The sequence below is a fragment of the Balearica regulorum genome, chromosome 1 (genome assembly GCF_011004875.1).
Source record: "Balearica regulorum gibbericeps isolate bBalReg1 chromosome 1, bBalReg1.pri, whole genome shotgun sequence".
NCBI classification, from domain to species: domain Eukaryota; kingdom Metazoa; phylum Chordata; class Aves; order Gruiformes; family Gruidae; genus Balearica; species Balearica regulorum.
The window spans coordinates 189,177,665-189,238,612 of record NC_046184.1 but is presented as its reverse complement, the minus strand read 5'-3'; the positions used below and the strand labels follow the sequence as shown (position 1 = coordinate 189,238,612).

The 60,948-nt window shown below is 42.9% G+C and overlaps 1 protein-coding gene across 1 annotated transcript; it reads right to left on the bottom strand.

Annotated features, from left to right (window-relative positions):
* Positions 1–1,451: 1,451 nt before the first annotated feature.
* Positions 1,452–45,179, bottom strand: FAM124A (family with sequence similarity 124 member A). The gene is made up of 4 exons (XM_075741893.1): positions 44,717–45,179; positions 34,373–34,404; positions 15,940–16,679; positions 1,452–2,831 (listed from the first exon to the last, which is right to left on the bottom strand). Exons 1-4 carry the CDS (start codon positions 44,773–44,775, stop codon positions 2,028–2,030), a joined length of 1,635 nt encoding a protein of 544 aa, XP_075598008.1. The 5' UTR covers positions 44,776–45,179; the 3' UTR covers positions 1,452–2,027.
* Positions 45,180–60,948: the final 15,769 nt, after the last annotated feature.

Here is a 60,948-nt window from a genome sequence, read left to right as displayed (position 1 = left end):
AAAAGTCAGAGGAAAGACTGAGTGGACTCTGAAGGAGTATAGAGCAGGTAAACACATGCACACCATGACAAATCCTTCACTGGTGCTATTTCTGGTCCCAGACATTTCTTAAGAGAAGAGTTTACCCAAAAACTGCAGTAAGCCTAAACAGTTTGGAGGGCAGGAGGAGGCTGATAATCTCCTGTGCTCTTAGAGCTTGAATAGATTTTCCTATTTATACATTGTGTTTAGCACAAAAGACAAGGTCTACCTCCGGTACATGCTATGATAGCATCTCACAAAGAGGAGACTTGGACTCCAGCCTGATGCCTCTTTCCCTGTGTGGAGAAAATGACAGCAAAAGGAAAAAGCCTTGAGGAGTAGCATCCTGACTCTTGACTATCCCTCTGGCCTCTTCTGTATTGGGGGTTTAATGGAATCCCCCCTCCTCCCCTATAAACCGGTACGCAATTTCCCCCAGGCTTTCTTCCAGAATTGTTTGTACAAACTGCATTTACTTAAATGGCCCAGGGGAGCTGGTCCACTTTTGTAAATATTATTTAAAGTATGTGTATGCTTTTTGGGTTTTGTTGTTGTTGTTGTTGTTTTGGGTTTTCAAAGCAGCAATTCTTCTGAGTAAAACTACCTGGTAATATAGCAAACATTTTTCTGCACAAATGTGTTTTTATTCCATCCACCACAATACCATCACAGTAGGTCTTCAGCATCTCTACCTGTACATAGGTTACATACAGCATTATACATACACCTTTTAACATGGTCATTTTCTCACTGGCTAGACCAGAGCTGCAATCAGCACTGCTTCTCTGCCAGAAATGCAACTTTTCAGAACATGCATGATGCAATCTGTATATACAACTTAAATCCTGATGAAGGTACTTAGCTGTCATATTAACAGCTTTTTACTTGCTTTTTTAAAAAATACCAAATGAATTGGAGCAAGACAGGTTATCAAGAACGCGTATTTTAAAAACATCACTTGAAAAGCCAGTAAAATTTTACTTTTTCTCCCTTTGGAGAGGTATTTGAGAAGAAATGTGTTTTACTCAGAAAGAAGTATGCTTGCATTGGAAATATGAAGAATAAGTTTCTGCATTAATTATTTTTAACAGAAAAAAACCAACCCCTTAAAAAATAGGGAGCTGCCATATATTTGGGGCTAGTGGTGTAGCAATATATAAAAACATTGGGTTATCATCTTCCTTGTTTTGTATTCCAAAAAGGTAAGCTCTGTATTGCCTGAGTTAGAAGTAGCAAACATGGTTTACTTGAGTTTACTACTGTCTACACGAGCAGGTCAGGCAACAGCCCAGATGGCTCCCTTCCAACTGGAAAGGATGAGCTTTTTGAGGGGACGGGTTGAAAATGTTCTGTAAAGTTTCGCTTTTGGCACTTTCCACATCCTGGACTGTCAAAGTAACAGACACAGAGGAGCGTCCTCTTCCCTCCCCACCTCAGCACTGCCACCTCTCAGAAGTTAGAAGGAACTGTGTGTGTCCTCACAGGAAATGTCTTGGCTGACTCTACTGGAGATGCGATGTGTTCCTGGGATCTGCTGTGCTTAGAGCTGCCTTTCGAACTTGTGAAAGGGAAAGAAGACCCCTTTCTCCTCCCGTCTTTCCTGAGTTAAGGGAATTTCTCAGAAAAGTTAAAGCAGTTTGGTGTCACAAATTACTCTTCAGTTTCTGCCAAAGAAAACTGGATTATTATGTGCCTCTTCTGTCACTTCCTTCACCACCAGTCCAAGGATCACTCATAGAAAGAATCCACTTTGCACTGCTGTGGACAAGCCTCTGATCATCCCCCTCCAGCACAAATGTACAGGGTGCAAGCTCAGACTGCTTTACTGTACATAGTTTGGGGACACCCACCTCTGAGGGATCCGAATGCCTTCTTCAAATATTTAGCATGCTCTGCTGTATCACCTTCTCCTCAGCAAGGAACCTTCTGCAAACTCAAGGTGGGCCCACTGCTGTCATTCACAAGTAGAACACGTTTGCCCTGGAAGGGTGTGGGATAGAGAAACCTCAGATGTAAAATTCTTCTTCGTTGCCTGGTGAAGCTGGGCAAACACTACCTCGATCATCCAGAAAACAAGCAGCTGCTCTTGAGGACTGTTTGGGCTGCTTGGAGACAGATGCTGACATGAAAGAGCTGGAAGACCACTCAGAGAGAGAAGGCAGTGAGCTGTCAACTGACTCAAAGGTATTGTACATGGCTGATACAGGCCTTCCACTGGTGGCTGCCTGTTTAGCCTTACTGACAGTTCGCTTCTGTAGGGGAAGAGAGGCTTCCAAGTCATTGCAAAATCCATTAAGGACAGAGTATGCAGAGACCACAGACAGGTCTGAGAAGGACAACTTCATCCCTGTGTCTACATCAGTCTCCTGGGCACCCTCCAAGTCGTCAATGTTAAGCCTGGGGCTGCATCTCCATGTTTTTAACCTGGTTGCAGGTGACTCAGTATTTAAAAACTGAAATGGTTTACTGAAATGAAAAGTGTCTGAGGCTGAGGAGGAGTTCACCGTGGGCAAGCAGAACAGAGACTTGCTTCGTTGAAATGACCATGAAATGCTGGAGGCACTGCTGGATCTGCGTGTGAAGTCTCCTTGATCACTATGTCTCAAGTCCTGCTGGGAGAAACCAAGATGATGACCAAGGCCGTTTGCGTGATGTACCTTGTTTTGACCTGTTTCTTTTGGTGGTTCAGGGACAGATCGGTGGCTCTGAGGAAGAAAGGCTGGCAGAGTGGTGAAGTGGGAATCTGTTGACACAGATGGATATGGTTGCTTGTTCTGCTTTGCAGACTTCCTACACCAACTGCGTGCTTGCTGCAGCCGGGAGAGGGAGAAAAGAAGATCACGTTAATACAGAATTGGCAGTCACAACCGTAAGTCTCCATTGCTGAGTTGTTACCGCAAATAATTATGAAGCAGACTTCATTCAGTATGCTTGCAGCAAATGTTTCACTTCAATAACAAAGAGAAAGCACCCTGCCAAAATCCCAAATATTTACATAAGGAGCCTTGAAGACAACAAGAACAAATGGTAGAGGAGCCCTGCCTTGCGGGCTGAATTACACTAGCTTGAAATTCTCACTTACTATTGACTTGTTCAGATTCATTCATATTCTGACTTCCAACATCACTGCCTCAGTGGACAGCTAAAGAACAAAAATGAAGAAATGGGAGATGTATGTTACCATCATTACTATTTCTCATTTCTTCCTTACTGTGGTGCAAAGGTTTTTATTTTTTTTCCTCTGAAACATCAGAAGCCTTTAGCAAGCAACGTCATTCTCTGTTGTCTTAATGGGAATTTACTCCTTCTTTCAACTTTCACATTTTCTCTTTCATATCTGGTTACTTAAACAGTGCACCCTAGAAACCACTTGCTCGATTATCTAGCTCCTAATGACTTTAAGAACAGCTTTGGACACCTAATTTTCTTGTAGACACCTAGACTGAAGACCTAACATGACGGTTGTGATCTGAATCTGGACCTGAATCTCATCCCAAGGGCAGGATTCAGTTGTCTACCTGCCGGATACTTGAGCATTTGCACAGGGACAGCAGCTGTTTCAAATGGGGAGCCGATGTCCTTCTCAAGAAGCTGCTGGAGGCTAGGTGGCCTTCCTATGGGATTAGACGCTGACATGTGGGTAACTGAACTGAGTCTCTAGTGTCGGAGCAATCATAAGGTTTTTCACCATCCCACTTATTTCAGTAAGGCTTTTAGAATTTTGCATATTAAAAAGTTTAACTTAAATTCTTCTTACTGGAATTTCTTACATAATACAAAATGCTACACTTCTGTCCCAAAATGGACAGTGGGACAAAGTGCAAGATCGCACCCTTGAGTATCAACATTAATCTCAGCTATGGGACTTGTCAGTGGGAAACAACAGAGGAGAAAGTACTTGGTATCTTGGTCACTATGTACTATTAAAATGTCAAGCCTGTGACAAACGTGATTCTGGGCAGTCTCAAGTGAGTTAAAAAAGTACTAATGCACTGTGTACAACATTGCTATGGCCTCATCCAGGATGCTGCACATGACTCAAATCATGCCTATGTGAAAAAGAATAAATTCAAAAATTAAAACTGAGACAGATGCAGCCACAAGAGAACAAACAAATCAAAATATTAACTACCCATTAAAAAACCTGAATCACAAACTCATAAAAGGTTTCTAATCACAACAGAAGTAGAAGAGTCTTCTGGGAAGAGTAATGGATAAAGATGGAGCTTGATCACTTTACCAAAGAGATTATATGACCTGACAGAGAGGGATGAGACCTGGCAACCAAGGAGGTCCTTTGTGTCCACTGTCTCTAAAAGAACTCCATATATTGCTGCTCTAACATCTTGCTAGTGCACATCCCATTGTCTTAGTGACCCAGATCTGTCATAACCATCTTCTTTGATTTTATAGGCAAAAAAGGATTTTCACATCTGCAAAAAATGTTTTGCTCATTCGTGATCATCTAGCCAGAGGTGATTTATAGGACAGCCAAACCATAGGAGTTCACTTAAGCATTGTAGATGAATATCTATATATACACCAATGTATATATAATGAGCTATGTTAATTCAAAACCTATTTCTGTATAATATAATAAGCATTTTTCCTTAATGTCATAAAGAATTAAATGCATAAATGGGTAAATTAACCACAGTAGTGTAGCAGTTTCATTAACTGATAAGAAATTGAGTACAAAAGAGTAAAATAAAATAAGTCAAACTGTCAACAAAACACTAACCAGAAATCACTTTAGACCTCTACATGCAGCACTGTTTTATTTATGCAATAGGTGAGCTAATTTGTTTAAAAAATTACTCAGCAAGATAAAAGGCTTGTGTACATGAAGAAAATACCAGCTGTTTCTTAACTGACATTTCTGAATAACCCAGCAATAACAATACGACATGCTGAAAGTACACAACCAAATCACCGTACTCTTCTGATGAGTTTTTTTCAAGAAAACACTCCTCATTATATTGCTGTTTGCATTAACCAATGGCACTATTTTCTTCTGTTCAGTAGCTCTGATATCAGATACCCTACATGGACTCAACCACCATGCTTGCTGAATCGACAGAAGCACTTCCAGAACACTTCTCCTACCTCTCAGAGAGAAGATGGTGGATTGCCTGACCATGGCTAGTTTTTATGCTATATTCTTGTGTTTTTGTAGACTTAGTTGATAATTTGGCAGATCAAGCATCCAGAGAAACCAAGGATCCAAGCAAGCGCAGACTTCTTGTTTGTGAAAAGGTAAGGAGGCCCTTTGGGACCAAAAGCACCAGTAACAACTCGGACAAAACTGTACCTGAAAAGACAAGGCTGTTGGGGACAGATCTGACACGTGCACTGGGGGGAGTCCTGTGAGCAGCACGAAAGCTGTGCCTTTACCTTGCACAGACCATACCATCTGTCTATATCCATAAAGCAGAGCCCTCAGACATCACAGGTAGGATTCAGTTGCCTAGTTAATACAGCCAATGGAGTCTGGAGAGCAATTCAGCTTTCCCTAAAGGAAATTCCTGTATCTGATTAGCTGAATTGCTCTCTAGGGGCTGTACTGAGTACGTACCCATCGACTACAGTGAGAACACAGAGTGTGGCTCACACAAAAATACGTGCAGTTAGACACCAGATTTAGGTGTCTACGATCTGGAGCCGAACCAAATCCTGCAGAGATAACTCCCATATGTTCATTTTGCTTTGGTGTATACCGGAGGTATTTTGCACGCTAGTGAAAGTCTCATGTATTTAGATGACGGTAATAATTTGTTAATCTTATTTATTGACATAACTTTTGACACGTGTTCCAAAGAAAAAGTAATTTAATTTGGTCTTTCAGGTCACCACTGGTGAGAGATACTGGGTCCGATTCAGTTGTGTAATTGTAGGTACCTGCTGTATCCTGCCTGGCCTGCAAGCACACGCACGGGCCACTCCATATCAGGGATTTCAGTGCCTGGGAATGTTCCTGGGCACGTTTAATTTATTAATACAGGTAGTCTTAAGCATTTTGGGAATGAAGCACAGACACAAGAATAGCTGTTTTGAGGTCTTTCTAATATTTATAAACCCTCTAACTTAAATCAGCTTGTGTTACTTTTGGATTGTAAATATGCAATGCAATGATTACAGGTGCAACCAAATTACCAGTACTCAAAAGGATGCTTACCCGAGGCATCGCCTACGAGGGTAGCGTAGGGCAACGCCAGGATAAATTGATGAAGTGAGATGAAATACCCCTGCTAGAAACCCCGGGGCGCTCATGTAGGAACTTTCTAACCAAAATGCAGATAAAAAGTGAAGACCCGAAGGGAAAATGCACTTCTAAGTGGGAACACTTGGGAGGGGCAACCTGCCCCATGCAGCCGAACAGCTTTAAGTACCTGGCCTAACTGGAACATGTTTACACTAACAAAAAAAAACTACTGTAGGTAAGATATTAGTTTTAAGGTTTAGTTATTTTTAACTTTTTTCCTAGCTCTTTTAACATTCCAGTAAACAGATAAGAGCATTTCATTTTATATAAGGTATTTGCTGTTATTCGTGCTACTGGGTCACAGCTCCCAGTCAAGACCAGTTGGCCTGGAAGGAGGTAATGGTGGATGAATGAGGAGAAGGGGACAACTACAGCCTTAGAATAGCTGCCTGCAGGGCAGGCCAAGAGACATCACTAACGCAGTTTGTTTCTGAACAACTCTGCTTATTGGAAGAATTGTTTACGTTGATCCTTTTTTGTTTAGACGTGTTATGATTTAGAAGACCTATTTTCCAATGCTGCTCCTTGTGATTGTGTTGGTTTTGCGTGGCAAGGTTTTGGTAGCGGGGGGGGCTACAGGGGTGGCTTCTGTGAGAAGCTGCTAGAAGCTTCCCCTGTGTCTGATAGAGCCAATGCCAGCCAGCTCCAAGACGGACCCGCCGCTGGCCAAGGCCAAGCCAATCAGCGCCTCTGGGATAACATATTTAAGAAAGAGAAAAACAGTTAGAGAGTGCTTTTGCAGCCAGAGAGAGGAGTGAGAAGATGTAAGAACATCTGCAGACACCACGGTCAGTGCAGAAGGAGGGGCAGGAGGTGCTCCAGGCGCCGGAGCAAGATTCCCCTGCAGCCCGTGGTGAAGACCATGGTGAAGCAGGCTGTCCCCCTGCAGCCCATGGAGGGAGGATGAGGGGGTGTAGCAATTCCACCTGCAGCCCGTGGAGGACCCCACGCTGGAGCAGGTGGAGACACCTGAAGGAGGCTGTGGCCCCGTGGGAAGCCCATGCTGGAGCAAGCTCCTGGCAGGACCTGTGGATCTGTGGAGAGAGGAGCCCACGCCAGAGCAGGTTTGCTGACAGGACTTGTGACCCCGTGGGGGACCCACGCTGGAGCAGTTTGCTCCCGAAGGTCTGCACCCCGTGGAGGAGACTCACGTTGGAGAAGGCCGTGAAGGACTGTCTCCCGTGAGAGGGACCCCACGCTGGAGCGGGGGAACAATGAGTCCTCCCCCTGAGGATGAAGAAGCGGCAGAAACACCGCGTGATGAACTGACCGTAACCCCCACTCCCCGTCCCCCTGTGCCGCTGGGGGGGGCGGAGGTTGAAGCCGGGAGTGAAGTTGAGCCCGGGAAGATGGGAGGGGTGGGGGGAGGTGTTTTTAAGATTTGGTTTTATTTCTCATTCCTCTACTCTGTTTTGCTTAGTAATAAATAAGATGAATTCCCTCTCTAAGTTCCATCTGTTTTGCTCGTGATGATAATTAGAGAATGATCTCTCCCTGTCCTTATCTCGACCCGTAAGTTTTCTTTCATTGTACCTTTTCTCCCCTGTCTAATGAAAGAGGGGAGTGATAGAGCGGCTCTGGTGGGCACCTGGCCCTCAGCCAGGGTCAACCCACCACAGTGATATAGGCAGAAAGGGGAAATAATGAGGGAGGGGGATTTTTTTAATACATGAAGCAACATAACTGAAAACTTTCCTGACTGTGAGAATACCGGACTGCACAACTGTACTACAGGTAGAGTGTCAGAAGCTCCATCTCATGAAATACTAGTGAATAAAGATTACAGGCTAATCCTACATTGTAGAGAACTGGATTATGTGGACTAATAAGACTTTTCTATATCCACATTCTGTAGTTTGTCAGAGATCACAGAGAGGATTCAATGATTTAACCAGGATTAAAAATCAGGCAAAACTAGCTGCTAGTCCGGTGCCAAGGCCGTTGACCGTGCCCCCCGTACCATCCTGGCACAGCACAGGGAGAGCTGCATGCAGCCTGTGCGTTCATGTGATTGCTCCTCTTTGTTTTAACAGTTTTACAGTGCCTGACAGTCCCACGAAGTTCAAACTGGATTTCCACGTGTGACTGCTCTTGGGAGAAACCATGACAAGAAGGTGGGAGACATCCTCTGCCCTTTCAGTCGTGGGATGCTGAAAACAGTAAGATGTATTTTTGTGCCTTGAGGACAGCGTGATGCACACGAGATGATACTCTTTTCAGCAGAACAGCTTTCTCCCTCCTTTCCAGTTCTTTCCTTGGCTTTGGAAGCTGTTGCATCTGCTTTAATTTTTCTGATTTTTTTTTTTTTCCCTTTTTTAAGTCCTTGTCTTCAGCCTTCTCACAGCTTGGGTTCTGCATTGCCTGTTACCTGGCTGCAACCTGGCAGAGCCCTGCCTGCTACAGCCATGCTGCCTGCGTCAGGCACAAACACAGCAGAGACGCTGGAGAGGGGGTTGGCCATCTGAGAGGACAAAGACTTGATCCAAACCGACACGTTGATTTTGACTGAAATTCCAAATACAGGGAGAGAGATCTGTCAGACCTCGCCATAAAGACACACAGCAACCCCAGCCATTGACTAAACTGACCGAGATTAGCTCTCTAACAGAACAGATTTTTTCATGTGGCGCTAATCTGCTGCTCATTTATAATCTCTGCACAAATCTTTGTGAAGCCTGGAGGGATTTAGAGTCTTTGTGTATTACAATGGGCTGCAGAAGAATTTCATGACGAATATCCGGGAATGCCATAAACAACTTGGGGTGAACCTTGCAGAAATGCACTTTCGACTTCACTTGGGCTGCCTATACCTGACACAAAAAAATCCATGGGTGCTCCTGCAGTCTATTTTAAGTTATCTGCTTTTTAAGAAAGCAGATAGTGATCTCGTTACACATTATCTATATTAAGCACTGCCAGCAAGGCTGCACTGAGGTCAGAACCCAGCCAAACAGCCAACACGGCAATGACATCTCGAGCCCAGATTTTGCCTGCCTTGCTTAACAGGGGTGCAACAGTGTTTGTTTAATTGTATTACAGCCAGTGGGATTGATCCAGGGGAAAAAAAAAATATCAACACAAGAAAAAGTGGCAGAGGTTAGTCCTCAGTATCACCATAATGATTGTTACTTGAAAGGCAAAATGTATTCAGAAGGGCAGCATATCAAAAGGCAAAATATACAAATTTGATTTTAAATTGAATTGGACATATTTGAAAAGTGGCAGGTACTGTGTTTACAAAACTAGAACAGGTGGGTGTCTTGTAATGCTAAATACACTCACTCTCAAGAGTTTTTGCTGGGTGTATGGAGTGATCAGAGATCTTACTATGCCATGAAACATGTTTGCACTAATGGAAAAGACAGAGAGAAAGTATCTTAGGATGAAGAAAAACAACTAAAAAATCTCCTCCTGTTTGAGTTAGTGACTGATTCGCTGTGTGCCCCCCAGACCAATCATTAGCACTAAGAAGAACCAAACACCTACAGCACTGAAAGGAAAGGAAAAATAGAGCAGATTTTTAAAAACGGGAGGCTTGTATTAGACTTACAGTTTAATTAAATCAGTTTAAGGCACCTCCCTTGACTGAGTCAATTTTTACTCCAAAAGTCTGTCCTTTGCACCAGTTTCAATAGAAACTAAAAGTAATTTTTGTAAAGCCGGCTGTATACATCCTTGCTGGTCCTTGATGCTTTTCTTGCCTGTCTTCCTCTTTGTGTTCAGATCTGCTCTGACTGCACTATTAATTCAAGCAAGCTTGAAGCTCTTCTCTCACCTCCTTTTTCCTTCTGGCAGACCAAACTTCGCAAAAGTGCCCTCTCTTTGCCTGTTTTTGTCTTTCCTTTTTACCTTCTCTGCTTCCTGGTTTACCTGCTCATCTTTCTCTCTTCTACTTGAACTTCAACTGTAGTGACTGCAGCAGCAGGACGGTGCTTTCTTTCCTTTATTTCCCAGAGTTTATAGTTGGTAATGCTTTGAGTAACAGGGATGAGATGATTTAACTGCATTTAAGACTACATGGGTACATTATATCATCCGGTCTGACCTTGTGTTCATCATTTTACAAATCATTAAGCCATTTCTCTTCTGAGCCTGCTGACAATTTAGGCAGATAAAAGCATTTCAGTTTTCAGGAGACTAAATTGCTGTATGCTTCAGGCAGGGGCACAAGATAGAGGTGCCACAAAGCCCAAGGCCCTTATAATGGTAGCAGATTGCCTAATGCTCCTAGACTATTTACATGTTTTATCAAGATCATATGAATGCTGGATGACCGTCAAGGCACCCAAACTGGAAATTAAGGGCAGTAGAAGGAACACTACCTTGTGTTGGAGAAAGGAAATGCAGAGCCAGGTGAGGTCTGGCAGGGTATGGTGGGTCAGCTGAAGTAAATGCATCCGTGACCACACCAATCTGCATCCTAAACCTCTGAACAGAAACAGAAGTGGACCCTGAGGCTCCAAGATTTTCCTCTCTTTGGCCAAGATAAGCTCGAGAGGCAAACCATCCCTCGTGCTGCAGAGGAGAGTAAAATATTTCTTTTAGTCTCAGTTGGGGCTGGGAGAGGAAAAGGAAAAGCTTTGCCTTAACCTCAGATCTTGTAATTATTTTGACCTCAGCAGCTCAGTAATACCCATGCTTGCTGCCCGTACATCCAAGAGGGTATTTTGTGCATTGTCTGAGTCCTCTTGTCCCAGGTCTTTGCTTCGGTTATGGCCAGTCTCCAGCAATCTGTAAGGAGGCACCACCTCTGCTGCCTAAAACACATTGGGTCAGTTGTGCATCATGGAAAAAATCTCTGTCCCTGATTTCTGCATTCAGCTATCTTGAGTGTGAGGTTTGACTACAAACATACGTTTCATGCAGATATGTACATGCTTTAAATAAGCTGAGGGAAATAAAGGCACTTTTGTTCTCCTTGTGGCCCCAGATAAAAGGGAATGAAGAGATGAGTTCATGAGTCTCACAGACACCTGTATATAATACACTGAATAAACAAAGAGGTTTTCAGCTATAAGCTTTTGATTCTTTCTGTATAACATATTTGCCGATGTCTGTGTAGGCATGCTGCTTCCTATCTTCAGGCATTTTGCACTGCAAATGCCTAGCACAGAATTCCTTTGTGCAATCATCTGGCAGACATCTGCACCCCCAGACTGACTTCTGGCAACTCCAAGGACATATTCAACAGTAACATACTGATCTTAGAGTAAATAAATGACTGCAGTTGACCTCATGAAACCATTAGGGGATGACTACTGCCTGACCATAGATCTAGAGTACTCATTTTGTACACCAAGCGATGGAGAAATCTCCAAGGTAGCAGACACCTGCGCTTGCAGGTAGCACAACACCAGGTTAATCATTCTTAATGGTCGGGTCCACAAGCAATCTTTGCTCAGAACCAAAGCTTCAGGTAATGAACCATGTTTCCTAAATGTGATTATACCACTTCTGCATTTAAGATTATGGTTGCCCAGTATAGGTAAGAAGAACATTGGCCGATTAACTCAGCAAATCAGCTAAAAAAATCCCTCTAACTAAAAGCTGTGATCAGTTAACATTTGCACTGTTATTTCAAGGATGCGCTATAAAGCAACGCTAGGCAGAAAATAGCCATCCCATAAACAGCGTAGGTCCATTAGCACAATAACTGGCATAAAAGCCTTACAATGCCTGATCTGTCTACCTTGTTTCAGGAAGGATTAGCATAGAATGGTATCAAACCACACTTTTCTTGGGATTTTTATTAGTCTTGGCTTTCTGGCAACTTTGTTTGCTTCGTGGTCCTGAAGATGGTGGAGAGGGAGGGATTTTGGCAAGAAATTATTACAGGGTGAATCAGGAGCCTGGACATAGGTGTTTTTCGTCCATTCTGTTATCTCCTAGGGTGCCTGCGCAGCATTCCAGGAGGGCACAGCCCTACTGTAGGTCCTGAGTATAATCTGGTAGGACATCTCTCCTGGGTGGCTCAGGCACCCTTCGGCATGTAAAGCGGCAGTATGTTTTATGCTTAAGCGCTGAGCCGCTACTTAGATGAGACATTCATTTGCTGTCACCCACCTTCATCCCAAGCATGTCTGCATGCCCCCCCCCCCCCCCCATGCAGAGTAGCTAGGAAATTCTGCCAAAATGTTATTTTACCTTTCCTACTCTATCCAAAGACATTCTCACAATTTAAGGAAGCCATCTGTGCACTTTCTTCTCTCTGCTCACTACCCCTGCTTCCCAAACATGCATGGCCAAGCCAGTCCCATCAGTTATTAACCTTTCCTGCTTCCCATGTTGCACTGCCAGGAGTGCAAGTTCATTAGCACTTCAGCTGTCTCTGTGGAGATTATGGCCAGAGGCAGCCAGGAATTTGGGCAAGACCTATAAAACTGGCAGTATATTCAGTATAGCAATATATGGTATATTCTTAGCTACATTATTTACATATTCTTCCCACTGCTCTGACAAGAACTCCCCAGAGCTCCTGCTTCTGGGCTCACTCAGCAGTGGTGAAGCAGTGCGGGTGTCTTCCCACAGGATGCAAACATGTTCTTAAGCCTTGCTCCTCCTAAAGTCAACTGAAGCTTACTCTTCGCCTCAGCTGGTATATAGCTGCACCCTTGGAGCTAACTTGCCAATATGGAAAAGCTACTGTGACAAAATAATTTTGAAGGGCTTCCTTGCAAATGAAGGAATAGTTTCTGAGGTATTAAACAGACTTATCCTGCCCATGAATAACTTTATTTTCTCTTGCACTGACTTCATCTAAGCCCCTTGGTAATTGCATTTGCAAAATGGGTTAAGAACATGGATCAATCTGGCTGGCAAGTATCCAAGTCCCTGTAAGCACACCAAGAAAAACACAGAGGTCACATCTTGTTAGTCTAATCATGGAGGTATAGTCAAAATTCAAACATTAAATGCTGCCTGTAATTTAACAGGGATGTTAATCTACCATTTTGGGTATAATTGGTAATTTTAATCTGTAAAAAGGTGCAGTATCTATATGAAGTAAATAAAAATATTCTGATGATTACTAAGCACCAACTGATGTGCAGGCTGAAAAATACTAGGTCATTTTTTGGGTTCATATAACTGGAAATAAGTGAAATTTATTACCAACACCGTGGCATTCATAATATTGTTAATAGCAGCACTGCATGAGAAGTCAAAAGGTAGTCCTCTTACTTTAAAAGGTAGATACTATAATTGCTTTGAACTCAGAATGAGTTAAAAGAACATAAGGAGTCCATGGATCACCAAATTCAGTGTTTCCTACAACCCATGCTCCATCATATAATCCCTTTTCCTTAACTGACCATCCTGTCTTGAATTAGGGTATTAACTTGCTTGCACCTGCTGGGCGGATGCTATGTAGCTGGCCACCAGTACGTACAACCGCCAATTTAAATCTGTTTATCGACAGTTTTTTGTTCCCGTGCCAGAAGAGTCATTTAGTGAAACAGCCTCTTCCTATTCCTGCCGTTTACCTTCTGGGCAGAGCTCCCTTCAGACTTACTCAGGCTCAGATGACCCTACTCCTCCAGTTTCCACTTGTAAGACAGTCTCTCCAATCCTCTGCACGGGGTGAGAGCCCTTCCCTGTACCTGCACCTGGAGCCCAGGGCTGAAGGCAGGTGAGGCCCATGGGACCTTGTGCAATGGCACAAACACTTCCCACGCTCCTTAGCGGATGCTAACTCTGGTACACACCAGAGACGTCGCTTTTCTTTTCATGGCTGTGTTGCGCTGGTGGCTTGCAGTCATCTGAGTACAAACAGGACATTTTCCCTTTGGTTTAGTTACAGGGCTCCGCTTCTGATTGCACAGACTTGTTTAAAACCTGTACACCAGGACCTCGTCTTCCTGACTTTACAATCACATAAATTAGATCAAAAGTCTCTGTTTTCCTCCCCACTTTGCATATATTAAACTTCTTTTCCTTCACCACACTTCCAATGTGACAATTTTCATTTCTGTAGCTTCATTCCCATTTGCCATTTTGCCCTCCTGTTCAGCATCATCATCCTCACTGAAACCAGAAATTAAAAATAATTGCACTTGGAGGCTCTTCTCTTTTGGTGCATATGGCTAAAATCTTATTCTGATTTTCTTTACAGAGTTTACCTGCTGTTCGGCAAGTCTCCCTTTACCTCTGTACCGCCTGGCGTGTGTTATTTCTGTTTTGAAATCAAAAGCCTTATTTAGAAGCCCTGTCATTTTTTTTTAATCCTACCCTTCAATTTACTTGAAACCAGTGCAAGATCCCATAAACCAAAGTTATATCACATAGCAGAAACCATCCAAAAAAGAATAGGGAAAAGGGGAGGTAGGTGAGTGTGGTTGCTGTGTAAAAGTTTCATGATGGCTCTTGTAAGCTTAAGTTTGCAAATTCTAAGTTATCTCAGGCTAACACAGATATGCCTACAGTGCAAGCAGTAACCCCAACAAATTGGTGACTGTCTTGGCAGACGGGCAGGGAAGTTGAATTGCCTCCTGAGCCCTACACGTGTGCTGTTCCGCTCTGGCATGGGGTGTCTCTGTGGGTGGCATCTGCAAAGCGTCATTGAAAGGTTTCACCACCCCCTGGATGTGACTCACAGATGCCCTGTGTACCTGGATTTTCAGTCCCAGGAGCTATAAACTCAGAGGCATTGTGCTGCAGGGGTTGTACACACCTCTCTGCACACTGGGAGGTCCGTACAGTGGAAGGATGGCACCCAAAAAGCCTCTTCCACAGAAACAAGGTAGGGCAATTTCACAAGCTTCATGAACGCAACTCACTCTAAAAAAACACCCTTCTTCAAAATCTGAACAGCAGTCTTCTAAAGGTGAGGGTCTGTGCTCCTTGATCCAAACGTTAAGCAGCAATAAATACCTCTGCGTGCAGGAATGCACATTAACCTGGCTCTGGATTGCCACAGATACCCCCTCTGCAGGGCAGGCTGCTATTAAAAGCTTGCTGCTTGTTATCCCCTTTATCTCCCTTGGATGCGGTGTAGTGAAGCAGAGCATGCTGATACATTGCCCAGATATGGTGCCTACAGATGTCCCAACAAATAAATTCTCTTTCAGGACTTGGTTAAGAGCACTTGAGATTAGTTCAAAAAGAGAGGCTGTGGGAATGTATCTCTCAGGCTGCTCTTCAGGGTGCATTTCTTTTCCTTCACCACCTCTCTCCCCATGCTGATAATCACTGTGCAAAAGAGAGATGCAGTTTGTCACCCTGTGATGCTAGAAAATAATGAGTACCATCAGGAATTCTGCAAGTCTTCCATAAAAATCTCATAAGTGAGAGCTATTTTATAAACCTCTGTCAGTTCTGTGCCTGTATTTCTTACAAAACTACATCCATCAGCCATCATTTCTCCACTCGGGCTCATAATTCCTTCTCTCCTCATTCTTTTAAACAGCTACCTCATCTCACATCACTCTTTGCATAAACAGAGGTTGACTGATATCTGGATAGTATCATCCACTGCTTTCCTGATTCGTTAGACACACAGCAAGGGGGTTCGAGTTCTTTCTTTAGCAGTACTGTCCTGGCTCTTTCTCCTAAGATACAGCAAGAAAAAAAAAGCCTCCTTTTCTGGCTGCCACTACAGGTTAAGTTTTCCTGCACAAAACCAATACACGTGCTTCTGTTTCCATTTGTACTGAACTTACCTGCAAAAGGATCCTATTTCCATCGTGGTCTTCTGTCTGCCACCTGCCTTCACTGATGGGGCTGCAAGGGTTGGGCAAGAGAGGCACAAGCTGCCCCACATCTTTTACCCTGAACTCCAGCACCGCTGACTCTGTTGGCATTGGCACCTGCCCCTTTGGAAGTTTTTTTAAAGAAAACTGAATGTCTATTTCCATGTTAGAATAGACGGGAAACACACAAAAGTCTGCTTTTTTCTGACATATTGGCCTTTTCAGTATTAACTCGTACAATTTCAAAATATCAACGAAGTTTTCACTCCTGCAGTATATAGTGAAGCGGATAATTTCTTTCCCGTAGTGCACTGGGCGAATGGCCCACAGAGGAGTCTCTGGAGCCAAAGTGTAAAAGTCCTGGCTGCATGGCATGTAAGGGAGGAACTTCCCATGCACTCTCTCGGTGTGGTGGTAATGCCAAGGTGGTCGCTGAAAGGTTTCGTGGAGCTGCAAGATTGGTTCTTCTCCATATTCCTCCTGCAGAAACAGAATGACGGCAAGGGCTGGCTGAGAAACACCAGCTTTACCTGGCTTCCTGCGCTTCTTGGGCACCCGTCTTTCTGAGACTCGAAACAGCTGGAGGTCTGGATGGATCCAGGCTAGAAGCTTATCGATGGCTTGCTGAAGAGTCTTGGATTCCCCTGGGTCTGTGATAATATGTACACTAACAAGGAATGGGTCTTGTATGCCTTCCACAGAAAGTTCACCTGAGAGTATAAAAAGAAAAATATCCTTTAAGATTTGTAACCAAGTTGTCAACATCTGGGTGATCCTTACAGGAGAAACAGTCTACTCAGTCACACTGAGCTTTTTTTCCTCTCTCTCAAGCTCACCTGCAGTAAACTAAAAATAATGTACAGATATATAGCAACAGAAGACAGAGAAGTTTCATCAAGCATACTGTAAGAGCTGCTGTTACTACTGAGGTAGCATCCAAAGACGTTACCCAATGTGCGTTGCTGTGTCAGAAGAGAGTTGCCCCATGCAGCTGAGAGGTAAGAAAGACAAAAATACTGACATAGAGTAGGGGTGAAAGGAACACTAATGATGTGCAGAATGATCAGGGCAGACAGTGTTCATCCCACCTTGTTTTAATTTGTGCCAATTGGCTCCGGGCATGGAAATCACACCACTGAACTCCACTCTATCACCTTGACGTTGGAGTTTTCCACCCAGTTAAGAGTGTTCTGTGTCCTGGAGGCAACTGTTTTAATAAGTAAGGCAAAGTTTGTAGGGAGAGGTAATATCTTTTATTAGACCAACTGATACAGTTGGGAAAAAAAAACAGACAAGCCTTCAGGCACACAAGTCCTTCTTCAGGAAAAGATATTACTTGTCCCTACAAATCCTGCACTGTTGGTCTTCAGACCATCAAGACTATAACACTACTATTGCTTCAAGGGTTTTATAAGATTAGGGAAGACTGGTAAAAGCTGGAAGCACAAAAAATTACACTTACTCAGGGGAAAAAAGAAACCTCTAGTTAGCATTGGGAATGTTCACAGGGGCTCTATCTGTCGTTGTCCCTGAAACCTCTCTGATAGCTCAGAAGCAGAGCAATGGCAGTTGGAGCGCAGGCAAGAAATTGTCGCTTCTGTTCTACTGGAGTTGCATGCCAATGAACATGCATGTAAATGGAGATCCAAGACAGTTTAATAAATTATCCAGGTAATCTGGATATTTTTTTCTGAAATGGTTTCCCCTGTGTGGTGTTCTGAAACCACCTCCATGTCTGAGACCCTGAGACTGGGCACAAAGCCTAAATGCGTGAAGCCTTAGAAAGGCTTCCCAAGCTTTTCATTGTGCAGATCACATTTAATAGGGGGATTGTCTCACATGCTCTTTTCCCTCCTATTGGCAATCAGTAGGAACCTCTCCCTCCTGGCATCAGAATAACATTCCTGTGATACCTCAGCAATTGCTTTAATGGAAAAGCAGTATTATACAAGTAGTGTATTTTAGTTGTCTTCTGATACAGAATAGCTGCAAGACCCAGCAAAAAGCTAGATGCAACTGTGTGGCTTTCCAGAGATGACCAGTAAACACACCATCAGCCTCAATTTAGAAGCTGCAGAAAGATATGGCATGCAGAGCAAATAGCAAGCATGCATTTTGCCTAGGGGAGATATTGAAAAAACAAGTAAATAATCAAAAGTACAATTACATCAGAGTTCTCACATCTCTGCATGAAATGGGTGATGTGGAGTGACTTTGTCAGATGGTTAATGGAAGAAAAAAAATTGAAGCAAAAAAATTATAATATTGTGTCAGTATATGGCAAGAGGCTTTGCTGTGCCAATTGTTACTGGTAGGTAATTCTTTGAGATATCCCCTGTGGATAGTCACAGTGTGGGAGAAAGACAAAGGGGCCGTGGGGGGAGGTCCTCTCATGGTCCCTTACATGGGACAGCAGGACAGGAAGGAAAACAAATTGCGGAGGACAGTGATCTAATAAAACCAGAAAGAAAGTAATCGCCATAGCTACGCAGTCATTCATTTTCTAAGACTGGAATAGAAGATGTTCAGCTCTTTTCTCCCTCTGTTTCCTTTGTTACACAAATGCTATCAAAGCCTGCAACAAGTGACAGGCTTGATATTTATGCATATAAATGACTGCAGCTCTGAAAGAAGCCTGGGCACAACAATGTAAAGCAAAGGGCCATCGTTCCTGTTGGCTTCTTGCACTGCATTGAAAAAAAAAAAAAAAATCCCTGAGCATGGCTTTTCTGCCCCCCTGTTGCTCAGCATGGTGCATGGACACTGAATGGCTAAAGCATTTTTCAAAAGTGGAGCCTTGTGGGAGCCAGCCCAGGCATTAGTATTCTGCAGCCATCGCTGCCGGTGCCCATCAGCACCAGATGCTCGCAGAGCCAGCCTCAGAAGACCACCAAAGCATGGCACAGAGCCATCATTAGGAGCCAGGGTTATACACGTAGCACAGCAATTTTTTTTTTTTTTTTTTTTTTTTTTAGCTAGAAGCAACCAAGTTGAAGGGGAAAAAGTGTAACAAATCAGTACATAAAGAGCTTCAGTATCTATTTTATCTTAGAAAACATGCTTCTACTGCAACACTTTTATACCTTTCATTATGTGGCTTCTGTGCTTATAAAATGGCAGCCCTTTCTGTTTTGGTAAGAAAAAGAGAAACATAAGAAAAGCAGAAATATGAGGCAAGGAGCTAAGAGAAACTTCCCCTGAACTGATGATAAGTTGCAAATTGTTTCTGTGTTACTAACGAGTCTTTTTGCTTCAACTGCCAAGGAAGTGGGCGGGGGGACGGGACGGGATGGGGACAACACGACACCCATTTCTCATGACACAGTTCAATTTGCCGCTGGCAAATTGTCACAGAAGCAAATGAAAGCTCTGCATATATATTAGCCTTCCTGTGTTACTAGCTAATCCCACATAAAATATCAAAATGCTGAGGCATCTAGTTGAAAAATAAGCTTCACAGTTCTCACAGCTATTACAGGGTTTTTTCCTTCCTATGACAGAAGGGGATTAGTTCTCTTTGAGTTGGCAAAGCACTAACATTGCTAACAGGTAATTACTACCAGGATTAAAAGAGTATTTTACAATTCTAAACTTTTTACTCCTCTGTTAGGTAGTATTAACCACCCATGAGAGGTTAAAGCAAACAGCCCAAACACTGCGGGGCTGCCACACTTGATGTCCTAAAGCTGGGAGCTGAAGGCGGGCCTGATATTTTATGATTGAGCTTTGGATGGATCCTTCCCTACATATTATTTTTATTTTGTTGCTGATGCAATATTGCTGAGCTGAGAAAAAAGAAAGTCCTGCAAAGCAGAATGGCAGTCTTGCCCTGTGGTTCTTCCTCCCCTCCTTTCCCTGCTGAGAAACCAGGATCTTTTCATCACAATCTGACATAAGCAGTGGGTGCTTTCAAGTCTGTGCCAGCTGCCTCATTCCAGTACGACTTCACTGTCTCGAGGACAGGCAGGACAGGTACCTGTCTGTCTAGCCCAGTTGCCTGCATCCCCTGCTGAGTGCATGGACAGAGGCTGCCACCTCTGCAAAACCTGCGGAGGATGATCTCGCCCTCCTAACTCCTTTCCTCCCCCCTCACTCTGCAGGGACCAGGGTGCATGCCTCCTGGCATCCAGAGCTGCCCAGCCCTCCCCTGGCCAGAGGTGCCTTGCCAGGGATGGCTATGACAACAGTGGCAGTCCAGTGACACAAACACCCATGGGTGACGTGGGAAGCAGTGGGTTAAGTGCTCGGCTCCCTTGGGCCAGCCCCCACCCCTGAGAGGTGCCATAAAGACTCAGGTATCTGGTAACATCATCCTTGCTCCAGCTGGCCTGGGAGGCAGGGCTCCTGGCCCATAGCAGGCACAAGTGAGCGTAACTTCAGGTCAGCAACCCTAGCAGCTGGCAAGCAGCTAGGCTCAGCTGGAGGTACAGGGAACTGGAGATACAACTCCTTTTCCCTGGAGTATGTATGCATTTTACATTAAACCACACAAGAGGCAAAATGTCCCTAGAAGAAATGAGCAAACTTTTCTCCCATGCCACCTGAATAACTCTAGGTTAGAGAAGTCTCCCTCTTGCATTTGCTTTTTGGCCCCGGGACTCTTGCACACCTGGGTCCAGCAGAACAGTCACTGGGTTATCCGGCCATGACCTGGCAGTCTGGTCCCTCTTTCACACTGTGAGAGGCCCAGGTTGCATTCCCCCTGGAGCTGCCCTGCACGAAGACTTGTCCCTTCTCAGGGCAGTGCTCCAGCCACTTTTTTATTTCAGGAGAAGTCACTACCTTCAGCATTCTCGATGACATCTGATTTTCCAGTCTTCTCCCATGGACTTGGCTGGAAATCCACGGACTGCCTAAACCCAGTCCGTAGCAGAGCTTAGGAAGGAGGTAACCACCTATCTCCCTGAAACATCTCTCCTAAGCCTGTGTTGGTGAAACAAGAGATGGATGTAAAGACCTCTCGAACTCACCAGAAGATATTTAACGAAGAGTTACCTACAGGGTTAGGTAAACCTGGTAAGTATGTGAGCTAGGATGGAATCTATGGCGAAGAAAGGTTTTAGGCAGACTGGATCCCTGCCCCAGTTTGTGCATGGGGAAGCACATTTCCAAACTGTGGCAGATATTTTCAGTTTTCAATCTTCTATCCAGGAAACTCAGAGGAAGTATTCAACCTATAAATACTTGACATAAATATTTTTCTGATCTGACCCACAACATTGCATTGAGAAACTGAACACTGGAACACAAACTTCCATTTTCCCGCTGCAGCACGCCGCTTCATGGGAACCAATGCCTGAACCTCTCTTACACCGTACAGACTGGACTCCTTTATCATCACATCAGGCAGTAAGATTTCACATTTCATTCTGACCAAATTGCATGATGCACTACAGGAGATGTAAATCAGGCAATGGGAGAAGATCAGAACAAACGCGCCAAGCTCCTGAACTGCAGCTCCCATCAAGCAGTATTTCGCTATCGGGAAGTAATGAAATCAAAACTGAACATTACAGATCAGTGTATTTTGTTCATTGTTAATAAATCAAAATATTTCAACTGTGGGGAAGTAAAAACCAAAATTCACTGCATAAATAATGTTGGAAAAAAACCACTATAATATTTCCTAATTGAAACTTCCCGTGATTTCGGTTGCACAGAAAATTTCAGTATTTCCCTATTTCAATCCCATTCTAAAACACAAAGAAATGTTGAAATGGCAGCGTTTCTCACTGAACAGGACCTTCATATTTTATCTGAGTCCAAGGCAAGACTGACCCTTTTAAGTGTATTAATTGAAAGGCTCATGGGCAGACACAAAGACAGAGGCTGTTTCCACAAACAAGGAGCATCACTTGGCGGGCAGCTGCAACAGAAGCGGTTACTGGACACCTCTGGCAGCAGAGCCCACTGCTAGGTCATGCTTTAATGAATTATGCAGCATCAATAATCTTTTGAACAAGCCGGATGTGACAGATTCACCAGCTCCTCCATTCATTTTCCCTGCTGTTTAATAGCATCTGACAAATGCAGGGCTGCAGGATAATGTGCTTCTCAGCACGCCCTACTTTGCACACCACCTCAGACTCATGAAGGTTGTTCAGAAGCAATAAGAAAGGGGATGTTCGGCATGGCACAGCAACAAGAGAAGAAACCTCTTTCACGCTCCCATCAGAGCAGTGCCTTTCTGCAGAGCTGCAGCTGAATGTTCTCTAATGGAGATAATGGTGCCAGAATGCTCGCTCCTCCATCTCTAAGGTAGCACAGACAATGCACAGCAGACCAGCATAATGACAAGCACGGCAAACTGGTCAATCTGCTCCTCCAGATGAGCAAGTGATATAGGCTCTCTGTGCTGTTATCCCGTTGCTATAGGACCAAAAATACCTAACTATAGAGCAAAAATAAAGCTGGAAAATTAAGTCCATTATCTGCCTGATGGAGATGAGATAAAAAGGTTTCTCCGGTACATTATCATGGACATTCTTACGAGGTGTCATTGCCCTTCATGTACAGCATGCAGCCAGCCCTGTGGGAATGAATCTTATCAAAAAGCGATACTTAATGCCCACAGAGGCACTGCATGATCAAGCAAAGGCAATGGCGGATCTTGTCACGTGGTACCTCTGCTGTTAGGTGGTGCAGCACTTGCTCAAACTCCCCACTGTGCTGCAGCCCCCAGTGAATTCTCAGCCCTCCCTCAGACTACCTAAAGGTAACCATCTCACTCTCCCTCCTTCACCGCTCCAGACACTCCTGCCCACTCCCTTATGTTGGTCTGGGTACTTGTGTAGCTACACATTTTAAGCTGATCATGCAACTGCACCCTGACACTCACTCTCCTGTTTGCAGTCATACAGTCTACGGTGCCAAGATCACCATCTCAGCTTGCCTTCAGAACCATATAACCCCTCTCTTCTCCACAGCAAACACAACCATTGTGGCCCACAGCCATGGAAGGTCAGGTACCTAACAGATGTCCCTCCAGCAGGAGTCTGGCTGTCCTGGGCTCCTTTTGTAGTCCATGGTGAGACAGAATCAAACCTCAGATAAGGTCCATCACTCTCCATTGTACACAAGTGTAGTGGGAACAAAGTAACTCCTCTTCTATCTTGGGAACCTCAGCTATGCAACTAAAATTGGAGGGAAAGTTTATGGGCCTACATGCTTATCTTGAAGATCATTCTTGTTCTGGTATCTTATCTTGCTGTACAACTTTGTCAACAAATGAGACATGCTTTTGTGATGAGCGCTGTGGAAGAAATGCTCTTGAACTACGTAATTGTCATGTCTTCAATTACATCCTCCAAACCTAGCTTCTTTGACTCCTTTAGTCAGGCTGCTGACTTTGCTCATAGCAAAGTGAAGAGTCAGGGACTCCTTCGGTCAAAGATACACTCTCATCTACTACTTCATCAGTACTCTCATCTACTACTTCCCTCATCTCCTCATTCACAGTACAGCAGCTTTTTCACTTATTCCCTAACTATGTGGCAGACAAGAAGAAGTTCACACTTGGTATAAAGGTATGTGTGTGCTGCCTGTGGGCTGACTGTCCAGCTGTGGATTAGGAGGAGAAGTAACTTGAACTCACATTACAGCCTTTTTTTCTCCATGGAGACAAAAGTTTGTCGCACTGCCTTTTATCCAGTTCTGATGAAACCTCTGGGAAGTTTGTGCCTCTGTGAAGACAGATGGCAAACGTTCACATCATGTTTCCCTTCAAAAACAGGCTAAAAAGAAAGGGACAGGAGTGCCACACTGTGTTTCTGGCTGTATAATCCGATGTCCCTGACACTACAGCCTTCTTGCCACGCCTAGGTGTTCTATCTAGGCTTTATGAAGCCTAGAGGCATGTCAAAGTAGAGGCTGTGCTTTACTGAATATTAAGCACCCACCAAAAAAAAAAAGATCCTTAACTCTAAAAAGAAGGTGTATGGGACTTTCATGAAGAAAAACTGTAGGAACCCACAGAGGTGCCTTTTTGGTTGCATGGTTACAAGCAGGAAAACTGCTTGGCAACTTCTCACAAACACTCCCAAGGTAAGGATTTTTCCACCAATGGTCTTCTCCATGGACTCTTTACTCTTATTGCTGCATGGTACTCTTACAACCTTGTGTTTTCCTTCAAAATATGCTGTTGACACCACACGGTACATTGGCAACAGCAGTGTTAGAAATAACTAGAATTTCAATTAAAAAAAAAAAAATCTTATTGTCTACTTAGCCTCTGGAGAGCACTGAAGTCTTACTTCAATGCTCTGCTCAAGCACAGACTTAGCTACTAATTGGCTGAAAAGCGAGAACCTCAAAATGCTGGTGTACTCATGCATCTTCAGGGATATTCTCCTGGGTGTCAACTGTTGTCATGTCCCCTCTTCCATCCCATACAGTTCACCACAATTCGAAAGTGGTCTTGGTGTCTCAGTCTGTACATGTGTCCATGCCACACAACAGATTCACATGATTTGGCATCTTCAAACTGTCTTCACCGTCTCAGCTGTCTTCACTCGAAAGCCACAATCTACCTCTATTTGCCCATCTAGGAGCTCAAATGGCTTCATCACACAGAAATTACTTCTCACAGAAGACCAGACACCCATAAGAGAAACAGTAAGGAATTTTATTTTATTTCTTTGGCACGCTGAAAAATATTCCTGATCTGTGGAAGACAGCTGGCAATTGTCATTCTATGTCTTTCAAAAACACACAAGAAGAAACTATAATCAGAAACCCACGTGTGGGGAAGTCAATCACAATGCTGAGCTGCTGCTTGCAGGATCTGCCCCAGTGAGTCTGGTGATGCTACTGGCACGAATGAGTCTCTGCCATCAGGGTAAAACACAGGACTTTATGTAGCAGCCTATATTGCTGCTGAATTAAATACAGTGAAGAAATACAGGAAAGGTGCATTAATTATTAATGCTCAACTATTACATTAATTTGTTTTGTTGTTATTTTATATTGTATGTAGAATTAAAAAAAAAAAAAGTCGCCTTACTTTTTAGGAGGGGGTAAAGGAAGGGAAAAGGGCCTGAAACTGAAACACAGAGAGCGCTGTATCCCAAATGGCTGCAGATTTCCACTTCAGAAGAGTTAAGCTTTGCAAAGATGCATATCCTTCCCAATCACAAAATTTTCCTAAAGAAAGATATGGATCGTTGTACTTGGCAAGAACCCAGACACTGATCTTTGGTATTAATATCAGATGCTGTACAGAGTGGCAATGTGTAGTGATTCAGTAAAACTCCCTTCAGTAATTACCAGTAAATCAAAAGCTGTACAACGCATGTCAGTATTCAAATTGCCTCCAACTACATAGTGTTCAGAGTCCTTCGATTGCGAGCATTGTATTTTCTTAAAATCCCACTCCTATGTAAAGCTGAGATTCTCAAAAATACAGGTTTTCTTAAAGGGCAGAAATAACATTGCTTTAAAAATACCCAAGAAACTCTGTACAGTTGAGCAGCTGACAAATTGGGTCCAACAATGAGTTCCATACCTCACACAACGTACTCTAGTTAACTGAGAGTGTGATTTTATGATGGGCTTAAGACAGTTTAAGATTTCACTGCTGGCGCTCTTTCCCCTACTATTCCCAGCTAAGTGTTTCCAGTGCTTCCCATGTGTCAGGTCTAGGTGCAAGTTGAAACAGCTTGCTGAACAGGCTGAAAAGAAGCCCTCAGATGCAGAGCAATCAGGATTGTGCCTTCTGGTGGTGGTCAGAGAACTAATCTGGCACATCTCTTCTTTTAATCAGTTTGCGCTTTTGCAAAAACCTTCTTGGTATCACAAAGAGATGGCAAGGAAACCCAGCCAGAGAGAAGGCAGGAATCACAACAAAGCATCTACACTGAAGACCCATCTAAAGAAAGTATGGGATCAAACCCTGAGGCATGGTCAAGCATTGCCATGTTTGTGTGTCTGTAGACAATCTAGAATATCAGCATCACAGCAAAGGAGCCATTTGGACTTGACAGTAGTGGAAAAACATTTTGAATCTCATAATCCTTCCAGCTGACAGGATTGTGCAGTTCAAAAGACCTATCCCATACCAGCTGATGGAAAAGGGAAGCATGTAATAGAAAGTATGCTTTGTCATTGGTGCATCATTCTGATCCCTTATGGTGGCAGCCAGGAGTCACCCGGTAAACATTTCATGAACCTTTTAGAAATTATACATACAAGACTTTTTTCCGAAACTATTAATCAGCATATATGTCGTACCAACAAAAATGAGGCAGGCAGTGGACATCTACTGCTCTAGAATGTGGCATGCACTGATTACCAAATATCCCTGTTCCCCACTGAGCTTGCAAAAATAAATTTTATGTATTTATTTTAAAAAGTTCAAATTAAAGAAAATACACCACAATAATGTACTGCAGACATTAATTGAGGAAACTAATGGCTGGCATTGTCAAAACAGCATGCATTTAGTAGAAAGTGCCTTAATAGCTTCAGTCTTCGCAAGTGTTTCATCATTTCGCTCCCTGAGTCAGATGGCTTCTCCCATTCTACCTCTACCACTCAGTGCCTCTGAGTCAGGAGACGCCATGAGACAGATTTATTTTTTTAGCTTCCCTCTTTGGGCTTTAACAACTCAGATGTCTCAACAATTTCCAGATCATTCTCATCACTGTACCAGCTGAACTTGGGTTGTCAAGATCTTTCCTGCTCATGGTAAAAGACCCACTAAACGGCTGCCTAGCTCCTTGGGATTTTCTGGGACAGCAGCAGTAACACTTCCACAAAGGGAAATTCAACCCACATCACCTAATAATCCAATTTAACATTCTCTGAAAACTTTCCTGTAAATTTTTACAAGAATTGTGTGGCACTCAGTAGCTCAGGGTTTATCAGAGATTTCCTATGCTTCTGAATCATACTTAGTAATGAGAAAGAGGAAATATTTGCTTATGTGGTTTTGATTATGACTATGTGTGCCTAAAACAGGAGCTAGAAAAACATTCAGATAGTCATTCTTACCTGATTTTTCAAAAAAAAAAAAAAAAACCTACTCCAGTTTTATCTGCTGTATCTATATGACAGGAAAAAAACCCTGACACTGATGTGGTCAGAAAAAAATATACAATGATCATACAATGAACAAAAAAAATAGAGTTTTGATAGCTCAGATCCAATAACTGTTTAGGGGACGCTTATACCCCTTCGATACAGAAATCCCAAGCTAGCACTAAGCCAGTGGTAAGTAATTTAACCATGGGACACACAGTTTGGTGTGCACTAAACGATCCCAAAGAACGAAATACTGACTTTCACAAACAACAGAAATACATGGGTTACTCCAAGCTAAATACATTTAAACAGCAACTTCAGCCTTTACACGGGGAAGGGCATGCTCGTGGTTAACGCCACATATTTGACATGCAAAAATCAAATAGCGATTTGATTTCAAGCACAGTTACACATTTTTTTGTGCATGTCCTTACACATGACTGTGCCTCTGTTCTTTTTTATCTTCTCTTTCTGGACACTGGCCATCTTTATTCATGTCTTTAAGGGCACGTTTCCTTCCTACTCCTTATGCTTCTAAATAACCACATGCAGTAAGACCAACCTCAACACGTTAGAACAGCATGCTAACCTCAGCTTCTCAAAAGGCAAAAGTACAAATAACAAAGTTAGCTCAATATCAACAACTCCAGCATGGTTTCCAGGCAATGGTGCTCAGCAGTAGTGATAACTCTGTGCCATTCCTGGCAGAGGCAAGGGTCCATTTGCAGCTCCTGAAAATCAGGATGCATCATCTATGGATGCTTGTGGATGAGACTGGGATGCTGATGGGGCTGGGAAGGGGGAGAGGGCTGTGTGATCGAATACCACAGCAAAACAAGAAGTTGATTAAAAAATATGCAACTGAGAGGGCAAATTAGGGACTGGAGAGTAACAGGGCCTCTTGATGTTGCTCTGGGCAGATGATTCAAATTGAAATACAGGAAATTCTGTTTAAACATAAGAAAAAACCTTTTTTATTACTGGAAGAGGTTGCCCAGAGAGGCTGTGGGGATATTCAGAATATGATGGGACACAGCCCTGAGCAGCCCACTCTCACTACCCCTGCTTTCAGCAGAGGGCTTGGACTAGATGATCTCCAGAGGTGCCTTCCAACCTCAACTTCCCGTAGTTCAGTACTATACTTTTCCATTCTGTATGCAAGCATTTGCTTCTTCATCACAGTGGAATTTGATGACAAGCAGCTACATAAACACGTTTTGCACAGCTAAAGACTGTTAGGTGGCATGTAGCAGCGACATCTTCCTTCTTCACACAGCCACAGTGAGAAACAGCATTGCTCTTTACCTCTAGCAGCATAATACAGGCCAGGAAAGATATGCAGAAGATGCTCACTGTATTTTCCACAGGAGCTGACACTTCCGATTTCACCACTATATAAAACACCTGAATTTGCAACATTGACAGATGCTGCAGGCTAACAGCTCTACATGATTTTAGTCCGATTTCCTCTTCCATTTTTCCTCACACTTTAATTAGTCTTCTTTGTATAATAACACCTTCTGGAAATGCAGCATGATGCTGGAAAGCCCACTGTAAATTGTTTTTACAATTGTATTTAATACAGCTTGTTGCTAGCCATTGTAAAAGCATCTCAGTTCTCTGTGGGAATATGAAAGAATATACTATATTATATCTTTGTATCACAGCAAAAGAACATAATTATATTCTTACACTTATTAAATGACATTGTTTGGAGAAATATACTTAGAAGATACCCAGTCCAGCAGTGCCTGAGTCAGAACTGGTTTGAACTAACCTAACTTAAAGTACACAACTATATTCGGAAATTTTTGCTTTGTGACAGCTTTTTGAAAGCCCAAATCAAACCCAGGCCCCTTCCTGCTCCTGGTTAGTTTTCATCATCTTTAACAGTTAAGTGAAGGCAGCCAGATTTTGAAATGATACACAAGTAATGGGAGGCCATTTCTCCATATGGTATTGTAACAAGGGACCTATACATCTGCATAATACTATAGATCCTTATGCTCCTGTAGCTCCCATTATCTCTCAACCAAGAAGGCTACATCCAGAACTTCTGGAGACACTGACTTTGCTCTCCTCTTTAAAGAAATCAGTGCTCAGGCTGGATCTGACACTTTCTTTTATTCAGGGATACATTTTCCTCTTCACAATGCCTTCCAACAACACTTAGAATATAACAACTTGAATAGAGAGGGAAGAGGAAGATTCTTGCCAGGCAACATCAAGAATCAGATGCCATGGGGCCGGAAGGGGGGAGCGAAAAAGAGACAAACCAGAAAGAGCAAAAGAGAGAGGCAGCACACTGTTACATGCACATGGTATGGAAGAGGTATGAAAACTGTCATGTAACTGTGCCACGGCAAGCTCTGAGCATGGATGGGACAGGTGGCCTAACACTGACCCCTCACAACCTACCTGATGGACTACATCGGCTCGTGAGTAGCTTTTCACGGGTCCTCCGAATGACAGCGCATACAAGTACGTCATTTCTACTTCTAACATTGGCACTGGGTGCAGCAACCCCGTCACCTCACAGCTGGCTTTGAAGTAGAGTTACTCAAAATAAGAGCAGATAAATACAGCACTGAAGCAGCAAAGAAAAGTAACACAGCTTCAGGAAAACAAAGGTTTACCTCAAATTCAGGACAGCACTATCTTTTGGGCCACCATTTTTTTTCTTATTTGAATACTGTCACTCGACTACACGCCATTAACTCACCCTAATTGTCTTTAATGAGAATTGCTAGGTGTCTAAAAAAGACTGGGAGTAAGTCTGAAAGAAAAAGGACATCAATTAGGGTATGTCGCCTTGGACTAGTTCAGGGTGCGTACACAAACACAAGGTGTCAAAGGGCTTTTCATAAACAGCAAGTACTGTAGTGCTGGTCATTTCCCATTCCCCATGGCCAGATCCAGCACAAAGAGCAAACACCACTCAGGAAATAAAATCTAGCACCCAAAATGCCGTTAGGGCAGCCTATTTCAATACACAGCTGGTGCATGGAGGTAAGGTACAGCCTTAGCACCTCATTCTGCCTCTGGAATCAAGAATAAAAGAAACCTTGACCTTACTAGCCCTCCATAAAAGAGAGGACTCTTGCCACTTGTAGAGAAAAGAGTCCAAAACCAGCCCAGGGGAGCTGATGCAGATGGCACTTTTACAAAATGTTGACCAAATCCAAAGATCTGAATTTATACGAGCACAGGAACAGTATACCAAACAGAAAATAACTTAAAGGTAAATTTTATTAAAAAAGAAACATTTTGGTAACCCACATATTTGTAAATCTGCCAAAAGAAACTGTCTTGTGCTTAATATTTAGAACCAGAAAGTGGGTGAAATTCCATGGGTTAGGAAGTATGCACAACACAGAAATAAAATTTTAATATCCCAGCTCTCAGGTTTATCATGGAAGAATACGAACAACCTAAATACACCCCAGAAGGACTCTGTCATTTCCCAGCTGTTAAATGAAAGGCAGGGGAGCAGGGGAAGGCAAATTACCAGCTTTCCACCTGGAAAGCAGGTGAGTGACAAGCCCTTTACCTCATTGAGAAGCACAACATGAACCACGGCATGCTACAGGGTTTTACTATCTATCATCTCCAACGTTCTAAAATCTGCCACAAACTTGCATCTTATCCCATAGGGCCAGTTTTATGTTTCATTTACTGACTTAGCTGGAACAGTACAATTGTGTATCCAGGCAGCTCCCTACTGATTGCCTAGCTAAAAAATGTCGGGGGGGGGAAGAAAAAAAAACCCCACTCACTTTCACTATTATTTCTAAGATAATCTGGTTAAATTGGCTCCAGAGCTGACTAGGTATGGAATATTTCAAATGTTACAAATCACAAAAGTCTTGCTTCAAAATGCCCACTTCTGGTTTCAGTCTTTTTGAAGATCCATTATCATAAATGCAAAGACTACACAGAGGAGGAAATAAGCAGTCTCGATCGAAACTCCTCCCTGGTTGAAAATCATCCCTGAAACACATAGCTCAAAGCAATTTGAAGAAAATTAAAATGTTCATGTGCAGAGACCGTTGCTTATTGTGCTGACCAACACTAATTAATATTTTTTCTTTGTGATTCCAACTGCCTGTATCCATATGCCACCAATGGTCTTTATATTTTGGTATTATGTAATTTGGGTAAAGGTCTCTTCTGTGTTTGTAAAGCGCAATTCCCTCTCATATATGATTAGGGATCCCTAATGGTAATTGAAAACCGTAATTGAGAAGGTAATTGAAAATATGAGCAAAAAGAACTTTAATACATTTTCTACATTAATGAAGAACACATCAATGGGCAAAACACCCTAATAAGACAAAACACACCTCCTGCTAAAGAGCGAAGGGAAAAGCAGGCTACACACACCAGAATTCAGGGGAAAAAAAAGTCAAAATTAATTTAGTGCTTCTCTTCCTTGAAATCACACTGCTGAACCTCTCAAACCCCAGCATCCAGCAGACAGGTTTGCTTGGCCTATTTACTCTGCTCAATATGACAAGACAAAGTGGCACATGGTCACCCTGACAACAGCCACAGCCTGCGCAGCAGATAACTGCTGCATTTTCTTACAGAAATAAAAACACTCTGCAAACTTTGGTAGTCTTCCCCAAAGTACTTGCTGTACAAAACCACCAATGTTAGATGAAAGCTGCCAGTGGAAAGCATTTTTGGGTTACCCGAAGCCCAGACACAAGGGCAAAGAAGAAAAGATGCTGCATAAGACCCAAGGTCCAACCAACCCACCAGGCAGGCCTTTGAACTGCTGACGTCGTACATCACCCACGGTAACTGCTGCCATATGCTTAGGGTAAAAAAGTGCTAGAAATAACGCATGTACAGAATGATCCTTCCATTGCTATATAGCGGCCGATGAGATTCTGCTTCTGACTTGGGGTGAGGTGTCTCCTCCCATGGGTCAAGGGTCCCTGTATATTTTTGCATTGGTGCGAAGTCCTGCGGTTTGCTCAGTTGCTGTTATCGCAGCAAGTGACATAGGCAGCTGTAGTTAATGCACCTGCTAAATCTTTCTTATCCTTTTCCTTGGCATGTCTGTGGAAAACCGTCGTCCAGTGGAGTTTATCCAGAAATTTAGAAGGTTATTGATTTATTGAACACTGAAATCAGAGCCTCATTGGTACCACCGAATAAGACCCTTGTAAAACCAAAGTAGCCTGTAATCCTTCTGGTTTCGATAAACTCCACTTCATTAGAACAGGAGCTTCAGATGAAGCAGCTGTAGGCAATAGAGATTCTTTGCTTTTTAATTTACAACAGCTTACTTTCTGTATTATGTTAGGGTCTAACAGCATCATTGATTAGACAGCTTTCTGTATTATGAATGATACCATTTGCTGAATCTTTTCCCCAAAGAAATTAAAATGGTCAAATCACTTTTTTTTCCTAATAACTCTTCCCCAACAATCTTTTCTTCAAATGCATTATGCACCCCCCTGACTGCCAGCCTCCAACATGAAAGCATTTCTATTTTACTCAAATTCTTTTATGTAGCTGTTTCTGTTACTTTTGCACTGTCTGACTAAACTGACCAAACACCACAAAATGCACAGTTAAATGCTGCCACTTGTGAAGCTGTATCAATATAATTTGCCTTGGAAGCAGAAAAGAGAAAGAAAGAGACTGTCCTGTCTCCTGAACTTTTGTGTCTTTGCTGGAATGATAATACATGCTTGTACTGACAAATTACTGGTGTTGAAATACAACTGTAATCCCCGCGTATTCTGGACAGCTGTGGCCAGCAAGACACTGAGGTGACCACAGTTAACATGACACACTGTAGCTGCCACACAACCAAAAACTACCCTTACAAAAAGCTCATTTTATAAAAAAAATTACAAATGTAATTTGCTACCTTTATTTGTAAAAAGTGCAGCAGCCATGCAAAGTTGGTAAGGAATCAAACCCAAAATTTTAGATGAGAAATACTTTACTTACACCTTGTCTTCTGAACTTATCTGCCACATAAGCACTTTTACTAGGCAAATAATCATGAATCACCACCTAAAAAGTGGACGAAGCTGGCAACGTATTCCCCAAGCCACCACCAAAAACTGTGCGCTGAGGGGGCGATGGGGCACACGCGTGGAGAAACCACTCAAATCCAGTATGCTTTTACTATCACAGAAAAGTTGATTGCCTGAATTTTGTCTCCCAATCATTTCAGGAATCACATCCGACAGTGGGAAACCAGAAATCTATTTAAACAACAGAATTCAGGAAAAAGCCGCACTGAATTCTCTCTTTCTCAGATGCACACACACCCCCCGAGCAGATGGAGGGAAGACAGCGAGCTCCCTGCTAGTCACATCAGCTCAGCAGCCAGACATTACGAACACTGTCTGATCCAGCTCTTGCTGAAATCAATAAAAGCCCTCCGCTGAAGACCACGGGAGATGGAAAATAACCCTCTCCACGCTTCAGCCAGAATGTGTGAATGAGAAAAAACCCGACAGCTTTCTTCCCCTCTGATTTACATGGTGCTTAAAGATCTAGATTATAAAATACAATTAGTCATCTGTGAATTTTTTATCTGCTTGCCTGGCATAAATAAAGCTCAGGTCTACATGTGAATCAGGGAGACAGGCATCACCTTGCACTTTGACAAGAGAGAGATACTAGTAGATATGCATATTCATATCTATTATGAAATGCATGAATAAGCATTATTGCATTTCAAAGTGCTGTAGATACTGTCTGTCCTAAAACTAAGAAAATGGTTGCAGTGGGTAGATGGAGGACTGAAAAAGTGTCTCTTTTCCTAAAAAGAAAAAAAAAAAAAAAGCGCCGTTTTCATTGGTGAAAGAGAAAGAAAAAAATATCCAGACACCAGCATTCATCTTTCGTCAGCTGGATAACCTGAAATTCAACTGGCTGTCGTACACATCTAGAAAGATTGTGACACTCACTACAGCATTTATCATCTTTGAAATAAAAAAAAAAGCTTCACAGAATTTGCTCTCAAGTGCTTCCTTGGCATCAGCTTACAATTAGCATTCAATTATTCCTGCATCCCCCAGTTCTAATGACATTCATCACTGCAAACGCATTTGGCCGGAGGACCTATTCACACTGGCCAGACCATGTTTACAGATTTTGTTCTCATTTTGCCTCGCATTCTTGTGAGCTCCATTATTTACGACTTTACACATGGCTTGTATTTTGATCATAAACATCCAATCAGTTGAATTTTATATAGTTTCTAGACATAGACCTAATAAGAGAAGAATGGGAGCTTTACTGTGTCGATGTGAGTGCCATCATAACACTAGGTTGATGTTAACAAATAGGAGCAATCATGAAAAAGAAAATATGAAAGTCCATTTCAAAAAATTCTCAAAGTTATACTCACTGCTGGTACTGGACATACGGCTGTACTCAGACCTGCAAGACAAAGATTCTAGTTAGACAGGGCTCTACAATATTAAATCTAAAAGAGATAATGAAAAATGTACCAAAAATCTAATTCACATAGCATATTAAAATAGTTTAATGCCCATTTAGTGTTATTTTTGTGCTAAATAATAAGTGGAACAGGTTTTGAATGTGGCTTAAGAAAAACTGGCATCTTGCATGAATTTTGAAAACACCTACACAGACTAAGTAAAGCAACTAGGTTTTTATTGAGGGATGGAAGTGACTATTCATGCTACCTAACTTTAGGCATAAAAATTAAAGCTCAGAAGGCTCTCTCTAAGGAAAAAATAGGCTGCTTCTGACACAGGTTAAGAGCAGAAGGGTACTAGATTTTAACTCTGCTCCTCATCTTATGCCCTTTAAATGCTGCTTTGCGGATTTTTTCTTTTTTAACAGAACTCTATTAGAAGAGCAGAATTTTTATTGTTCTTTGGACATAAATGGCAGGGAAGACACAAAATGAGTACTAAAATATAAGCATTTAGATTACACATTTTTTTGCTTTAGGAAATCCTTTTACTTTTCAAGACATCTCTCAGTAAAACCAGAGGCCCACTGGTTCTACTTCAGCACATACTGGATTACCCATGAGAAAGTCAAAGCAGTTCAGTATTTTGAGCAACGGTGCAATGAATTTTGCAGCTGCATATAACCCCAAACTCCTGAAAACCCCATTCTGGGCTGATTAAAACTCATAAACATGGCCCATTTATGTCCTAAAGATTCAGAAATACAAAGGTAAAACAAATATGCCAATATTGAATACACTTTAAAAAAAAATATAAATAATTTCTACTTCTGAGGCCCTACCTATGACTTCTGAGTGCTTGGTTTTGGAGTTCACAGTCACACGGCCTCCACTCCCTACTCGCTGGGTCCCCAAAACAGACCCCACTTGCCAGACCTCTCTGCCGCAATTAATGTCTCGCATATATGCCCTGCAGTGCCCTGACCATAACAGGCAAACTGTTTGGGGAGCCATAACACAATTCTTGGATTCAAACCTAAATACTTGTTTTATATAAATAATTGCAAGAAGTTTGCAATATTGCTTTAAATCAAAAAACCATGTGAGCCTTGACTCCCAAGATATTTGTCTGGACATCGATACCATCTAAGTATATTCTAAGGATACCTTTATACTCTAGGCTCTCAGGCATCCAAGGGAATAAAGAACATCAACCCCAAATAACTGTAGTGTTCGCTTTCAATTTTAATATGGACATATCTCTGCAGAAGAAACAAAGCAATTACAGGCATCCCCATATTTCATAGCCCATGCTTAGCACTCAGATTCTGCAGATCAAATGTTAAGACTGCTGGTTTAGGTGACAAAGACCATGAGGAACTACCTCCAACTCTTCTTGCCAATCCTGCTGGAGCGGTGAAAGATGACATAATCTGAATTTTTCATGATACTCATGAAAAAAAAATCCACCAATACCATGAAGTACCATGAGGTTATCATAACTTTTAAAAAAGGTCTGGGCAATGCTAGGAAGAGAGTTGCTGATGGGGGCTTCCAGTGTTCTCCTGCTCTCTCCTTTACTAAATCCTGCACCCCCAGACACTTTGATAATGCCAGGGAGCAAGGAAACATCTTTGTCATACATGGCAGAGACCAGAGGATTAGGTCATTAGTAGGCCCTCTCAGTCGCCCCATATAAACCTGCTACATCACACTTCCTCCATGAATAAAATGCTGTCCCTCAGCCAGCCTCCCCCAGGACCCTTGTGTAGCTGGGAAAGGCAGAGGCAGTAACATCACGAGCAGAGGAGACCTCCTTCCTCCGGCTCCTGGGCCATGTGCACACCACCGGTCCGACTCTGGGTAGAGACCGAGGGGAAGTGATCCCAGGGGCTGGCTAAGTAGTGCTGTGCGGGCCATAAAGCTGCGTGGTATTTTCAGCAAAAGTCACGTCGGTATCATTTGGCACCATGTGTATTTGGAAGGGTGTGAAAACTGTGTAACGTGTCATTCTTCACAAGCCCACAGGCAAACAATATACATCCAGCTGCCTCCAAGCATCCCAAGCACGGATTCATTTAGTCTGCCCTTCTGTTTGAAAACAGCCCGGGGCTGTCCTTCAACATATCCGTGTTCAGCAGTTGGCGGCTAATTCAATATGAATCTGTACTGCTTGTATTTCGGATAGAAGCGAGACAATATTTTGCCTTTTGCTTACTGCAAGTAGAAGCAGCTTTCTATTACTTCACAGTGTTACTTCATTATCCCAAAGTGCTGCAGGCACATTATAGGACACGGAGAATTAATGAGTCCTGAACCGAGGAAGTGGCAGTCTACGTACAGGCAGGACATGAAAAATGAGACAAGAGGAAAAATAAAAAGATGGGGAGGGAGAAAGGAGGAGACAACAGTGTGCTTGGAGACTAATTGCACAGACACATTTTAATAGGCTTTAGAACTGTATTGGGGTTTTTTTGTAATTCAAATATGGTTCAAGCTAATATTTAATTCATGTTTGTTGCATAACTGACATACACAGGATTAAAAAAAAAAAGGATAATTACGCTCAAAGGCTTATGCCAACCTTGGATGGTGAAATGAGGACTGTACCCTCCCTGAGCTCCCTCAATAGGCAATAAAAAGAGAGGTCTGAAGTGCATCTCTCCCCAGCGGTTGTGCAGAGATGAAGCCTACAGAAACCATGTTCCTAATGTAGGACCCTCGGCTACATGCCTAAACCCAAATGGGATGAATATGAGTCTCTCTGTGTTCTCCCAGGGCCAACCTGAATCCCCTTTTGTACTCTCTCCAACTCCTTCCTTCCTTTCTTAAAATTTCTTTGTCTTAAATCTAGTCCTTAAGAACAAAAATAACAGTGTTAGTAAAATCCTTATTTTCAAAACATTAGTGCAAACCGTTCAGACTCATGACGTGCTGGTAAGTGGCATTTTCTTTTCCTTATAGTCAGCTATTTAGCATACTAAATTCTGAAGTTTCCACAAGTCTTTTAAGCTTTTTAGACTAGTATACACCATGGACATTCCCTTTGACAAGATCATGCATTAGAAAAATTAAGTAGCGAAATAAACATTTCCTGGATCATGCAGACTCTTTGGACATCAAGCAATTTTGTTCCTTCTCATTCCTTCCATACCTGTTTTAAACATCCCAAATATCAGCTTCTATCAGTTCCCTTGGAAGAGGATTTTCCCATTAGGATAACTCAAGAGTAAAGCACTCATGGGCTTTAATGGTGACAGACTGGGGCCATACTGGGGCTCAGAGGCTCCAGGCCAATTACATGGTCTTGCAGCAAGCTATTGCCTCTGATGATAGATATTACATTATAGATAAAAGGAAAGAGACATGCAGGACAGAAACCGAACAAATGGAGGACTGTTCCCTTTATAGGCACATAATGAGGAAAAAAAATGATCAAAAAGGGTATTGAACCAGTGGGAGGTACTGAAAAGGCGGGCTCATCGCTCAGTCAAAAGACACATCAGTCTGCAAAGAATTTGTGCTCAACGGTCAGCCCACCAGCAACGAGGAGCTGTGAACATGTCAAGAGACATTAAAATAGGAATGTAGAAGCTTGAGATAAATGCGGGACCTCAATTCCCACTAGCGCCATTGAAGGACCAGGACTGTGCGTTATCGAAGACCACAAACGATCCTGAGCAATCCTCTGCGATCAGCCTGCACTATTCATTGCTGATTAGTAATACAGAGCCTCAAAATACCCAAGAAAGGGAAATAGCCCACTGAATACCAGCAAGTAGCTGCCACCACAACTTGCAGATACTGAGTATGGTATATAAAAACACCCTAAACCTGCTTCTTTTGGTAAGAAGCACAACTACATTACATCTCTGAATCACACCAGTGATGCAACTACACCAGCCTCACGCTGTGCTTGGGTTACCTCAGCCTGCTGATCAGCCACGGCACAGCATCACGTTAACGTAGCTACAGCAGCGACATCTACGCTAATAAACAAATGCGCTCAAGAGAATCGTCTGGGACTGAAGCCAACCGCCATGAAACAGTCTGCACCTGTGCCATTAAAACCTCTTTTCTTCCAAAACAGACTGGCAAGTGCTCGGCTGGGAATGGTCCCTGGGCCACGGTAACGTGGTGAAACAATTCCCCGGCCCATGGTAAAACACACCCAAGAATCACATGGGAGAGCTAGACGGCCCCATCCAAACTGATGCCATCAAGAATTTTAAGTATTCAACAATATGGACAACTCTGTCCCGGTGCTCAGGGACAGCCCCAGATGCTGCTTAATACACTGGCATGGCGGTAACTAGAGTTTCCAAGCCAGGCAGCATCTCCACGAGGCAGTCTGCTGTGTAAAACAAACACGTCTCAAGTTACTCCAACACAATGTTACACCACAATATGCCCAAGGTCTCCATTGCTAGGACTCCTTAATCCCCCTAACAAATGAAATTGTGGAAAGTTTACTAGCTCTTCCGCTGATTGCATCCTTCGCTTGCACCTGCTGGATACACGTTTCCCCTGCCTTTTCTACCTACCCTTGTTTCAGATTTCACTGTTTCATATTAAGAGCTGTATTTAACAGCTTCTTTGCCTTCCCTCCCCCAGAAAGTGCTCCATGGGACACACGGGAGGATTTTATAGCAGTTAAAGCACAATGTGTGAGTCAGAAGATTTAGCTTTGTAACTCTGTCTTGGGTTTCTTCTCACCAAATTCCTGTGGGTCAGATTACAATCTGCTTCACTAATGTCAGTCCAGCGCAAAGCCATTACCTTCATCATACTTCTACTTCTGTAATCAAGACAACTCGAATGGATTAACTCAGAGCACCTTGTCTTAAAACGCCTTCCTCTGGATTTCTAGTTGAGTGATGAAGTCGGATGATGGATCCCCACCCCTCAGCTGTAACTACCCACCCTCCCAGGGTCCTGTTGCTCTTCACTAACAACAGAAGCAGCCTAACTTCGCCAAACGCTTAACCTTGACACAGCTACAATTAGCTGAGGTGAACCTCACTGCCTGCTGGGACCTCGCCATCACGGGTGTCAGCACAGACCTCCAGGTCACCAGAATGTGATTGAAAGTCTGTTTCATCCTCATTTTTCGGTGCCTAGCCCCAGTGCCACGCGCCAGCAGGTCTGCCCGCCCTGAGGTTCAACCAAACAGCTTCGCTCTGTCGACTAAATCTCTTAGAAATGGTGCCTCAACCCGAATTTGTGACAAATAACTCAACTTTATATTATTTGAATGTCAAATCAGAGACAAGTTGTCCACCTTGGCGCATCTCTAACAATAGATTTATAGGAAGTGAAAGTTTCGGGGGGGGGAAGAAAAAAAAAAAAAAGAAACCCCAAGGTAAAAACGGGCCTTAAAATAGGTTTCAGCAGCAGCGATTTCTATTCCGGGGAGTTTCTCATAGATGGATGAAATATGTGACAAGAGACTGACATGTCATACTGAAGGACTACCATACAGATGACAAAGTCATAAATGTTGAATCCCTTTAAGCTAGAAACATGTGACATGAAAAAACCTCTCACCCCAATAAACCATTCAACTATTCATTTGATAATTTAAGCAACCCATTCTGGCTGAAGACACACATGAATTACAATTTTCTTAATACTTTTTCCTTTAAGTACACCCTCTTTTTTATAGGCTGCCTTATCTCCTATTAACAATTGTATTTTCTGCTTTAGAGTCTAGCACATTTTACAGAACTGCAACAAAGAAAGAATTTTTTTATCTGCTTAACAGAGAAATTAACAGAGCCTCAAATAATTTGTGATTTGGCCAGGGTCACACATGCAGCTAGTGAGAGCCATAAGAAAAACCAACAAACGAGTATAGTACAGTCAAAAAAATTAACATAATCTCTGCAAAATTAATTTGAGGGAGAGAACCACAGGGGAAAATGAAAAGGAGGTAACAACCCCTCTGAATATAACTGTAACCAAGCAGTAATGGATTTTGCTAAACAAATGTTAAAAATAGCGGCTGCGTGGTACAAAGCCCTAAGCTTCGAGCATCTTTTGTTTATCTGTTTTGCAATAGGTTTCTCTATATATCATTGAACTGTTCCTTGGCAGTTGTCTGCTACCAAAGAGACAGTATAATTTTCCTAAAATTTGCCAAATACTCAGCAATTAACTACTAATTAATTCAATTTTCATCATCAATGTTTAGGTTTTTAACAGAAAAAAACCCTTGTAGTTCAACAATGTCCCCCCACTTTCTCCAAAAAGCTAAATAAATTATTTGAAATATAAGTGGAAAAGTTGCAAATTCAAATCATTTAACTTAAAAGTTATAACATCTCAAAACTTTAAATGACGTCTGTATGAGGAAGGAGAAAACCAAAGATTTAGGCAAACTTTGATACTTGAGCTTACTAATGCTTAAAGTGTGACCCTTTAAGACATGGGGTCTCACAGCTGTCTAAGGGAACAAATGAAGTTCTGCTGGGAATTGTCACATATATCGAAATCTTCATTAATGCCAGCTATCTCACTGAAGTGGTGTGCTTAGTTAAGGCATATACACTTGATAAAGAGGAGGGAGCATGCCTACACAAGTAATCCTTGAACACAGCTGCAGGACCAAATAAATGTTTAGAAATCAAAAATTTAAGACTCTAGATCTGAGAAAATACCTGTTTTCCACCCTCGCTATGTGTCACTCAGTCCTGAATACAATGAATTCAGCTGATGCTTTGCCCTTGACATCAGTGGTAGCAAGAATCTGTCTCATTGCTTCAAAATTACATGCCTAACAACTTCTAAAATTGTTTTAGTTTGTCATCTTGGAAGTTTCAGTCCCTAAAACCTTTGCTCTGCTATTCAGAGTAAGGATAGTGAAATAACAGCATTCACATGGCTTGTAAAACCAAGAAAATTTGAAAATGAACATTTCTACAACTCATTTTAGGTAGCTTAGTGTTATTTTTTCTAGGTTTCTTTTGTTTTGTTTTGTTTTGTTTTTTTATAATTTATCTACAGTTCTTTAAACATACATATTTCTCCTCCCTTCAATTTCTTTCTTCCACTTGTTTTTCCCTCTGTCTGCTTTCTAATAAAAGGCCAAAGAAAGACCATTTTCTTCTTCCTGAAATGTCATGTTTTATAATACAAATCCACTACTAAAATTATTACCATAGAAAGCAGTCCATCTCACATACTGCTGGGCTAAAAGACTTCCGTGGCAGATAAAATAAGGAGTTTATATTAAAAAGCCCAAAAATACATTTTCCAAGAAGACATGATTTGTACAGGCAAAATCTCTAAGACCAAGGATGGTCAAACTCTTTCAAATCTCATTAATAAATAGCCAATATAAACTAATTGGCTTATATCTTCCTCTCCCTTTATTTAGGTACCGGACAACACCAGCTCAATCCATACTTATTGGATTTAGGAACTCAAATTACACTGTTTTTGCTCAGCAGCCTCTTTGCCAACCCCATTGACTGAGGCAAATGCAGTAAGAGGAAGGTATTTTCCAACGGATTAGGAAAATGAAGGCTTTAAACTGTAACCAATCTTGCCTGTAGCACAGTTTTGCCTGCTCTTGTAGTTGGAAGCCGCAGCAAAACCTTAAGGAACATATGCCCAGTAGAGTACTTGATGTATTAGATTGGTTAGCTGCTATAAGCAGCTCCGGTGGTGCAGGCTCCGTATAAGAGCTCACCCATCATTACATATGATCGTCAAGATGACATGGGCTTGCAGCGCCTGGATCTACTACAGTCACTATCCACTGTTGTTCCTGAGTGACAGAAAGGGACCACGTGATGTAGAACCGCTACTGAATTACTTTGGCAGTTGTCCCTCCCTGTATTTTCAGAGGGTGATGGCTGAACTTCAAAATAGTTAATCAATTTTTTTTTCTTTTTGTCACCATTGAATAACTGGAGAAAAAGGAAAACAGCTCAATTTTGCAATAGCTGCGATGGGACTGAGACAAAGCAAAAAGCAAATCTTCTGGTAAGAGGGAAAAGCAAGTGCTGTGAACAGTTGGTTTGGTGAGAAAGCTGAAACATAAACATTGTGAAAGAGACATACGCAACATGTTTATCAGACTAAAAGAGCTGCTAAACAGAACTAAAAATAATAATTGCAATGCAGAGACCCATTGCTTTTCAAAATAAACTTCAGTGCAAAGCCCTGCAGTTATTAATTGCCATATATCATTGTTCAAATTCCTCCGACAGACTCTTCTGCTAACCTACACCTTCCAGTGTCAAGCCTGGGACAGGGATGCTTCATAAAATCATCAGCTTTAGCACCTCATCAACACCAGACACAAGCAGCTGTCATGCTGGTCACTGAGGTCTAAAGGCTAATGTCATCAGCTGGGTCAAATCCTTGCAAGTGCCCCTCCCAGGGAAACCCATGTTTTTTTCTATTCCAGATAAACACAGCAAATTAAGAGTGACTTGACCCATCAAGGATGTTTTGAGCTTTGAGCTAGCCATGAATTCACTGATTATTTTGTCTTCCTTTTACCCACATTCCCCCAAGATGAACTAAAACCCTGTTGTCTCACTGTCTGGAAAGAGGCCTGGATTTTTTCCTTTAAGCTCATGTCACATAAAACATTTTAAAACTCTCTTCATTAGGTGTGTCCACGATACTACAACTATTTAAGGTGACGGAAAAAGTCCTTAACTTCTCAGACCACATAACAGATTAAAAAAAAAATTATTTGAATTAATAGCTGGATGTATGAAAAAGATTGCCATATTCCATTTCCACTTTTTTTTTTTTTAATTTGTAACATTGCTGCTTCAGTTTTGGTGCCATGCACCTGACATCACTTTGGCATAAAGAATGGCCTTTACAGTTTTGCTATGCTCTCGGTCTCACACGTCAGCGCGGTGTCCTGATGCAACAGTAGGTGCTATTATTCACCAGTGTCAGTCTGAGATGAGCGTACCATCTTTTTTTGTGAACCTCAGCATGTGCTGTTATGGTAGGAAGAAGGAAAAGAGTCAAACAAAGAACAAGAACACTGTCAGACCTTGTTGCAAAGGGAAGTACCTATGTGTACCCCCTGGTGCCCATGCAACAGTCATACTAAAGAGCAAAGGAGATGCACCAGACAAGGAGCTGGGAGAAATACAGTTGGGAAAGCAAGGAAGGAGGAGAATGAAGACCTAGGGGAGAACAGTGTTAACTGGAGTGGGCAACCTTCTGGAGCCAGAGAAGGAGCAAAGACTCATTGTTTTTCCCGACAAGATGACACGGCAGCAGTATGTAGGACAGGCTGGAAAGCACTTCCCTCTCTCTCCCACAGAGATTGGCTGAAGGTGGGAGCTGAATAGGGATCCCATGGATCATCCTTGCAGCTCCATGATCTTAGAAGTCATCCAACTAACGAACATAGCACACCTCTGGCAGTGGGGTCACAAAGTGAGAAAAAAAAAAAGTCATTCTCCTCGACTCTTATATGGCACTTACAGGTTAGACAACTACCAGCAAAGTTTACAGCACTTCATAGGTCAGTATGATGAGTATCATGACAACAGCAACCCAATTTCAAGGTGCCTACAAATCTAATCTGCTTTTGTGGCTCTCTGATGGTTCTTCTAAGGAGTCAGCTCTGTCTGCCTGATGTTGTCCGGGTGTCACTGCCACAAGGACAGCATAGGTAGCTGGGCACGCTTCCAGACTATCCTTAACACAGGATATCCTGGGATACAGGGATGGTGCAGCCCTGACCAATGTGTCTACAGCCCGTAAAGTGCAGCGCTGGGCCCCACTGCTGAGGCAGCACAACGTGCTTTGGAGCTCAAACTTAAAGCCCATGGTCACGACCTCTAAGTATCTTCCTCCCCTTGTACGGAAGGAGGATCACGGGCATCTTCCCCCTACTCAACCGAAGAAGAAGGTAAATTCCCCGGGGCTTTCCAAGCACGGTGATGCCCCGCAGCAGGAGCGCTCCCCGTCTCCCCAGGGGATCACACAGGACCCCCGGCCCCGGGGTGGTGGGAGGAAAGCGAACATCGCGCTGAGCGGGGTGCTGCCCGGGTGCAGTCCCGTCTGCCGGAGGGAGGCTCAGCCCAGGACACACAGCCGTGCCCAGGACACACAGCCGTGCCCAGGACACACATACAGCCGTACCCGCCACCCCAGCTCCGCCGCTGCCGGGACGCGCTCGGCGGCGGCCGCCGGCAACAAGTGCAGCCGCCGGGCGGGCGCTCCGGCCCGGGAGGGAGCTCCGCAGCGCTTCGCCGCCACGGCCCGGCCCCGGGGCGGGGGGGGGGGGGGAAGGTAAGAGCCCCCCGCCCGGACCCCGCCACTCACCCGCCCGTCTCGGCTCCCGAGTCCACGCAGTCGTCCTCGCCGCCGGGCTGCTGCTCCATGGCGGCGGCGGGGTTCCACGCCCGCCCTCCCGCGGGGCAGCGGCGGCTGCCGCGACCTGTCTCTGCCGCCGCTCCGCCGTGTGCGAGAGGCAGCGGCTGCCGCCGCCCGGCCCGCCCCGGCCCGCCTGCCTGGGGGTCGGAGCCGCTCCTCCGGCCCGGCCTCCCCCTCCCCGCCCGTGGCGGGCGCCGAGCCCCCCTTCCTCTCTCCTGCCGCGGGGGAGCCCGGTGGGAGGGCAAGGGGACCGCCTGCCTCGCCCGGTCCACTCAAAATACCCCCGTCCCGCAGAGAAAACCTTTCATCCACGCTTGCCGACAGGCCACCGTGTTTAGGTGGCCGTGTTTTAGAACCTGCTTCAGCACCTTCATTACATCACTTTTGTTTTTCCAGCTGGAAGAAGGGCTGAGAGGTGCGGCGCCCCGTATCCAGTGAAAGTTAAGAGATGGACGTCCTCACTACCCGTATGTTTTTGGATTATCCGCTGTTGCAGCCTTTTATTTGAAGTCTTTTGCTGTGCTGAGCTTTCTCCAGTCTCCCTTAGTGCTGCCTGGCACTTGCTCATTACATCGAATATAATCATTTTGAAATTACACACAGAAGCAGGCAGGGCATGGTTTTCCAACCTCATAAGAATTTCTGTAATGATGACAAAAAATGATGTGATGCACAAAGGAGCATTTTGAATGCTGCCTGTGAAGAAATGCTGATGTGGGAAAGCCTGCCGGTAGCGGGGCAGTCCTAGTCAATAATGTGAGAGTGCAGTGAAAAGTTGTGGGTGAGCTCCTCTATTCTGTGCAAGTTGTACATGCCCCTCTGTTTTGTATTTGAACACCTCTCTGTTTCTTCATCGCTTACATAAATACAAATATGCACCCACATAGGTGTGAACCAATCTCTCAGACAAAAAAATTAGTCTTTCTTTAATGCACTTGGTCATTCAGGCTGTAGCAGGTGACAAGAGAAGGGGACAGAACTGGTCGGTTAGCTTGTGTCTCCAAGCTGGGGGACCAGCGCTTGTGTCTCTTCTGGATCAGGTTCAAGCACAGAACTGGGAGGTGGCGTTCTGTGCTCCACACAATCTAGATATTGTAGGACAACTACAAAAATATATCTACACCAGAACTGGGAAACCTCTTCGATTAATGTTTTCTGGAAAATATCAGGTTTGATGAAATTTCCTCTTCAAAATTCTCCAACTAACCACATGACTATCAGCTGCAGGGGATGGCCACTTGCAGAAAGTGATCAGAAGTAAAAAAAAAATATATTTTTTTTTTAAATAATTGTTTTCTTCTACTTTTTATTCTTTGTGCCTTACAAGAAAGAAGAAAAATAGTGAAAATCTCAATATTTGAGACATAAAATGATAGAATCATTTTGGTTGGAAAGACCTTTAAGAACATTGAGTCCAACCGTTAACCTAACACTGCCAAGTCCACCACTAAACCATGTCCCTAAGCACCACGTCTACACGTCTCTTAAATACCTCCAGGGATCGTAATTCAACCACTTCCCTGGGCAGCCTGTTCCAGTGATTGACAACCCATTCCATGAATAATTTTTTCCTAGTATCCAATCTAAACCTCCTCTGGCGCAACGTGAGTCCATTCCCTCTTGTCCTATCGTTTTTTACTTGGGAGAAGAGACCAACGCCCACCTGGCTACAACCTCATTTCAGGCAGTTGTAGAGAGCAATAAGGTCTCCCCTCGGCCTCCTTTTCTCCAGGCCAAACAACCCCAGATCCCTCAACCGCTCCTCATAAGACTTGTGCTCTAGATCCTTCACCAGCTTTGTTGCCCTTGGACCAGAATGCAAAAATGTACCACGCAAGACAATTGTACATCGGCATAAGAAGTGCTAAACTGGTTTAGTTTGCCACAAGTACTTTTTTAGCTATGTCTCCATTGCATGGCATTGACGTCCTTCATTTCAAGATACATTCGTGCTTGTCAGTGGTACATTAAGCTGTTTATAGGGACAAATTCCTAGTAACATCTAACATTGTTTAACAGGCTCACACTGGGTGTAGCTCATTCCACTGTTGTCTCTAACACTGTATGGCCCTGGTTCTCTAAAATAATCTGGATGTGGGTAGGATGCTTGTGAAATCAAAGGAAAGGAGAATACCTTGGGAAGAGCTGTCAAGGTGTTGTTAGCGTATCGTAGGAGCAACAAGCAGGCACCAAACCAGAAATGCTTATTATGAAACCGGTGAATTCCCGCTGCTCTGCCATGGAGAGACGCTGGGCTCGTGTGCAGTCCTGCAGCCTCTCGGCATCACAGGAGGTCAGTCCACTGTGTGATCTTTAGAAGAAGCAGCTTTTAGCCTCTACTATTCATCAAGAATTAGAAAAAAAAATTGTATAGGAAAGTTGGTATTTAATCTGTTTTGAATATCTGGCTAGGTTTGCAGGACGTTTTGAAAGCAGTATAAATGATTTTTCAGTTTACCTGGAGGATTTCATATAAACATTACCATAAATATAAGGCTTTGGGTATGGAATAAGCCCCTTTAATTACAGTCCCTCCTCCGTCGTTCCCTCAGCAAGTTGCTAAAAGCTAGTTTGGACAAAATACTGTAAAAAATACTCATACAGAACAGTCCTGTACAGGTACCTATGTAGAAGTTCAGAATATACAGAAACAAACTCTTCTATCCTTCATGACTGGTAAACTGCTATTAAACCAATTTACTCACAAAATGTAATGCATATGATTTCTTTTAGGACTAGGACCAAATTTCTGTGCCTGGCTATGAAAGTAACTGTGGCATGAGCTGGTTCTCAGCTTGCTCATATTCAGATCATGATATTCAGGTAAGAGGCATAAATTCAGATTTAATATGATGCTAAGAGATTCGTCCAAAGCCAGAGAGAGGCAAAACTGAGACATCAGTTCAGTATATCTTGATTCCCAGCTTGGGCAGAATGCGTAAATATTTATTCTCCATCAACTGCAATGGCAGTGGAGGACCCTGAGCCCCTCAAAGGAGGTATCAGTAACCCGTGTTACCAGAACTGGACAGACCTTGCTGTCTCTCTGATTCTTAGTCTACACGCATGCATTTATTTAGTTAGGGCAACTGTGCTTAAAAAGCAGATCACTTCCATTTGCTTTTAAGTGTGATTTCAAAGTGAAATAAATTGACTCTAGCCACTGTTGAACTGATTTAAGATGTAACCAAACCTCCTTAAATATTTAGAAATAGGTTTAGTTAAATTGATACATTTCTGTATGTAAAATTTTAGGTGGTCAGCTAATAGATCTTTTTCATCTCTGACTTTTATTATTCTAGTTAGTTATGTTTAAGCACTGGCGTATGAGAGGATCTGGAATAGATTTTATGCTGCATTTAAGATTAACTTATTCCATCTGTCCCAGGGAGGGAAAAAAGAAACATTCAAAGGAAATGTACAATTAAGATAGTAAGTAAAGCTACCACAAACTCTAGGCTCTCTTATTTATATATTTGCTTCATTTAACTCTGTTTTATTCTGGTCTTTCACATAATTATGGTGAAAAGGAGACTTCTCCACATTAAATTCCATGCATTTCAGAGATTTTAATGAATGAGGTGTTAAGTCCTGGCCTTTACTTAGATTTTATGTTACCTGTGCTTCACATTAGCTCCTTTGTAGGGTTTGTTGAAAAGAGATGTTAAGTTTTAATTACTTTCTTATAATTATGAGGCTGTGATACTGGTTTAAAGATAAGGATACAGTGAAAATATTCCTAGGTTAAGTTTCCCAAATTTCAAGCCTTTTATTAAATAGCATTTAATAGCTGTGGTAGCAAAGACTGTCAGAGACAAAAGCATCAGAAGACATCTGCAAAGAAGCCAAACAAGTAAACCACTCTGTTGTCGAAACTGGACTATCACTGAGGACATGAAATTAATGTTACTTCTCCAGAAAGTTCTCTTGCTTCTAGTTGCCTAGGGCCAGATCTGAAATCACAAAATCACAGAATCACAGAATCACAGAATGGTAGGGGTTGGAAGGCACCTCAGGAGATCACCTAGTCCAACCCCCCTGCTAAAGCAGGATCACCTACAGCAGGTTGCACAGGATGGCATCCAGGCGGGTTTTGAATATCTCCAGAGAAGGAGACTCCACAAAAATAGGACTTAAGGTACTTAAAAGAGGATGTAAAGTGAACTTTTATGAGTGTGTTCAAATCTGTTAGCCTGATAAGTCCTACACAGTGGCTAATGAGGACATGTCTGCCTTACAAAGGAAATTTAAATGTGCCTGGTGCTGTACGTCCAGATTGTACAAGGTTAACTTGTCTTATCAGCAAGGTTAAGCACCACCTAACTGCAGCCTGCAGCTGCTATAACCTCTGTCCTCACAAAAGGAAATGCAGGCAGCAGAACCTCCTCCTCATCCCTCACATAAAGGGTCTTAGTAACCGAGAACATGGTGCAGGAGAGTGAGAGCTGCAGCCTCGAGCTGAAGGCAGGCAGCGTGGAAAGCTGAAAGATGAACCGCATCAGATCATGTGTGTGCTAAAGCAGAAGAGGAAGCAAAAGCATCCATTTCCCTGATGAATCCACACCTGGATTCAAGTTTCAATCTCTCTTCTGCTCCCTGAGTTCTGCCTGCTGGGCTATCATCTTTCCTGCACCAGCCATGAGGATGGAGTATAAGCGGAAGAGTACGAGTCTGGCTCTCCAGCCCAAAGATGAATGAGCAAAAAGAAGGGGCTGTTTTGATCATTGTCGCATGTGAATGTCCTACCAGTTCTCGTATCACTTATGGGATATTTCTAGCCTCTCCCCTGTATTTCTTTCTATACAGTGGCAGAGCTTCACTGTAGGGTAGGGAGAGAGGAGAAAAATGTGTCCCTTTTCACTTAACTGAAATTCTGGTGGTAAGGTTGTGCTGCTGGGGAAAAAAAAAGTACTCAATTCAGTTCTTTTCATGCAGCATTTTGGATTTCTCCCTTTTTTCTATGCAATTCCAAAAGAAAAGGAGACAGATGCCACTGCAGTTCCTTCTGGCATTATACTATAAATTAAAGAGTCCTCCTAGTTTTTGAGAGACAGAACACAGACCTAGCTTAGCAGAGGATTCAGGACTGTAGATGAAGAAAAGACACAGACTAAAGGGTGTGATTTTTCATTCCCAAGTAAAACTTTCCAAATTGGACTATATTCACGCTGTCTCCATCCTCTGCTACCTGACTCTGGAGGCAGAATCTCACCCCTAGTAAGGGGTTCTGGATTCTGTTCCTGGCACTTTCCATCCCACTCTAGGTGTTGCAGTGACGAACTTTTCGGTTTTCAGGATCTGGCATTTATAGAAAAGGGTTTCTCCTTTAGTGGTCCCAGAGGAAATTAGCACTCTGCAGGTCAAGACTTTGTTAACATTCACTACTGGACTTAAGACACTGGGTTGTGGATTAAAAAAAAAAAAAAAAAGGAGACAATTGCAGTTTTGGAAGGAGGAGGGGAGTTACAGCTTGGCATGTAGTTCAGTCTTCATGCTAGGTCAGCCCTAAAAGGCTGACTTTCAGACTGGTAAATGTTGCCAAAATATTTGTGGCAGTTTCTCACATAGACTGTTGGGTTGTTGGGGGTTTTTAAGGGTTATGATGAGGTCAGTTTCATTTGTGGTAGGTCTCAAGCCAGACACCCAACCTCCTAAAATTCTACAATTTTGAGGTAAAATACAACTATGCAATAAAAAGCTGTTTCTTCAAAGCACTGAGGCAAGGTTTTCAGCAGAGTTTCAGGGAGTTTGGTTCCCGGGTCCCACTCTTTTAAGTTTCATTTGAAAACCTAGCATGCGGACTCCTACCAAAGTTCATGGTACAGTGCAGCAAATATGTATTTTATAAGCAAATTGCTCTGTTTTACTTGAATTCTAGTATATTAAATTTTTTATTGAAAACTTCTAGCACTCAGTAACAACTGCTATAAAAACTTGAGTATTTGGAGTCCCTTTCTGTATCATCCTCAAGCCCAGAACTCAATGGGAGTACAAGGGGGAGCAGACCCGCACCCCATCTCTGTGGAACCATCTAGTCAGAGGCTTGACTAAGCTGGGCGATGGAAAGCCTTTCTCAGGTGACGTAAATTCAAGGTGACTCTGTATCATGGACTTGAAGGAATTCCTGTTGCCCTCACATTGCAAATGATCCCATTCAGCCAGATCTTTTCAGTGGATGTAATCAGTGCGTTTGCTGCTTGTAGGTGCCAGGATCAGCACCCAGGCTTGGCCTTTAGGGCAGTGGCTCTGTGCCAAGCAATAATGGATCAATCCTCAGGCTCTGTGCGTGGACTGATCGGTACTGACATCCCAGATAAAGTATAAGAGATGAGCCTTTTCTCCAGATCTCGACCCAGCCCTCACTGGTGTGAGGAAACCTAGAAGAGCTTAGCTCCAGTTTGGACAGCCCTGAATGTGGAAACCCTGGTGTACAAGGGCTACGTGCCACAGGTATGTGAAGAGATGTGGAGGTCATGCAGGTGAATTCCCCTTTTTCTGGTCACCAGCTGCTGGTGTTACACTGCACCTCTCCTTTGGTGTCCTGCCATTGCACCAGCACAACCCAGACAAGGCCATCTGGGACCCCATTGGCACTGGAGAGGTGCTTTCAAGATCTCAATGGCTGGATGTAGACCTACAACTTTGCACATATTTTCAGCTACTCTTAGCCCACTTGGCTAGAGGCTACTCTGATCTGTGCTGGCCGGTGAATGGAGAATGTAGTTGTCTTCTGTGGACTTGTTGAGTTGCGGAGGCAGCGCTTGAGTCAGAGTGGGTGTTAGGTGACACTCAAGTTTTTGCTTGGTTTCTCCCTTGATGGAAATGTTAAGAGTGCATTGGCACACATCCATTAAAGCACAATGGAAACGTTTCAGTTGTCACTTTAGGAGTGCTAGCAAGTGTCATGTGGTGCCACGTGTGTGAAAAGCTTACCAGGAAAACAGACAATGGACTTGGTGTCACTTTTATGAGGTCAGTGAGACAGTTCTGAGCCCTTCACATATACTCAGTGAATGATCATCATGTTCACAAAAGAACTCCTATGATGGTAACCATGGCAACTCTTATTAAATGAAGTTTTTCATGAAATAGTGTGCTTTACAAGGCAGAGGAAATATTTATTTTCAAGGACCAATCCTGTACCCACTGGCATTCAAAGAGCAAGGATTAAACCCCTATGGCAGCAGCAGTAAACATTATAGCAGCTTTTACGTGTAGACTCTTCTGAAAGGGAAAATGCTCTTCAGTTTTTTTCCTTTGCAGCTGGTCAGTAAAACATTTTACTCTGGAAAGCAGCTACATTTTAAACACTGTTGGATCTCCAAGGGAGATTTTATTTCTTAATTGTTCTACCACATTTTTTAAAATCCAGTTTTGAATTACCTGTGATATAAATTTTTAATCATAAGATCGACAATTAGATGGTCCTATTAGGTTTAAGTGTTTTAACTAAAACTCTTCACCCAGTAGTTGTGAGTTTTAGCAACTGATTTATCAAGCAAACAGCAAGAATGCCTGTTTTATGCATAACCCAAGCTATAGTAAACATAGTGAAGTAGATCACAGAAATAAAACTTAAATAATTTTTGCTAGAAGATATTTGATTCGGTTTCCACTTCTGATATCTGTAAAAAAGAGTAGATTTACTGGTGCAGAGGGAGATGTTAGAGTCCCATTTGCTCTGGCTGGTGTAGGAGGTCCTGTGTCCAGTGGCTTTGTACAGCCTTCCTTTCCCCTCCCTCATTAGACTGAGGCTATAACTACTCCTTTTACTGATAGGATGAGAGAAGAAATGTTAAAATATCCCTTCTCTCATGTTGGGAGCGACTGTGTATACGTGATGTCTCTGCCTGAGAATATTAGGAGGCAATGATTGCTAGCAAATTGTGAGTCAAGAGTGTTTCGCTTCAGAGGCATCATCGCTGATGGTCAGCATGGGGAGAGGCAGGTGCGAGACAGAAATCATACTTGATATAAATGTGTGCTTCTATTAAAAACTGACAAGGAATGAAAGCAGAGTCTTGTACAGAAACCATAGAAAGAACATCACTGAGACTTAAAAGGAGGAGAAACACTCTGGCCCCACATATAGGCCAGACAGCTCTTTAATGTCCTCTCACAGCAGGCAAATCACTGAAAGAATGTAAACTATCCCAGTTTTCTGGTTGATCCATTTGTACCAGGGTGGCCTTTTCTGAGAGTTTATGGATCAAATTAAAGGTCTCAACTAAACCTGCAAACTGCACCCATGATCCAATGACCTGCAGAACCAGGGTGTCTCCTACTTTTGCTAGCAGCAGAGCTCCTCAGCAGCTAATACTCAGCTAAAGTGAGGCTGCAGATTCTGCCCTTCTCTCCTGTCCTTGACCATGCGTGTCCACCTCATCTCCACACTACCTGGAGAATTTGAAGGAGCTGATCTGACTGAAAAACTGCCCAGCAAAAGAAAGAAGTGGTTTGTCTTCAGCCAAATTAGTTTCCTGGAGACACTCACCTTCTGCTTGCACAAATGCCAGCAGCAAGACAAGAGAGAGAGATGGAACAGCGTGGCTGGCAGTGCATGGCTCCTCCAGGGAGGAGGACAGGACCACAGCAGCCTGGGTTCCGTTTGACTTCAGTTACCGCTCTCAAACTGCACTGAAAGAGTTGCAGAACTATAACTGGCCTATATAAAACTATAAAGGGCAGAAACTTGGCCCAAAAATCCATTAGCCAGAAAGGATTATTAGAAAAAAAATATCTGGATGCTATTTCTGTGGTCTGCAAGTTTTAGCTGAAAATTACATAACTTCTTTGGCTTGTATAAATCAACTTTAAGAAAATAGCTTTGATGTTTAAGAAGCTCAGACATGTAATAGCTGGCTCTGGCATTTTGCAAGGAGTTCATAAAATGGCTTAAGACCATTAGTATTTGTTGTTGTGAATTCATTCTCTAGCTTGGGAGCCATCTGCTTATCTCTGGAGTTTATTGCCATCCATCTACCTTGGCGTTTTGGATGGCTGCCCGTCACTGGAGTGTGTGAGTGCCCTCCCTTTGAACAGCAGTGCCTCCTGGAATCCCTGGCTGCTCTACAGTCTTCTTTTATTAGAGACTATAGGAATGGTTGTAGTAGGTCGTATCCAAGATTTATCTAGCCCAGTATGTGTCTCATTCAGTGGCCCAAAGCAGATGTTTAAGAAAAGTGTAAGGACAGGGCAAACCTGTAATGATACTTTCCTGATTTATCTCAAGATACAACTCTGATATTGAAGAAGGCCAGGGATCGTATGAGTGTGCAAAGTGGATGAGAGCACAGGTACGCTCAGCCCACCTCTGTCTGGCTGTGGTAACAGTTTGACTATGAGAATATATGTCTGATTTTGTGAATGCTACACATTCTGGTACCATTCTAGTAGCATCACATAGCTAGCAATGGGGAATAAATCTTAACGAGACAGAAAATCTGTCTTGGCAGCAGTTACAGTCTAATTTCATTCCCCCTGGAAAGCTGCACTGTGTAGGTGACAGAGCATCTAATGATTGTTGTCCTCAGCTCTGATACGCCTCAGTCAGAGTTTTGTGATGTAGCAAAAGCTTCTGGGTGAATCTGCCAAGACCTCAACACTAGTGGCTGGCAGTGTTACTGCCTGAGGCTGGCCTCTCGTGATTTATAGGTATCATCCTGCGCACAGCTGGGTGGTTGTATCCTCGCTGAGTGTGTTGGTTTGATGTGAAGGAGGAATGGATTTGGTTTGTGTAGCACAGAGGAAAAGGCTTGTCTGGAAGAATAAAGGTAAGAGTATCAATCATCACAGAAGACACGTCAAGAGACAAGGTCCAACTATCCAAGTTGCTAATGTGCACCTCTTAGCTCCAGGCTATTTGATGCACAAACCAAAGCCCAGCTGCTTGCAAGTGTGAAGAAACCCAGCTGCATTTAAACATTCTGCCTTTCAGGAAGAAGAAGGTCCTGTTCATGACAATAAGACTGAGATGTATCTTCTGTCCATCACGCTACAGGATTTGGCCTGGCCCTGCGCAGCCCTGCCTAGTCCCACTGGTCCTCTGCCTTGCTTCCCTTGGGCCACAGCTGGAATAATGGCATCAGTCTGGCTTCTCTGTTGTGGCAGAGGGGAGGAGGAGGTCTAAACTCTCATTTCCTTCCTCCCTGTTAATTTTACTCCTTCCCATAAAATTCCACGTGGCCGATCTGCTGGGTGTACAGGGGCTGTGTGATTCAGGGCAGGAGGAGTGTGCTGCAGTAGGAAGCCACATACCCCAGGAGAATTCAGGAGCAAGCAAGCAGTCTTTAAACTTAAAAAACCCACCAGCTCTCAAAGATGAAAGGAAAATGCCTAACTGCTATTCTACCCACTGTTATACCTACTACAACAGATCTCTTGGGAAAACACTGCCATAGTATAACAGGTAAAATCTTTTTAGGATGAATCTAGAAATAATTATGCAAATAAAAGCATTTACTCTAGTAGCCAGGATCAGGTTTTGCAATGCAGATGGAAATTAAATGGAAACATTTCTTTCTAAACTTACTTTTTTTCTCTGTTGATTGCTGGATTTTCCCCCAGACTTGAGCCCATGCAGCTCACTGGCAAATAGATCCTCTCAGAAAGCCCAGATGGGCAGTAAAAGGACGACTTGAGAAAAAGGTTTCCAAAAGCTATTCTCAACATGTAGCAGCTAAAAGAAAGACAATAACATGTGCAAGACACTCTTAATCCAAATCCCAGTAATGGAGTTACATGATAGGCTGCAGCCTCTTGCCTCTTAATTTACAAAGGATCAAGTGGTATTAGAGCCAGTCAGCTATGCATCATAAAGTGCTCATCACAGCACGTCAGTGTGTAAAAAAATGCCACTCCACAGAGAATGGGGAATAAATTCATCATCTCTCCTTTAACTAGCTATTCAAGGAAGCTGATCAGCATGTTCTTGTCTGTGAGTGAGGAATGTTTATGCTCAAAGAAATGGGGTGTGACTTTCATGAAATGGTTTAGATGATACAGATTCTGGGCAAAATAGAAATGCATGAAACCAATGAAACAGTTGTGTTCATTGTCTGAAAATGCACTGTTAATCTTAACTCTAAGGTAACACTATTCATTATTTTTATCTGTTCAGCAAAGGGCACTACTATGTAAAAATGTTAAACTTAATTTTAAATATATACATCCTTTATACCCTTGTATGTGTGTGTGCATGTTGGCATTTTTGGGACTATTTACTATGGCCTGTTACTGCATAGTATGTTATGGATCTGCACAATATTTTTGGAAAATGTGCTATGGGCAGTATTCTGTATTTGCAGGACTGATCTCATAAATAGTTCCTTTTCAGCTATTTTCCACGATAATGCTATAGCTATAAGAGCCACAAAAACCCTTAAGAAAAACTTCAGAGAAAAAGTAAAAGGTCTAAAAACTTGTAAAAATTTTATTCCAAGGCTGTCAAAGGAAGAAGCGAAATACATGATTTTAAGAACTTGCCTTCCCTCAAAGAATCTGAAAAGAAGTTTTACAAGTTACTTCTGCTTGCCCAGAAGTTGCTCCCATAACTGTTCTCCAGAAGTTCTGTGCATAGAGTAACAATTCAGATGCCAAGTTTATTCACCTGGGATTTATTAAATAAAATCTCATCCCACATTTAGACAATCACTTTCAAGCCTATCCATTTAAAGTTAGGTATCTACATCTGTGTTTAGATTCTCACATAAACCTGACAAGATTTTCAGAGCTTACTGTCCATGGGCAATGCAGATACTCAGTACTCTTCCAAATCTACATCTCTGTCATTGCTCTGAACATGAGCCATTAATTTAAATGTTGGTTTCAGAGGATAAGGAAGCTCTCAAGCATGTAAGAAAGGGATGGAGTGATTAATAGGAAAGCAGAGAATTCTTTTATCCCATCCGAGGTTCCACCATCCCTTTATTTTCCTCCAATTTTCAGCCATCTTCTGCACTTTATTTCTCTCATACCTCGAAGAGAATTACGTTTTTAGAAGTTTCTTTTTTTTTTTTTATAACTGCCACAGCTTGACTTCCTTTAGCTCATCTTCAGGGTCCCTATCTTATTTGTTTGCCTTCCTCAAAAATCCACTTTTTTTCCTGGTGCTCTCAGGAAACCACAGTGAAAATACCTCTTACTATGAGTTCCAGAATCTGCCAATTGTCCTCAGACAGTCAGCTGAAGTTTGGAGAATATTAAGTACAGGGTGGTGCAGGAGTAAAGGAAAATCTGTACTGCTATAAACAAGGGCTATGTCATCTTCTCCTTCCACTCTCACTCTTCAAAAGTCTGTGCTGAACATATGAGAGAAACAGATCTTTGTCCAGAGAACTTATAGGTAAAAAAAGCCAGATGCATTAGTCGCCAGCCCAGCATATAAGGATAGAGGAAATGTCTCCACTTGGGGAAAAGTTTAAAGGAAGTAATTTTACTTTAAAGGAAGGGGAAAAGTTTAAAGGAAGAAGATTTGAAAGAGAAGAATGGAGATTGTGTATGCATGAAAGCAGGGAGCGAGTTCATTGAGTGAAGACCTGAGTGCAGCTCCATTTTGTATTCCAGGAGAATAGTGACCATATCAAACTGGTATAGGACAGAATTAATTTTCTTTAATATTAGGCTCTCTTCTGAGCACTGTCAGGTGCGGAGCTTAGCTGACCTAGTCATCTGCCCTCCTTAGTCAATGGAGAAAGACAGGCACCCTCAGGGTGATTCACATTGCATGGTGGTTCTCTTAGGCTAGAGAAGAAGCCTACACATGGGTGGTAGGGAAACTGTGTCCAGGCTTATGATAGTATTCTCCTGTATAGACAGATGACTCCCAGTTTCTCATTCTTGAAGGAGCTTCATAATACTAACCAATAAACTACAGTTAATATGACTGTCCTAACATACTGCCTATTTCTGCTAGACAAACATTTCTTGTGGGATAAGATCATTTATCTGGGGTAGAAAAGTTTCTTTTAGTAACTATTATAGTTACTGTGGTTGCTGTATCGTGAGATCACCCACATGAAGAAAATGTTTATTGGATTGTTTGAGTGATTGCTTCCTTTCTTGCATTTTTGGCAAAGCTTTTGGGCACTGGAAGAAGTAAATGGACCAAAAAAGTCTTATTCACCTCCCCACCCACATTGTCAGCCACAATTATATCAGCCATGATATAATAACATACGTTTAAACATTCTGTAAGTAAGGAAGAATTTTAATGGGTGATAATGGTGGAAGCTTATGGTATAGCTTGTGACTAATTTTGCAGTGACTGTGGAAAGGGTATTAAATGGCTCAGGGAACTGAGTGTGGGCTCTGGATCATGTCACAAGCCAACAAAAACCAGCAGTGGTTTACAGTCCAGTAACTATATAGCGATCTTTCTGCTGTAGGTTTCTCTTTTAGTGTGAGTGACAGAAGACCACAGCCATATCTAGCCACATTGTAGGGGAGGCAAAAGGCTGGACACATAGGGAAGCCAGCCTTCCCACAGAGCAGGTGTCTGGTTAAGGCTAGGTCTTGCTGGGGCGTCGAGAAGACATAGGAGTTTGTTGAGGCACATGGCTAGGTGATGTTTATGCAGTGCTATGAAGATAGGAAGGCTGTAAGAGTGCTGTCTTTGTTATTTTGCATATGTTAGTAAATCTAAAAGGCTATGAATCCTGCTGGTAATCTGGTCTCTTTATTTGCCAAGTGCAAGCTCTACTTTCAACAGCATCCTCAGTAACAGAAAATTTGTAACAGACATTGCTGTTTGCTTTTCTCACTATTTGTACAGATCTGGTTATAAGAGGAAACCTTTCCATTATACCCATCACATTGGTTTTTTTGAGCTCATTTTAGGGCTGCTCCTCACTTGCAACTTGGCTTTCTTTTCTTTTTCCATGCAGTTAAGAAATGTACTAGGACCATCCCTCACTCCTCTGCATTGCAGGTTAGCAAAAAGCTCTTGCACAGGAGAGATCTCCCCTGATTTTGAGTGCCCTGCCTAGGGGACAGGGCGTAGGGTGTTGCTACAGCTGTTGCAGTAAGGCTCTTGGCCGCAGGCTGCCCATCTGCTGCCCTGCCCAGCACTGGGGACATGGTGCTGGAGGACTGTGGCTGTGCTCCAGATCTCCCTCCTTGCCATATAGCAGAGGTTGTTGGAGAAGATCCATGGACAAGTGGTCAAACTGCTGAAGTTTAGACACCTGGAAACTTATCTCTCTGGATTCCCTTCAAAATCAGTGAATAGGTCCTCTGAGTTACCTCCAAAGGAATTTGTTCCCTTACAAGTACTAGGCAGCACACTTTTTGCAAGTAGGCCGTATCTTAAACACCTGATTTCACTGCTTTGAGTTAGTGAAATCAATAGCCCCTGCATGTGCTTGCAAGGCAGATTTCATGTCTTGAACCAGAAAATTCACATTATTAAGATCTAAATTACAATGTCCAACTGAGCAGTTTGTTGGGATGCTGAGCTGTGACTCTGTGTACTGTTACTGTGTGATCTTTTATTGATCTTCGTGGGTCACTGATCAGTTCCGGCAGGGTGGCCAGGGCAGACAGAAAGCAGCTGCAAGGCAGGTGAGGTGCTACTGGTGTTTTTCTGAATTCAATTTTACAATAAAATCTCTAGAAGTTGCATGCCTCAGGACTCCTGGAGGCATTCAGGTTACAGTAAAAGTCTCCAGCAGCTCAAGAGCTCTTTTGTAGAAATATCTCTCTTTAAATGATGGACTTCTTTTTCCACTGCTTTGAAGCTACACTTGGGCAAGGGAAGAAAAGGACCACTTGTAGACCATAAGAAATCCACTCTATCTTTTGCCATTTAGTGGGAGCCTAGGCCTATGTGCTAAAAACCTATCAAGCGCTCCTTTCCAACTCCACAATTAAATGTCCTTAATGCAACCTCTACTCCTGTGGTGCTGGCAGAGGTCCTCGTCTGATCTTTCCGCACCCATTTCTATGGAGGGGAGATGTCAGAAGCGATGTCTGTACCTGGGAATGGAGCACACTACTGAGATTCCTCAGCTGGTGATGATGATCCCAAGCCAGGTGTACTTGCCAGTTCAAGTCCCAAATCACGCTGACTGAATTCATGTAATGGTGCATCTGAAACAAGGGTTGTGAAACTGGGTGCAGTGCCATGTGAACGCAGGCTGCTTTTGGACCCAAACGGTCTCATATCCAGATACCTTCCTTCCACCTGCACAGCATTTCTGGTTCATATTAAGGGGTTCTCCTCAGGCATCTCTACCTCCTTTAAGGCTCTGACTGAGATTTTATCATGTTTATGCAGCATAGCACATCCCTAACAGACTGGGCAATCTGGTCCTCAGGGCCATGGAGAAACTAGTCTGACCCTTGCATGGGTGGTCGCATGATGATCATTCATCTCACTACTGAGAATGTTCCACCTAATCTACTCTGCATTTTCTAGTCCCTCCTAGTCACCTTCTTTTCCGTATGAAACAAGAACAGGATTATGACTGAGAGTAATTTGTTTTTTTTTCCTGAGGAGAAAATAAAAAAGTTAGTACCACTCTATAAATAACTGAAATCTGACTGCCCTAATGAAAGTAGGCTTCATGTCTATATAAACTAGACTCTTTCTCAGTAATACTTAGCCATGATTTCCATATAATACACGGGCAAGTCCACATGACAAAGGGTATTGTTCAAGGTGGAAATTGCCTGTATCTGCACCTCTGTAGAAGAGAAACTGTTGTGGGAGGAGTGTGTAATGTGACATCAAACTTGGCATCTTTGATCTTGATCACAAACTTGAAGGGTGAGTGAGCTAAGCCATTGTATAGCCAGAAAAATGGTCAAGTAGGACAGCTCATTCCAGTATCGACTTTCTTACAGCTGAACTAAAACACAGCTTGGAAGCAGGCTGGTAGAAACTAGGGAAAAAAAACCCACAAAAAATGGAGGCAAGGAGCAGGAAGAAAATGGGGAGAAAAGTCCTATACTTGGGAAGACTGCTGCAAAAAGTTTAACATGTTAGGGGCTTTTTTCCAGGGATGTTCAAGTCATATGAGATGAGTTCTCTCTTGCAGGGAGGTCTCATTCTGATCTCTCCTTATGTTCTCATGCTACTGCCTACATAAGGAGAGACTCAGACCTGAGGAGCACAGCAGTTCATGTCTTTCATTAGACCAAGTTGTTAGGGTTTTTCTGTGAGAAGTTCTCTGTCCACACCC

What these genes read in the sequence shown, in the direction of transcription:
- FAM124A (XM_075741893.1), bottom strand. Translation starts at nt 44,775, where the DNA reads ATGGAGCAGCAGCCCGGCGGCGAGGACGACTGCGTGGACTCGGGAGCC. An exon ending in CCGTATGTCCAGTACCAGCA is followed by an intron (nt 16,680 to 34,372) that starts GTGAGTATAACT and finishes TTATACTCTCAG; the next exon opens with GTGAACTTTCTGTGGAAGGC. An exon ending in GAAATAGGATCCTTTTGCAG is followed by an intron (nt 2,832 to 15,939) that starts GTAAGTTCAGTA and finishes TCCCGGCTGCAG; the next exon opens with CAAGCACGCAGTTGGTGTAG.